The 61,831-nt window shown below is 35.9% G+C and overlaps 1 protein-coding gene and 1 long non-coding RNA gene across 3 annotated transcripts; one reads left to right on the top strand and one right to left on the bottom strand.

Annotated features, from left to right (window-relative positions):
- Positions 1-2,020: 2,020 nt before the first annotated feature.
- On the bottom strand, positions 2,021-17,314 carry MPHOSPH6 (M-phase phosphoprotein 6). Of its 2 annotated transcripts, none has more exons than XM_039888805.1 (5): positions 14,527-14,745; positions 12,416-12,528; positions 5,489-5,579; positions 3,116-3,210; positions 2,021-2,692 (listed from the first exon to the last, which is right to left on the bottom strand). In XM_039888805.1, exons 1-5 carry the CDS (start codon positions 14,563-14,565, stop codon positions 2,560-2,562), a joined length of 471 nt encoding a protein of 156 aa, XP_039744739.1. In that variant the 5' UTR covers positions 14,566-14,745; the 3' UTR covers positions 2,021-2,559. The 2 variants fall into 2 exon arrangements, with proteins under 2 accessions (XP_039744739.1, XP_039744738.1); XM_039888804.1 differs by lacking the exon at positions 14,527-14,745 and adding an exon at positions 17,167-17,314 and having other exon boundaries at positions 2,032-2,692.
- On the top strand, positions 17,179-22,078 carry LOC120622968 (uncharacterized). The gene is made up of 2 exons (XR_005658605.1): positions 17,179-17,769; positions 19,012-22,078. It is a non-coding gene; the product is annotated as an uncharacterized LOC120622968 (long non-coding RNA).
- Positions 22,079-61,831: the final 39,753 nt, after the last annotated feature.

Here is a 61,831-nt window from a genome sequence, read left to right as displayed (position 1 = left end):
CACTTTTTAAAGCTTGGAGAGACCACAAAGAGCTGACACTCAAGACCTCTAAGGTTAATACCAGTGTCTGGGCTGAGTAGGGAGGTCTTATGAAGCAGGGTACCGGGCAGACATCTGAGAAAGGAGCACTGAGTGGTATCAATGACTATTACTGAAACACCAGCCTCTGCTGGGATGAAGTGTTTTGGGGGTGACAAAGCGGACAGAAAGGACCAGGCTCCTTCTTCCTCCTCTAGCCTTGCCATCTCTCTCTGGGCCTCTATTGGCCAATCCCAATAAGGAGCCAGTTTGCAAAGGAGAAATGGGGTTTTTGAGCCCCAGCCCTGCACCAAAAGCTGATACAGAAGGGAGAGTTTGAATCTGAGGAACAGGTTAGAATCTGCTACAGTCCGTCTCCTTGGGCCATTCAGCATCGACATGTGCACACTTCTAAACATGATTAAACTTCCCACAAGAAAAACAACTATTTCTACTTGACAAATTGCAAACATCCTTTGTACAAAAAATTTTCTTACCCTTTCTCCAAAATGAGACCAAGTCCTAGTTTCTCCCAGTATCAGTTTCTGGAAGACAGTTACACTATCATTTCATCTCCTGACTATGTTACTTATACTTCCTAGACTTTAGTCACAGACCCATCTGAATATTCTGTCATATCAAGACTAAATAGCAAAGTCAACTCTCTAAATCCTATATACAATAAGAGGAATGAAGAAATAGTACAAACACACCAAGAAAGAAAATATGCATAACTGGTCAGTAACTTGTTTCTGTACTTGGTCACAAGGCTGTAGTTAATAAACTTCATTCTTCCTCTCCATATTCCTTCCATGTTTTCTCTTCCCTTGGCCAGGATCTTCAGATATTCCACCTTATACCTTGTACAGTGACCCAAAACTTCATTGCCTAAAAGGTCTAAATCATTCCTGCCTCTTCGAGGGGGCTGTAGCTTTCTATTAAAGTTTGTTACTGGACATGGAAATGCTAAAAGATGTCCGTGGGTCCCACTTATAATTCTCCATCACCCATTGTGTAGGAACAGCGCAAATGCCCTTTTGTTCTCAAGATCACATGCATTGGCCAGGAGGGTAAATCCCTTTGCATGTTGGTTTAGTGGTAAAATGACCAGATTGTTTCAATTTCTGTCTTAATGAAACCAATGTTCCCTGGTGGGAGCATTCCTCCCTTAGAAACCCAGACCTCCAAACAGAACTCAAAATTGAAGGATAGAAAGCAAAACATCTGGGAGTGGGTTATTGGGTTTAACAGTGAAAGGAGCTACTCTCTCTCTCTGCTTGATTCCAGACCATACATTCTGACTACGATGAGAGCAACAGCCCCATTGAGTGGTCACTGATGCAAAGCATAAATTACATTTTCTAAGATGCAATGTTATATTCTACTTAGGGCCATAGCTGAGTCTTAAGTAGACCATTCCACCATTCTATTATGTCCGCCGCTCCTGTATGATGGGGTATGGGCTAAGGCCAGTGAATTCCAGAGGCACAAACCCATTGCCACATTTCTTTTACTATAAAATACATTTGTCTATTATCCTTAATACTGTACAGACCATGAGAGTGAATAAGACATTCCATAAATTCATGGATTGTTGTGCTGGAAAAGCACTGGGAAGATCTTCTAGGTTTTGCCCCAGGATGTATAGAGTTGGAAGGTGCGTTGCTCTCACCTTCACAACGAAAAAGAGCCAGATTAACTTCAAATTCATGACTTTTTTCATAACTCACTGGAGAACTGAGGTCCCAGGGCAATCAAAATCTGAGGAGATCCAGAGAGAGAGGAGACGCATACCTCATTTAGTTGCTAGAAACAAAGGGAAATGAAATGAGTATTTCTTAGAAGTCCTAGGTATGCATCTCTAGACAGATATACACACATACATACATATCACCATATTCTAAAGTGGTTGGTTTTTTAAAGTTACTAATTGGATAAAAGTTCCTAGACTGAATTAGACTAAAATTATTATTTGAAAATATAAGAGAATAGAAAAAGTATGTGAAAACAGAATAATTATTATTTTTTTATTAAAGGCTTTAAATAAAAAAAATCATAATTCCACAAATTGACAATGACTTGTTAATATGCAAGTACTTCAAGCTGGACGTGTTTGTTCTTGATGAATTTAAATACAATAAATTCTCATAACATTTGATTCCAAAAATGTATGTATGAATTGGCTTGACGTGATTAATAGTATCAAGTAAAATGTAAACATAAAAACAATTTAAACACTGGTATTAATTTATCAGTCAAATCAAGGTCAGTGACTGGAAAAAACCCGAGGCCAAAAATCTTTAGGAAGCAACCATGTACCTATGTACATCTGAAGATCAAAGGTAAAAATCCACTCTTGATGAATACCACTAAGCAAAGGATGTATAACATCCATCATACAACTGTTTTAAAAACAGCCTGTTTACAAAATTATACATTTCTTTACAAGTGAACATTACAATATCAGAAACCATTGGAATGAGTTTCGAAAAATGTTAACTCTCACAAGGCATCCCTGAGCCATGTCTTAAGGCATCCATTTTAATCTTGGGGCTTTAAGAATGTCTTCTTTGCTTTATTTGGTTTTATGTCTCCATTTTCATCCTCTTCATAATTGGCACGGTCTCTTTTTTTGGCAAACTTTTTTCCAATTGTCCCCACCAAGGTTTCGTATCTGTTAAGATGATATATAGCACAAGTTTCATTTCAAATAAAAAAGGTAAGAATCAAATCTTGTCAAGAATATCAAACCAAATATGCAACAAAGAAAAAAAATAAAAATTATGATTAAAATAAACCGTCTGATTTAAAAACTTAGGAGCTTCTCTAAGAATGATTAAACTTTCTACTGATTTTAGTTTTTGTATTATCTAAGTAAATTGAGATGTATATTTAAAATATGTATTAGAAGCAGCACTGGAAATGAGCCCTCAACTGACAGCCTGTGACAGGTATGAATCTAACGCAGGCCATGTCAGAAAAATCAGAAACAGTCATGTTCCTGTTGGGGTAGAGACTGTGGGGAAAGAGGAGTGCACATTTGAGAGCCAATGTATACGGGGCCCAGATTACAAAGCTGTTCCAAGGTAACGGTTACCTTCTAGCCATTTCTTCATCTGACACATCGAGCTCCACTGTTTCATCTTCAACTTCTTCTGCTTTGTTCTTAGCATTCATCTGAAGCATTAATTTCTAAAAAATACACCAACACTGGCTATCAGGGCTGGAAAAGGCTTGTGAAAGGACCTGGTGTCAAATGTATTTGAAGGTAGAAAAACAGAAGTCACAGAATCTACAGGACTAGCCAAAATTTATAAAGGATTCTCTGTAATACTTAATATGCTAACACAAGTCAGCTCTGAATTAAAAAAATAGTAAGACAAAGCCCCTCTAGATGAGACTTGCTGTTAATGAATTTAAATTGTATTTTAGATCATAAACCTTATTATTATTTACTTATATCTGAAGCAGGCACACTACTAATACACTCTAAGTGAGTAGGGGAAAGAAAAAGTAAACTTTTAGATTTTCTCTGAACTTCTCATCTTTGAGCCAAATAGAGTAAGTACTATAGTCAAGAGTAATCTTAAATGCATTTTTTTGGTGGTGGTGGTGCTGGGGGTAGCACATTACTGGATGGAAGAACTGGAAGGCTGGCCCTGGTATAACGGGGAGGACCTGCCTCACCCCCAAACATGAGGGTGGATAATGTATCCCATATGATGTCCATGTTCTACGGGTCTCTCATCTATCCCTTGTGCTCACATTAACCTTTTCTTCATAGTTACCCTCTGAGAGATTTAAAAAAAAAAATGTTTCTTTATAGCAAAGGCAGAATGAGGAGGGGAAAGCAGACCAGAAGCCAGTCACAACTAGCTTTTCCAACATTTAAAAGACTGAAAATAAAATAATTTTTGAAATACAAGCTCTGTGAAGGCATACACTAGGGTGGGAACTGCATTTCCAGTGCCTTGAGAGGGCCGATGCATCATAGGCACAGAGTATTTACTGAATAAATAAACTCTATTTAGGTGTCTCTAGAAACACACACAATATTGAACAGGTTTTAAATATATCCTGTTTATAATAAAGTGCTCTCAAGTTGGTATCATTTTTTTCATAACCAGGTACATTGAACTTTTCTGATATTTTCTGACAGCTCAGATCTGTAAGCTAAACAATTCAAAACTTTTCCCCAGAGAGAAAGTACTGTGGTACAGAGTGCTAGTAATTAAAGCCATTTTCCAATGACCTCTCACATGAAATTCTGAGGGCTGTATCAACTCCTATTCCCATGCACCAGCCATATTTTAGAGTGCCTGTCTACCCACGGCCCCAGTCTTTGGCCATCACATACTCATAATCTTTGCTTTTTTTCCCTTTTGCCTCACTGCTCTCTTTCTCTTCCCAATCTAAAGCTTTAAGCAGGTCAAAACAAGGAAAGCATATATTAAAAACAAACACTTCTAGTGTTGATTTTGTATAAAGTAAATTTAACAGTTTAACTATCATACCCCCTCAAAAAAGAGGGGCAGGGAAGAAAACCAACCTATAATCTTTAAGTAAACTGGCAATTAGCTTGGTTATCTGTGCTTCTCTATAGGCATCCTTAGAGAAGTGTTTTTTAACCAGGGAGATTCTGCTCACCATGGGACCTGTGGCAGTATCTAGAGATAGCGTTGGTTGTCACAAGTGATTATGTGTGTGTGTGTGTGTGTATGCATGTATGTGCCTGCATGTACACTATTGGTATCTAGCAGGCAGAGAATAGGGGCTGCTAAAAATGATCTGGCTCCATATGTCAATGGTGCCAGGGCTGAGAAACCCTGGCTTCAAGTGTTAGTTATAAAACTAAAGCTTTTTATCACAAACCTCCATTTGGTTGGTCAAGTACCTGACAGGATGCCTTTTAATAAACAGCCAGAGTTCTAATATCTGTTAAACTAAGGTCTCTGCTTCTTTACAAGCTTGAGGCAGGAAAATTCAAATGAACAGCTTAGTTATAAGGTGAATGTTTACTTTTCAAACAACCTTCCCAAAGGATTCATTTAAAAATCTATTTACAAGCTTGGATTGAAACCTGTCCATTAAAAAGTCAAATGACTCAATTTTTAAGTAATATTTCTTCCATTAGAAAAGATACATTTATAGATGCCAGAAAATAACTTTTCATTATAGCATCACATAAATAAAATCTTGACATTCCTGTGAAAGACCTGAGCGGAAATTCTAACATTTACACTGGCACTGTCAGGGACTTACACTGCTTTATTAAATTATCTACTCAATTCTACCATAAACTAGACTGCAAGGCCTGCAATTTCTTTAAATAGCTATGGCAATATTTCAAGACATTATTTTCTATATAATGAGGAAAAATGATACCTGGTGAAGAAAAACCTAACCCCAATTATTAGCAAAAAGAATTCAATTGTAAAATTTTAACATTTGAAGCAATTATATTTAATACCTCAACTTCAGGATTAAATCCTCTGAACGACATTCTACCATAGAGAAGATCTTCACATAATAAGAAACTCTGCTCTTCTATTATGAAACTCCTAAATGGGAAAATAAACCTTTATTAATACCATGTCTACTTATAACAAAGCACAGCAAATATGTCAAGATTTCAATGAAAAATCAATCATTTGGTTCTCAGAATCAAGTAAAAATACAGTAAGATTTCTAACGTAGGGTTAGAAATAAAAACTGATTAATTTGGCCAGCAAAGGCATTAGGAGACAAGAGCTGCAGTTTGGATGCACAGCCTCTTCTAAATACTACATTTAATTTGTATAAATGCCCACACGATGTAAGGACCTACAGTATTTATAATAAACCTGAATTTTTCCAAACTTGAAGGAAAGTTTCCTTGATGTTTACATGCCCCATCAAGTTCTTATTAAATATCCAGAAATCAAAGTCCTGAGCAGCTTTAAGAGAGTTTATTAGTTGGAACTCTTGCCTATAAACAATGACGGACCCTGGATGACTTAAGCAGAGAAGGAATTTATTGTAGGGCTACCTATTGGGTATCTCACAGAATCACTGGGAAAGGTGGATGAATAGAACTGGAAAATGGGCAGAAATAAGCGTGGCTAGGTGGTTGATCCAAAACCAAAATCATGCTATGAAACTACCCTAGTAAAAATAATGCTGCTTTTGCTGAGAAAGCTAAATACTGGACACCAAAGAGGGCATTGGGCAGGCCACTGTTACCCCAGAAACAAGATGCAGGTGTGGATATTTCAGTCTCCAAAGGGATTCTCCTCTGAGTTACCAGTTCATGACCCTGGTCTCAAGTGAGCATATCTGACCATAGTCTAGCTATCTATCAAAAAGCATGCTAGGAAAGCAAATACTTGGCCTTTATAGCTTCTTTGGTAGAAAGAAGACCCTGCTTCTTGTCAAGACTCACTTATTCTTTCACTCACTCAGGAAACACTTGTTAAATTGAACTGTATACCAGGCAGTTCTAGAATCTAGAGAGACATGAATAAGAGAGCCTCTGCTTTCATGGGGGTTACATTCTAGAGGGCGGTGCCAGATAAAAAAAAGATTTATAACATACAATGGATAAAAAGAAAGCAGGCTGTTTTACTCCTGGCCATAAGGTAGTAACTGGTACCAAACTAGCCCTCCTAGGGTAACCAACTATAAAACAGGACAAAATAAGAAACAATGAACAAGTCAAAGCATAGGACTATGATGCCTGACAGAGGAAAACCAAATGAAGTGAATCCCATGAATTCCTACCTTCTGACTAGAGGCAATCTGTAGACTGTGAAGCAGGGAGCAAGAGCTCAAACAGAGCCTAGTTTTACTGACCTGAAGAGACAAATTGAAATTTAGGGCTACGGAGGTGCTAAAATATATGGGTAAAGATATCAGAGCAAGGGAGATACCTAAAGGAATTCTGGGGCCTACATATTGAGTCCCCTTGACTCTTTGGCTGAATACTAGGCTGTGCATGTGCTGGGTAAGTCCACGGTGTCAAGGGAAAAATAATTATTTCCAGGAGGAGAACAATTATCTGGTGCATTAATTTCCTCGGACTGTTGTAACAAATTAACACAAAATTGGTGGATTAAAGCAACAGAAATGTATGCTCTTATAATTCTGGAAGTCTGAAAGTGGTTTCACTGTTGGCAGGGCTGCGCTCCCTCTAGAGCGGCAGTCCTCAAACTTTTTGGCACCAGGGACCGGTGCTCCTATGAGAATCTAATGTCTGATGATCTGAGGTGGAGCTGAGGCAGTGATGCTAGTGTTGGGGAGTGGCTGTAAATACAGATGAAATTTTGCCTGCTTGCCTGCTGCTCACCTACTGTGCAGCCCGGCAGGCCATGGGCCAGTACCAGTCTCAGAAATGTAAGGTTGTTTTGATATTCAAAAATTAATAATTCCAACATTAATAGAGGAAAAAAGAAAAATCATATGATTATCTCATTGAAAATGATTTCGCAAAATTTGACATTCTTTATGAAAATCCTCAAGAAGCTGGAAAGAGAAAGGAAAATCTCTCATGCTGGTAAAAAAGTGAATGCTTTCCCCCTCAGATCAGAAAAAATGCAAGGATGCCCATTCTTATCACTGCACTGGAGATCCAAGACAATGAAATAAAGAAAGAAAATAAAATAAAAGGTGCAAATTTCTTTTTTGTAGGTGACATAATTGTATATGTAGATAATCTTAAGGAATCTTAAAAAAAATTACGAGTTAGTGAGTCAATTTAGCGCAGTTACAAAATACCAAGTCAATATATAATTATCAATTGCTACATACATAAGAACAACAATTTTGGGAAAAAAGGCCACAATAGGACTTAAAAATGTGAAATATGTAAATATATATTTAATGGTAAATATACACAGAATCTCTACACCAAAAACTATAAACAACTGCTGAGAGAAATTAAATAATAGCTAAATAAATGGATATACCATGTTTATGGACTGGAAGATATAATTTTGTTAAGATATCAGTTCTCTTCTCTCCAAAATGATCTATAGATTCAGGGCAATGTCAATCAAAGTCCTACTTTTGAGGGGGTAAGAAGATAGTGGGGAGAAATTAACAATCTGGTTCTAATATTCATATAGGAAAGCAAAGGACATAGGCTAGTAAAAAGATCTTGAAAAAGAAGTGGAAAACTTACACAATCTGATTTCAAGACTCATTGCAATCCATAGTAATCAAGCCAATAAGACAGAAAAATATATCAATGCAACAGAATAAAGTCCAGAATTAGATCCATACTAACATAGCATATTGATTTTTGACCACAGCATCAAAGCGATGCAATGAATAAAGAAAAATATTTTCAATAAATGGTACTCGGACCACTGGTTATCTAAAGGAGAAAAATGAACCTCGATTCCTACCTCACATCATACACAAAAAATTAGAGACAGATCATAGATAAAAATCTAAAAGCTAACATTATAAAAATTCTACAAGAAAACACAGAATATATTTGCAACCTTGGTACAGGCAAAGATTCACTAAACAACATCCAGAAAGAAGTATAAAAGGAAAAAATTTAATGAAAGAAAATTAATAAAAACTGCTCATCAAAAGAAAACAGAAAGTAAATAGGCAAGGTACAGACTACGAAAAATATTCACAATACATATATCTCGTAAAGAATTTATATTCAGAATCTTTGTGTAGAAGTATGTAAGTTCTACCTTAAAACGAAATAAAAAAACCCTATATAAACACTGAACTCTAGTTAAGGGATAAAATGTACTGATGTCTATTACTGTGAAATACATCAAAATAAAATAGATCGACAGATGTATAGAGTGGAAAAATATGTGATACCAAATGTTAGAAAAAAATGACAAAACTACTTCATTTTTTAAAATGGATGAAAGATTTGAATACGCTCTTCACAAAGGTAGATATGGAAATGGCCAATAAGCACATATGCGTCCTTAAACATTATTAGCCACCAGGAAACGCAAATTAAAAACCATGAGTTACCACTAGAATGCTAAAATAGGTTAAAAAAAAAAAAAAAGATAACAGCAAATATTGAAAGAGTGTAGAACAACCAGAACTCTTATACTTCCTTAGAGAAAATATAAAATAGTATAATCACTTTGGGAACTGGTCTGAAAGCTTCTCATATGCCAACCTCTCAATTCAGCAATTCCACCTTTAAACAAGAGACATGAAAACAGAATTCTGTCCAACTCATCCAAATTCTTTTAATCTAAAGAGTCTGTCTTTGGTTGTTTTATGAAATGTGGTCTTGACAGTCCTCTTGGATGGGGTGACATTTGAGCAGTCTAGAAGACAGTGAGGAACAATATATGACCATACGTAAGGAAAGAACACATGAGGGACTAGTTAAAAGGTCCTGAGAGAATGTAAGTAGCCTGCCTGACAAACAGTAAGGAGGCCTCCATGACTAGAAAGGAGTGAGAAGGTAAAAATGATAGGAGCTCAAAGTTACTTTCATGATGACACTAAGACACTGTCTTTTTTACTACATTGACATTTGCCCAGTGGGTAATTATGGGTACAATCATATCTTACTATGAATTAAAGTAGTGATACAGATTGTACTAGCAGTCATTGCATTGTTCATTGCTGGCTTTCACAGTTTAAAAAAAAAAGCCAATAACTATGTGCTTGCTGAAATAATAAAAACTTATTGTTATTAATCTCAGCCCTTGATTACACTTTATAAAAATATTCTTTACACAAAATGGGAAGCATATATAAGGTACTTCTGATAACTGAAGTATGATGACTGTCTTAAGAAAATTCACTTATGTGATTGAGTTATGAGTTGAACTAGCTACTTTTTTTCTTGGACACTATACTTATGCTTATTCAGACTTGGGTATTTGACATTTTCTTGAAAATGAATAAAGTAAACTTGTCACCTAAAAGGAAATAAACGACAACACTTGTTGCTAATAACAAAATTCAAGCTTTCAAGCAAAAACTAGAATTCTGAATAGCTTGTATATGTCATTTTGGGCTTGACGGCTTCCCAATACTTAAAGACTTTTCTGATGAAATCCATGGTGATATTAATAAATGTGATTTTTGATAATGTACAATGATATGAGTTATTTGGAAAATCTATATACCTCATTAAACTGATATATTCCAAATGAGAAATACATGATGTTATGAAATTACACATGGACAAAAGATCTATTCAAAATGTAAGATGGACCCATGATTATAAAAGTTCGATAATGTTTTCAGATTCTGCACTGTAGTTAACTCTTAAGAAACTACTATTTATTGAGTTTTGGAGTAGCATCAAAGAAGAATTATCTGAAAAAGCTATTACGACACCCTCCCTTTTCATCTACATCATCTGTGTGAAGGTGGACTTTCCTCACAGACTTCAACCAAAACATACTAAAATAGGCTGAATGCAGGAGTTAAAAGAATGCAGCTGTCTCTATGCCAGACATTAAAGAGATCTGCAAAAATGTAATTTTCTCTCGCTGGTATTTTTTTTGTCTTGTTAAAGTTATTTTTCACACAAAATTTGTTATTACGCTAACATGTAATGAGTTTCTTAAATATTTAAAAAAACTCTGCTTAAATTTCTTATATAAGTATTGACGTGCTATAAACTACACAAAGAAGCACTTTTTGTGGATTACAAATAATTTTTTAGGGATGTAAACTGTCCTTGAGCCTGAAACTTTGAGAATCACTGTTCTGTAGATTCTTCTCTCCCTGGCCTTCTAGTACAGCCAGCACCTCACTTCCTGCAGGACTGCCTCTCCTTGACACAATCTAAATCCAGGCATATATTCTCCTGATCTTGAACTTCCAGACTCTAAAACTGTGAGAAATAAATTTCTGTTGTGAATAAGCTACCCAGTCTGTGGTTATTTTTATAGTAGCCCAAATGAACTGAGACATTTACCTCCTAGGAAAAAAATCTAAAGATCATTTTTCTGGGAATAACATGCTGTATTGGGGTGGAGGTGGGGGTAAATATACTGAAAAGACAGAAATCAATAAGAGTAAGTAATAAAATATCTGGGATACTTTCTGCAAGTTTAGTCAAGGCATAAAATTATAGCTCATCACCAGTCATGGTCCCTTTCTACACCCTCCTGCTCCTAAATCCATACTCTCTCTGACATTATCTTCCCTTCCTCATAACATCTTCCTTTGAGAAGCTGTAAATTTTCTTAAGTACACAGAGAAGCAAGCAGAGAAAATAAAGTACCTTTCTTTCCATCCCTCCTGATGGGACATACTTCCTATCTTTAGAGAAGGATATCTAACTTTCCAAAAAAGATCCAGAGGTCAGCCAAATGAACAAGGGAATATAACATGTTAAAAACAAAAAAGAATGTATAAAGTAAAGAAAGACATAAATGCGCCTGAAGGTAACAAGCAGCACCTTCAGTCATTTGACAAAGTTTAAGTAAAACCACCACACCACAGAGCTTACTAAGGTAAGGAAAGCTTCAAGGAGAAATAATAGGTATCTTTCAGAAGAATGTAGATAAATTAATGAATGATATTGAGACGGGACATCACTTGTAAATTCTTAATCTTTTAGCAGGAAATGAAATGGGACATCTCTTGCAAAGTTAATCTTTTCCTTAAACCTAGTTTTCTTTCCTCCTTTCTTTGGAAAAAGGCTCCCTCCCTCAAATCCTAATAATTGCCCTGGCGACTCAGATCCTCTGGCTATTGATAAGGGTCATCGGCCTATGGTTAAGCAGAAATAGCGTTAAACCAGGTAGGGCCCTTAGAGTCTGAGGAGGGGAAAGAATTTTAAGCCAAAGGTCTTTCTTTTTACTCTTTAAGAAATATATTAACCAAGCCTGTTTCCCTTTACTCACTTAATAGGCAAATCAATAATAGAAATTAATAGATGTATGATTTAAATAACGAGTTTGTATCTTTTTTTCCTTGTCTAGAGACTGAGGTGGCACTTCAGCAGGAAATCCCACCCTGACTGAGGCTAGAAGGGAAAGAGCTCCATGAAACCCCTGTAGGCAGGGACTATGGCCATTCTCAGTAGGAAGCAGATATGGAAGAGACCTCCTTTCCCTCAACATCCATACTAATAATAAGGGATTCATGGCTCTTAGAAAAGAGGTAAGCAGGAAAGTTAGTTAGAGAGTTTCGGGTCCCCAGTTATTCCCAGAGAGATGTAGGCTACATTCCTTTATTCAATGTAAAAAAAAAAAAAAAAAAAAGAAGTGTTATAAATGATGATTGAGGGCTAGTAAAAATGTATAAATCCAAGTAGACCTCTCATTTGCAAGGCTAACTCCAGAAACAGAATAGATGCTATTTCATAGGCTTTATGTCATTGGAATGGTAAATCACATTTACAGGGATTTCTCTCTCAATGCCCAACGTGTCATCAAAATAATTTTTAATAACCTACTCTTTCTCTTTAAGCTCTGGCAAATCCAAGTACCAGTGCTCTTCACTAATGATTTTCTTTTCTTCTTCTTCTAGTTGTTTCTTGGTTTCCGAGTCCAGGCCCCTTTGCATGAACTGTCAAAACAAAACAAAATCAGTGTCAGCAACGAATTTTTCTAACTTAGAGAGAACTCAAATAACTTTATTCTTCCACTTGCTCTTCCTTATTTCTCCTGGAATCCCCATGATTGAGGGTGGGGGTAGGGTGATCAAGCAGCTTAGCTCTGCCTTTGACAAGGTCACACTAGGTTAGCAGGGAGCCCGACAGAGCATAAACAAAACCAACATGTGTACTTCCTTTAGGAGACTTCAAAAAGATCTTTACCATATTTTATTTTTCTGACGTAATAAAACAGGCACCAAAAAACTGTATTCGATAAGTATCACACTAATACTAAATATGTGATACATAATGGCCAGTGAGGGAGGACTAAGGCAAAAGACTGATTCACAGATCAGGACAGGCAGGTAGAGACAGAGCAAGAGGGGCAGAAGAGGACGAAAGACATTATCTCTAGCTTGGTGAATCTCTTGCTGAACCAAGAATACACTGATGTTTGTACCTGCCGACCTTGGTCTGGAATGCCCTTTTCATCCTCTTCCACCTGGCTAACTCCTAGCCCTACCGCATAGGTAAAACTACTCCACCTCTGTGAAATTGTCCTGGTCAGCTGCAGGCAAAATCAGCATCTTTATCCTAGAAGCTTCCCACAGAAACCTAAACAATCTTACCTCACCACCTTTTAATTTCTTGAGCATCTGTCTCTTCTGGAGACCTTCAGGGCAGGGACTGTGCCTGAATTGTCTTTATCAGTATCAGAATAATGAAAGGTTTGTAGTAAGGGCTCTATAAATGTAGACTGAAGCAAAGCTACATCTGTAAACCTGCTCTTCATTTATATCTATCCTCTGAAATGCTAGTCAACTCTATGGCTGCTCTTTATTCTAATATTTGCAGCTCACCTCAAAATAGGCCAATAGAGAAAACAAGTTTTGCTGCTAGTCTCTCCCTAGAATAAACAATAGCTCAATTTCCAGAAGACAGGAGAACAAACCAAGAAGCTAATCACAGAAAAGTCATAAAGTATCAATACAGGAGAAAATAAATTTAGAAAACACTGATAAGTTAGGTCTAGGATTCCACTGGTTTCCATTTATCGCCATTTCTTTCCCTTATCCAGCCTCCATATTATTTTTCTTTCCATTCTAGCCCTTCCAAAAACACAATTATTTTTAGGCATAAGGGCTTTATCAATGACTACTAAATGAAATGAAAAAATTTGAAAAATGTTCACAAATAAAATACAGGGATAACATCAAGTTGTGATGAGGATGTGGGGAAACTGGGTCTCCTCCATGGAGAACAGCTTGACAGTTTCTTACCCAACTAAACATGACTTACCATATAATCCAGCATTTGTCCTCTGGGGTACTTATCCCAGAGAAATGAAAATTTATGTTCACTCAGAGACTTATACACGAATATTCACAACAGCTATATTTGTAGTAGCTAAAAACTGGAAACCAAAATACTTGTCAACAGGTAAACAGTTAAAATAAACCACGGTACATCCACAGCATGAAATACTAGTCAGCAATGAAAAGGAAGGAACTATTCATATACTCAGCAACTTAGATGGATCCCAAGTGAATTATGCTGAGTGAAAAAAGCCAGTCTCGAAGGTTTTATATTGTATGATTCTATTTATATAACATCCCTGAAATAACAAAATTATAAAAATGGAGAACAGATTAGTGGTTCCCAGGGGTTAGGGATGACAAAAGGCAATGGATGTGACTACAAAGGGGTAGCTCAAGGGAAACTAGTGGTGATGGAAGTTTTGTATCTTGAATGTGTGGTAGTTAGATGAATCTATATACAATAAAGTGTATGGAAGTATCACACTCACAAACACACACATGAAGGAGTGTATGCAAAATGGTGAAATAAGCTCTGTGGATTACATCACTATCAACTTCCTGGCTCTGCACTGTTAGCCTGTCCTTATTCTTTTACCTCTGTTATTTATATCTTTATCACAGGAAAGAACTGGCAGTTTATGGAAAGCATACCCCATGCTTCCCAGTTCTTCTGTGTCTGCTACTCAACATTATGCTTCCATTTTCTGCCTGTCAAAATATTAATTCGTGAAGGCCCAGAGCACATGTTCTTTGGTAAGTCTTTCTTGCTTCTACAACAACTTTATAAACACTGGCTTATTGTTCATTATGCTTCTTCTGTGTCTCCCAAAAGACTGAGATTCTGAATGTAGACATCTCTTATTCTTCTTGTATTACTGGTACTTAGGCTGCACCTAACACACAGAAGAGTTCATTACAGGTTCTCTGAATATAACTGATTCTAGACTTGTCTTATTTTTTCCAGATTTCATTTCTTGGATGGTTCTTTTAAACCCAGATGTCTTATTTCATCGCTCATATTCTTAGTGGCAAAACTCACCAATCTTGCCAACTGACCTTTTATCTCCTATGTTTAAATCAAGTAGAAATTCTTTGTGGTATACAAAATAGCCACATACATATGTACGGAAATACACACACACATTTCTATATACATGGAAAGGATAGAACACCTGTGAATATGAAACAATTCCTGACTTAGGTAGCAATTCAATTCTTCTGACTCCATAGCATCTAAGAACACACACTAAAACTAGTGATTTAATTTTACTCACAAGTGAGGACTTATAGCAGGTATCACAAAATGCAGTCCTTAGACTGGACTTCTGTTGTAAATAAAATTTTATTGGAACAAAGCTACACTCATTTGGTTCTGAGGCACGGTGACAGAGTTGAGTAGTTGCAACAGAGACTGGCCCACAAGTCTCAAGTATTTATCTGTCTCTTTTCAGAAAAAGTTCAACTCCTGTCTTAAGAGTCCAAAATAGCTAAAATCATAGATATAGCAACCTCTGGTAGCTGCTCCATTCCTTCTCACAAAAAATTCCACTTATCTGTATAGTGTCGCCTGCTTTTCTTTCAATAAGTTCATTTTTATCAAATGACCAAAGATGTTAACCCAAATAGAAAACCTGGGTATTTTTTCTCTCTCCTTTGCTTCCGATGTGTAATTGAGTCTCAACTACTTGTATAGGGGGTGAATAATTATTTTTAAGTTAGTATCTTCATCCTTAACTCCAAAGTTACATCTTTGGTCTAAGCCCTAATCGCCCAGCACATATGACTTATTCCAAGAGCAAAACTGCTCAAATCTTTTCATTGTCTGCTTTATCAATCCATTCCATTTGAAATCTTTGAAATCTACATGATTACAAACCATAAGTCAAGAGAAAACTGTTAAGAACTGTTAAGATTTGAATTTTGTTAATAGGCATGAAAGAGCTTTGGAAACCATAAATTACACTATGATTTACCCTCCACCCTCAATCACCCTATACATCCCTAGTTACATCCCAGCTCAACTCCATTCAAATTTTGCACACACAGTACTTCCTCTCTAATCTTTTGAAACATCATGCCACGCTTCCTCTTCCTGGAAATTCTACAACTCTCTAATAATGACATCTAAGAGTTTACATCTATAAATGTTCAACAACCAGTAGTAATTAAGAACAAGGGGCTCTGGAGTCAGACCGTCTGAGTTTCAGTCTTGTCTACACTACTATTATTAGCAGTAAGTGACTTTGGGCAAGTTATTTGCTTTTGTTTCCATTGTCTTTCCTGTTAGAGAAGGATAATAACTGTACTCGCGTCCAAGGGTTATTTTGTGGATTTCTTGGGTTGATATAAATAAAGCACTTAGAATAGTGTCTGGCACATAGCAAGAGCTATAAATGTTTGCTATTATTATTTAAGTTTTAACGATTGGTTGTTTCCCCTATTTTAATTCCTGTATTCATTCTAGCTACCTGTTTCCCCCATCCATTTTGATATTATTTCGTTAAATTGATTCAATTTGAAATATAAAAATCATTTTGCTTAAAGTTGAGTGACATAACTCACTTTCACCTCAACTGTTTTAATTCCATCGCAATCCCACTTCAACCCTCTCCCAGATCATCTAAACTTCTAGATGATGGTCTGACTGCAATTTTGTCCCTTGTCGGGTCTTTTATCAACATATTCTCCACAGGACAGTTAAAGTGACCTTGAAAAGTAAAAAGCACAGCTGAAACCATTCCCTATGCTCTATAGCTTCCCAAAGCTCACAAAAAAAGAAAAATCTTTAATCTGGCCTAAAATTTCTTGCATGTTATAACCTGTCTACTTTCCAGCTCCATTTCTTGCTACTTGCCTCTCACACATACTGAATTACCTTTAGTTCTTCAAGCTCACCATGGATTTTTTGGTTTTTGCCTCTCAGACCTCTGAATTCGTCCTTCCCTCCGTTTATGTTGCTATGCCCCTACCCTCCCATCTACCCTTCAGTCTACTAAAGGACCACTTCCCTCAAAAGCCCAAATAAGTTCCTGGGACTCCTGGCGTTTCTAGCATCACCGCGTTTAGTACGCTGTATCCTAAAACTGCGGGCTTTATGAGAAAATCCGCAGGATTTCTAATCCGGTTCTCAGTACCTAACGCAGAGCAGGAGCTAAGTGAATGAATGAACGCAAGAGCTGGAGGCCCGCGGGCATCTCAGGTGCCCCTGTATGCCCATTGCCTCGGCCTTGGCCAGGCCTGGAGGACTAGATGGCCCTGCTCTCCTGGCCTGGCTCCCCTGCATCCCCGCACCTTCATGCGCAGCAGATTCTTGGACAACTTTGTCTTGCGCTCGGCCGCCATGCTGGCTTCCGCCGTGCTCCGCGCCCCGTCACGAGCCCGGCCGCGCATGCGCACTGCTGCATACGCAGCGGCGTCTTCTTACGTAGCGCGCGTCTCCCTGCCCCGCGGTCCCGCCTATGTAGCTCGCGTTCGAGCGTGTCCCGGGGTCTTCGCGCGTAGCTTCAGGTAGTCCTTACCTCACCTTGAAACTCGGGGTAAGGGCGCGACTGCCCATGCAGCGGTGAAGAGTCTTAATGCCACAGGAAGACCCAAAAGAGGCCGAAGGCAGTGGAGGCCCGAGCTCTGGTCGCTGCGAGCTGTTGGCTGCTTTCCCCCGAGGGCTTCAGCCAGGCCCCTCAGGCTCTTCACCCGGCAGAGCGGCCTAGGGCCGGGCAATGGCGAGTGGCGCCCCGCCTCACGGACTCCGTCCTGTCTCGCGTCGCTGACTCAGTTGTCCTGGTGAGACTTTTGAGACAGTTGCCACACTACCCCGCCTGGACCGTTTCTTTCACGTTTCACAGGAAAGGCGATCTTTCTATATTCTGCATCGCTTTTAAAGTCATACTGTGGGAGGTGGGTATAAACCCAGGCAATCTGGTTTTAGAAATACAATGGAAAAGAATGTTAAATTCATCGATTAACGGTTGTGTGCGTCTTTGAACCTAAGTGATCTTTCTATTAAATGAAGAATAGCAAGAGATGGTCAAAGACATGAGAAAAAGAACACGACCTTATTTTAATCTAGTTAATTGAAAAGATGATAGCTTCAATGCTCTGTACCACCTAAAGACATTTTTCACAGTATTCACAGGTGCCACACTTTGAAAACCCCCCAGTGTAATAGCATTTCAGCTGATAGCGTGCACTATATGCCACATTCTTTTACTGGGTACCGTAAACGTATTAATTATTTAATTCTCATAAGAACTCTGGAGGTGTTGTACGTAGTTAGGGAACCTGAGGCCCAGAGAGGTTAAGGGATTTGCCAGAGTTCACAGAGCTAGTAAGTGTTAGAGCTGAGATCCAGAAAGTTTCATAAAAATGTAGGCCTGCTGGGGAGGTTTTCTCAATGGATTAAACAATGTTATAATTCAATAAGTGGTTATTAGAACTCATTCATTCATAACTCTGTAAAACATTGAGCTAATCTCTGGTTTGGAAAAACACACAATCTCCTTTTCTTGGAGCTGATGTTCTGGTGAGTCAAAAAATGATGATGTGATAGAATGACTTTTTGGGTTCCTTTAGTTAAGATGACCTGAGATGGTTCTTGACAAATGATTGTGCTAAGGCTTGAAAGTTGAGAAAAACCTGTTGTACAAACCCGGGCTCCCCTATTTCTAGGCCACAGCAAATACTGATGAAGCTTTGCTCACTGGAACTAGTTAGGAACCGGTCTGCATAGTGGAAGGTAAGCAGTGGGCCAGTGAGCAAAGCTTCATCAGTATTTGCAGCTGCTCCCCACTGCTAGCATCACCACTTTGGTTCCACCTTAGATTATTAGGCATAGATTCTCATAGCACTGATCCCTGGTACCAGAAAGGTTGGGGACCGCTGGTATATACAATTGGCGTTCTGAAAAGAGAGAGTAACAACTGTAAAGGTCATAAAATGAGAACAAGAAAAGAGTCGTCATAGAGTTTACCAGGTGGCAACAATAGAGGTAATCCCGTCACGAGTTTGTGTCCCTCCAAAATGCATCTGAATTTTGTCTCAAAGTATGACTGTTTGGTAATAGGGCCTTTAAACAGGTGATAAGTTAAAATGAGGCCCTTAGGGTAGGTCCTAATTCAGTCTGACTGGTGTTCTTACAAGAAGAGGCAATTTGGACACAAGGAAGACACCAGGAATGCACATGCGCAAGAGGAAAGGTCCTGTGAGGACGCAGTGAGAAGGCAGCGGCTGGCCGTCTGAAATCCAAGAAGAGAGGCCTCTGGAGAAATCAAACCTGCCTACAACTTGATCTTGAGCTTCTAGCCTCCAGAACTGTGAGAAAATAAAGTTTTGTTGTTTAAGCCACCTGGCCTGAACTATTATGTTGTGGAAGCCCTAACAAACTAATATACCACATAATTAGCTAAAGATTATAATTTTAGTAAGAGCTCTATAAGAAAAATGGGGTTTATGAGAGGGTATAGTAAAAGTACCTAAACCATTCTGCCCTGGAAAAGGGAAGGACTCTTAAAGGCATGGCATGTAAGTTGATATCTGAAAGGGAAAGGCCTTCCAGTCATTCGGTTTTGTGCAACTGTCACACCCATGCATCCACAGAATACTTCACATCTTGTTAAATGGAAACTCTACCCATTTAAACAATAACTCCCCATTCCCTTCTCCAGCAAATACTATTCTACTTTTGTCTCTTTGAATTTGACTTCTGTTCAGGATTTTGAAGTTCTGTGGGATCAGACGTGAAGAAGTGACTTCCCTCTGCATCCAGGAAACAGCTAACTTTGAAGTAGATCTTGAAGGATGAGCACATGTCTTGTCAATGTAAGAGGAAAATTCTTGACAGAAATAAGAGCATATGTACACTAGCTAGGGATGCTAGAAGCTCCATACCTTCCCTGTGGACCTCTTGTTAGCAGTGTACATGCACACTGGATTCTGATTTGTTTTCCTGAAACGTCAACTTCATTATGTCACCTCTTGCTCCTAAATGTACAGTAACTTATTATCTGAGGGATAAAAGTCAAATTCTCAAGCTGCTACTCAAAATTCTACATTTTTGACAGTGAAAATACTTATAATTAAAACGAATCTTCAAAATCTTCACACCCATCAAAATGTAATAAATGAGAAGTGATTTAAGAGTATGTGATAATGTAATTTTAACTTTGAATTAAACTCCCACACAGAGAAGACAACTCTTTGATCTCTCCATGCTACTAAATTGTAGAATAGAGGCTAGGTCTTACAATAATGTGTTAACCTGTTTTAGTTACACAGCCAAGGAAACATCATTTTGAGGAAGAGATATTTATTTCTATAGGTCTTCACACAATTCTGAATCCTTTCATAACTGAATTTGTTGGAAGTGTGGAAACTTCCAATTCTTTCCAAGTACTAGATCCATCAAGAAACTGTCCCCTGAGTCTCTTCACTCTTATGGTCAATTAAATGTAAAGCTATGCAGCCCAGTACAGTAAGCCTAGTCATATGTAGCTACCAAACACTTAAAATATGGCTACTATGACTGAAAAACTGAATATTTAATTAAAAACTAGCAGTATGAAATATGTTCCTGTATTACATATTTTATTGTTTGGAAGGACTATTTCATATTCTTTGAAAATTTAGCATTTGAATTGAGATGGGCTGTAAGTGTAAAGTACCACATTTCAAAGACTTGGAGTAAAAAAGTAGAATATCAATATTTTTTCATGTTGATTACGTTATAATAATAGTTTGGATATATTGGTTTAAATAAAACAGCATTAAAATTTATTTCATTGGTTTCTTTTTTTAATGTGGCTGCTAGAAAATTTAAAATTATATGTATCACTTGGATTGCTCTTTCCCTCCCTCTCTTTCCCTTCCCTCTCTCCCTCCTTTCTTTTCTATCTAGTAGCTTTTGTTATTTTGTTTGTTTGTAAGTACCAGAAATTGAAATGGCTTACTAAGTAACATGGGGATTTATTAGAAGGATATTGGATAGTTCATAGAAATAATGAAGAGGCCTGAGAACAAGGCTAAATTAAAGAGACAGAAACCAGGGTAGCCTAGGGATCTAGGAAACAGGAATTTAGTGCCATTGTCAGAATGATGATCACTGACTGATTTTTCTGCCCTTAGGACACTCAAGTTTTCAAAGTCTAGGAGAGAGTCATTAAATCTTAGCTAAGAGAGGGCAATACCTGACTTAATAGTCCCTGCAGGAGTATACAAAATAAGGGAGAGTAAATCTTTAAAGAGAAATTGGGTGCTATAACCCAAAGAAGAGGTAATCCTTACAACAGCCAAAATAGCAAAACCATGGACAAATAGTCTAAAGCAGGAAAAAAGGGCACTCTGTTGACACAGCCTTTAAGGACAAATAATTGTAGGGTGTCAGTTGATAAACTCATATCCAACATCATATCTACCCTTTCTTACAAAATGTGCTCCCTCTTCCTGCTCCCGTTTCATTTAATCAAGTTTTTATTGGCCGCTTGTTTATATGTAAATTGTGATTCTAGGACAATTAGCTTAAAAATCTGGTGTAATCCCTCCCTTCTCAGATTCAGCTACTTATGAAGTTCTAGCAATTGTTTATGGTGATCTTGATTAAGTTAGAGCATTAGTGCTGGAAGTGGTCTTATGGTACATCTAGGTAAGTAGTTCCTAAATATCAGCCAGTGGTTATGACAATGGCCAGGGGAAGTTAAAACACGTCAAAAACAAAAGTTACTCCTGTTTTCTGGATGATTCGGATGGTCAGCCAGGATTAGGAAACTACTGAACTAGATGACTCTTCTAATTATATATACCAAATTGCATCAACTCAGAATTCAGATTCATGAACTTTTCATTTAGCTTTTTTTTTATTTTTTAATTGTGCCCCACTCATCCTTTCTTTTCCATTGCCATGAGCCTATCCCTGAATTTAATGGCTAAAACTACTATATGACTAACTGCCACAGACTCTTATTTTTTTCTGCTTCCTGCTTTTTCATTCTTTAACATAATTTTGAGCATCTCTTACGTTCCTGGCCCTTTGGTCGGTGCTGGAGAAACTACCCCTCTCTTGAGGGTATGCCACAGACAAGGATACATGTCCTAAGTGCTGTCATAGAGATGAGTTATGGCAGGAACCCTAATCTGGTTTTGAGAAGATTGGAGAGACTTCCCTGAGGAAGTGAATCTAAACTGAGGGCTCAGGATCAGTTAAGAGTATGCCAAACAAAAAAAGGGAAAGAGTAGGAGGAGTGAAGTCGTGTTTCAGAAAGATGGAAAGGGGTTTGAATGATGCCTATTATGTAAATGACAAGTCTGGAGAGGCAAGCTTAGGGCCAGATCTTAAAGACCTTGTGTTAAGTTGGTAAGATCTTAAAAATTGCTATGAACCTGTTGAACTGTTTAAAAAGAGGAGAATGACATTTAAAAATTGCGCAATTAGAATTGTGTCATTCTTAAGATCACTGGCTGAAAGCAGAGTAGGAAAATGGAGGAAAGAAAAAACAAGGCAGGAAGAAAGACCCTCAAGTCATCTCAAAATTCTTTTAGATTACTCTCTCTATTTTCTTTTAGATAAATTTCCTATTTTTTAACTGGTTAATCCTATCACCTATGAGAAAATCTAGATTGACCATCAAGGCTTTTTACATCTGCCTTATATCTAGCCTTTTCGTCTCGCTTTGTCTTATATCCCTCAATTTGGTCTCCTCTAGACAAACTGATCTATTCACTATGCCTCCAGACATTCCAGATTTACCCTCCATGTAACTATTCATGCTACTTTCTATTTTTGGAATAATGCTTGGAATAATGCTTTTACTTCTTTCAACTTTCAAGTCCTTCCTATCTCAGAACCCAATTCAAATTTCATCTTACGTCAACTGAAAATGAAGATTTCCATTTTTTCCCTTAATGCCTATAGGGCTGTTTTATACTTTCAATGTTTAATTACACACTACCTTTTATTGTTTATCTAGCATGATTGCAGGTGCAGGAAGGCAGTTCTGAGTTTTATGATTACTTGAATCTTTAAAAGCTTCAAGCAGTTCTTAATATACTCAATAAACACTTAATGAATAAGTGAAAAACTCTTTAAAATGGGTGAGACCACATCTTTTAAAATTATACACATTCTTTAATAACTTATGAGCACCAGAATACCTAACCAATTCTATCTAGCTGAGTTGACTTTTTTTTATGATTTTCATTTTACAAAAATAAATGAAAGGCCAAGGCTATGGTAATGAAACAAGCTCTTCCTGTACTAGTTCTATTAAAAATGTTCTCAGTTAAAAGATCTGGTATCTTTGGACTTTCTGGAGAAGTTTCTAAAGAAGCTGGTTGCTATAGGGATTATGAAGAGAAAAAAAATTTTTAAATGACCAATTTATGCAAATGAAGCCACCATGTCTAAACCTGGAAGACATTTGTGAGGGATGGATGAGGGTCTCAGAAAGAAAAAGAATGTGGAAATGAGTGTTAGGGAAATATGTGATCGTGGAAGTCAAGCCACAGCTAAGGTAGGTGTTTATTTTCCCCAAGGATAAATTGTGTTTACTAATAATAGAAAAAGAAAGATCTTAAATCAGAGGGCTGGAGAAACAAAACAATTTTCTCTTTTATGTATGACAAGTTCTTAGTCATAAAAAAGGAGAGATAAGTTATAGAAATCAAAGCCAGTAGTTAAAAAGGCTGCTGGAAATTTGAACTAAGCCAAACTAGTGGCTCTCACTGTTGTGCATCCTTCTACCTAAGAATATGAGTCCCACCATTACAAAAATAAAAAGCCCATTATTTTTATTATAAGGACAGTTATGTGATTGTAGCTATTGTTATTTGTAGTAAGTTTTGCAGACATCAAAATGTATTTGACTTTTTGGAGAAAAATTTCCTGTTACAGCTTTAAAATAGAAACAAAACCCTGCTATACTAGATTACTACCTGTTTGCTGTATGCCTGAAAAATCAACGGCAGGTAGATTCAGCCTTTGCCAGATGGTGTAGGTTGGTGGAGAGTGAATTCTTAATTCTGATGCTGGTTCTGAGTCCTTGTCTGGTGTTCTTGCCACAGTTGAAAATTTCTGGCCCAGAGGGCATGGACAAGTCTGGGCAGAGATTTTTGTGACAAAATGAACAATTAAATGAAGATTCTCTTTTTGATTCCCTGTAAGGTATAAAAGGGGAAGAGAACTAATAACAATGTTTTGTGATAAAGAAGAAAAGAATATAATTAGATATTAGATTCCTTTGATTAAAAAACTATTTTTAAAATTATAATGTATTACAAAAGTAATATATTTCATTGTAACAATACAAAAATATAGAAATGTACAAAGTAGAAAATGAAAGTCTCACCAACTTTAATTCCCCAATTCCCATTCCTCAGAGGCAACCTCTGGTTTTAGAAATTAGAACTAAAAGAATATTCTTTAAATAAACTTTGTACCTGTTGAGTTGTTTTAAGAAAGATAATTATTAATAGTAAAAAGGCATTGCGAAGTGTTATATCTTTTCTTTCTCAAATATGCCTCAGGTGTTTGTTTTTCTCTGTTCCATGAGAAAGTTTGTGCATGACTTACTACCACCATTGGGTGGCAGTCTAAATTGTAACCTTTAGTGAATTCATCCTTAGCATTGATTGAGCTCTGTGAAATTTATCTTACAAATGACAACTTTGCATAGATGTTTTTAAATGATGTGTTGAATAATTTTTTCCTCTTTTTTGTAACAAAGAGAGAGAGAGGAGAGGAAAGGAGAGGAGAGACCACTGAGCTCTCTCAACTCTGAAGATCAAATAAGATAATAATGCATTTGAAAACACCTTACCAAATGTACAAAGCTGTGCAGGTATGAAGGATGGTTATTATTACAGCATGGATACAGGTTGCTTGTATAGCCACTTTTATTGATATGGTTGCTTTTTAAATGGAGTAGTCTGTGTGTCATTCAACAAACACAAACTCGGATCCGTAAAAACTATTGCACATCTTTACTTTCTTTAAATCCACTTAAACCGAACTCTAAGATCTCATCATGCTTCTGGGCTGGCAGAAATTAAATATTTATCAGTGCTCTCCTGTCCCAAACATTGCACAAAGGTTCAGGATCCTAAATGGTGCAAAGCATAGGTGAAGATCCTTCTGGTCATTAATCATTGGACCTTACTGGATGATGTGGAGATGCCCATTGTCCAGCCAGCTTGGTCCTTTTAGATTCTGTTCCTCCATTGCTTCTAGTCCATACTTGCTGTTCAAGAATCTTTGAAAGGACTGGGGACCAAGTGTCCAGACTCTTTGGGTGCATCACACAGACCCTTATCTTGCTCGATTCTGTGTCTCGTTAGATCTTCTGAATCCTGATTTCTTTCCAATATTGAGAAAATGTTTCCTCTTTTCTTATACTGCCCTAGAAGTTACTCCGGCTCTCCCATTTGCCTCCAGGTCATATAGACATACTTCTGCAGTGAGTGTAGACTTTAACAAGAGTCTAGAAGAGCTGTAGAATCCAAGCAGCTTCCACTCTGTGCTCTATAAGATATTAAGGTCTTGGCTGCCTTCTTGGAACTATTGAGGTGTGTGTAGAGCAAAACACAAAAATTATTAAAGACTCAAAAATTATTCTGCTCCAGTGGCATAACAAAGGCCTTCTCTTGGCTTTAGCAGGGCAGAGTTTTGAAGAGTGCACTCCAGATTGTGTGTATCCTTCTATCTGGGTAGACAGAGCATACAACATTATCTTGATTTCTTGACTGTACATAGACTAAATAACTTTTCCTTAAGTTGTAATAATTCCAATATAAGAAAAGAAGGAAAACGTTTCTTCATTAACTCTAAAAAGCAATAATTATAATTGTTTATAATTTATACTTGTTGATGAATACCTCCCATAACATTAGTGAACATTGTTTCTCTGGACTGGTTATTTTATTTGGATTTTTCTAACATTTGAAGTATAGGGAAGCTAAGTTGTTTTTTGTTTGTGCTGCTTAGGGTATGGATATTAGGAATGATTAGTTTTGTTGATTAAATTATCTAATCAGAAATTAATTGCCATGATTTAAATGTATAACCGTTTGACATTTAGTAGATAAAATTTAAGGATAGAAAATGTTTTAAAATTTTTATTATGGAAAATATTAAAAAATTCAAAAGTACAGAAAAGAGAATAGTTTAAGTTTAACCTGTATACTCAACAACAAGTTTAATTATCAACTCATGGCCAGTCTTGTTTTATTTATGTCCCCTCAATTTTCTCCTCTCCATCCCTCTTCCAATTATTTTGAAGCCAATCCTAGGCATCATGTAATTTATCTGTAAATATACCAGTAGATATCTCTAAATGGTAAGGAGTTAAAAAAAAAAATAATCACAAGGCCTTTATCACACGTAAAAGTTAAACGATGATGAAAGAATACTTTATGTTCTTATTTTCATCATTTATCTTATTAGTCTCTTTATTTAAAATTTAATGTCAATAGCATAAATCTACACAAACTAACATAACCTGAAAGATATCCGGGATATGTCATTAAGTGAAAGAGCAAGTAATAGAATACTTTTTATAATATGGTTCAACTGTTATTTTAAAAATTACAAATAACTACATCTAATTTTTATTTAAACATGAAAAAGGATTAGAAACATATATCCCCCTACCAGGAAAGTACATCAACATAGTTAAGGGCATATACGACAAACCCTCAGCTAATATCATACTTAATAGTGAAAAACTAAAAGCCTTTCCTCTAAGATCAGGAAAAAGACAGGATGGTTCACTATCACTACTTATTCAAAATAGTGTTGGAAGTCCTAGCTAGAGCAATCAGGCAAGAGAAAGAAATAGAAGGCATCCAAATTGGGAATGAGTAAGTCAAATAGTCACTTTTTGTAGATGATGTGATTCTCTATGTAGAAAACCCAAAAGACTTTGCTAAAAACCTATTAAAAACAATAAACAAATACAGTAAAGTTTCAGGACACAAAATCAGTGTACAAAAATCCATACCGTTCCTTTATACAAACAATGAATTTTCAGAAAAAGAAGTGAAAAAAAATTCCTTTTGCAATTGCAACAAAAAGAATAAAGTACATAGGAATAAATTTAATGAAACACATGAAGGACCTATACACAGAAAACTATAAGCCATTATTAAAAGAAATTGAAGACACAAAGAAATGGAAAGATATTCCATGTTCTTGGATTGGAAGACTCAACATAGTTAAAATGGCCTTATGACCCAAAGCAATATACAGATTTAATGAAATCCCTATCAAAATCCCAAAAGCATTTTTTAAAGAAATAGAAGAAAAAATTATAGATTTGTATGGAATCACAAAAGGCCCCAAATACCCAAAGCAATCCTGAGAAAACAAGGCCAGAGGTATCACTGCCTAACTTAAAATTATACTACAGGAAGTATCATTACCTGACTTTAAATTATACTACAAAGTGACAATAATTAAAACAGCATGGTACTGTTTTGGCAGAAAAACAGACTCACAGACCAAAGGAACAGAATTGAGAGACCAGAAATAAACCATATATATATGGGCAAATAATTTTTGACAAAGGAGCCAAAACATACAACGGAGAAAAGTAAGCCACTTTAATAAATGATGCTGGGGAAATTGGAAAGCCACATGCAAAAGATAGAAACTAGACTGCTATCTGTCACCATACACCAAAAGTAACAGAAAACGGATCAAAGATCTAAATATAAGACCTGAAACAATAAATTACATAGAAGAAAACATTGGTGCCAAACTCATGGACCTTGGATTTAGAGAGGATTTTATGAATTTGACCTCAAAGGCAAGGGAAGTAAAAGCAAAAATAAATGAATGGGACTATATCAAATTAAAAAGCTTCTGCACAGCAAAAGAAACCATCAATGAGACAAAGAGGCAACCAACTGAATGGGAGAAGATATTTACAAACAATGCCTCCACTAAGGGGTTAATATCCATAATATACAAAGTACCCATACAACTCAACAATAAAAAATAAAAACAAAAACAAAAACAAACCAACCATACAATTAAAAAATGGGCAGAAGACCTGAATGGACACTTCTCCCAAGAAGATATATGAATGGCCAACAGACATAAGAAAAGATGCTCAACTTCAAGAGCTATTAGGGAAATGCAAATCAAAACTGCAATGAGATACCACCTCACACCTCTTAGAATGGCTATCATCAACAGACAAGTAATAACAAGTGTTGGAGAGGTTGTAGGGAAAAAGGAACCCTCATCCACTGCCAGTGGGAATGTCAATTGGTACAGCTGCTATGGAAAACAGTATGAAAGTTCCTCAAAAAACTAAGAATGGAATTACCATATGACCTAGTAATCCCTCTTCTGGGAATTTACCTAAAAAACTTGAAAATGTTTATCCGCAAAGATATATGCACCCTGATGTTCATTGCAGCATTATTCACAGTGGCTAAGACATGGAAACAACTGAAGTGTCCTTTGATGATTGGATAAAGAAGCTGTGGTACATATATACAATGGAATATTACTCAGCCATAAGAAAAGATGAAATACTGTCATTTATGACAATGTAATAGATCTTGAGATTATCATACTAAGTGAAATAAGTCAGATAGAAAAAGTTGGGAATGATATGATTTCACTCATGTAGGATATAAAATGGAAAGCAACAAATGAACAAAACAAACAAACAGAGACTCATGGACACGGACAAGAGTTTGGTGGTTACAAGAGGGAAAGGAAGAGACGGGGAGGTAGATGGGGGTAAAGGTGACAAATATATGGTGAACGAAAGGAAATTTTAACTTTGGGTGGTGAACACAATGCGATATACATATGATGTATTATTGAATTGTACACTTAAAACCTATATAATTTTATTAACCAATGTCACCTCAATAAATTTAATAAAATTAAACATACCCCAAACCAAGAACAGTTATTTCTTTTAAAGTAAGAATAATCATAGTTGGTATTAGAGATGGGGAAAGGATTCTCACTTTTGACCTATAACTCAGTATTTTTGATTTTAAAATATATGTATATTACCTTTGGAATTAAATTTTCAAAAAAGAGTTCATGAAAGAAAGAACTTAAATAAAATGTCAGTATGTGAAAAGAGAGACATTCTCAGGTCAGGATGGCCTGTGTAAATATTGTTCCTCAATTGGATAATATTATTCCTGTGTTAATAAAAGTAGCAGCTAGTATAGAGTACTATGTGCTAGGCATTTTGACAAGTACCCTCAATCCGATTATTTATTCCTCACTGTAACCCTTTGAGGTGGGTATTCCCATTTCACAGATGAAGAAACATGATCTAAAGCAGTTGAATAATTTGCCAGAGGTTTGGAAGAGGCTGACCAGCTTAGCATTGAGGTACCGGGGCTCCCCTGCCCAGACTTTAATCACTTCATGGATGATTTCGCTTTCTTAGTTCTGAAGGTCTCACTGTTAAGAATGCATTTTGTTATTTCAGTTCATATTTGTTTGACTCTGCTGTTGCTTAATTTCCATATTAGCTTTAACTACATTATTTTATTATGAACTCAGTGGTTCAGGCAAGACAGAGTAGTAATTTCTCTCATTTCCCCCCAGTCTGTAGAATCTGACTGGCCATAAGAACTAAGGGGAGAAACAATTCTCAAAGAACTTCATGCTTTTCTGATTTGTGAAACATTTAAATATAGGCAGATGGTTCTTATCATTAGTGGCTTTCTGTGCAGTTCTCCAGATGTCTAACCTTTCTTTCTTGGTGCAAAATGTCATAAAGCTCTTCTTAATTTATCTATTCCATAAAGAGATAACAAGAGTATGGGAATAGAAGTGCTCAGCACTTTTATTTAGAATGAATTCCAAATCATAGATATAAACAAAATGTAACTAACTTTAAAAAAAAGTTATTATGGATTCGTCTTTGCATGGCATAAAAAAAATTCATTTTTTACAACTTCACTTTAGCATCCACAGTGCTTTGGACTTTTTTTTGGTCATTTTTTATTCAGGAATAACAAATTAAATTTATTATTCAACATAAGAATGCAATAGGAAAGCAAATTAGTCTATAAGACATCATATACAAACATAACTATAATATGATACATAAATTATTTTTCACTCAAAATATTATTATCTTCCTTACCTATTGGAGATAATTGAGATATTACTGTGCACCCAAAAGAGAACCATCTCTAACCCAAAGAAAATGGATGCTTACAAAAATTTGCTGAAATTATGCAAGTGATTATTTAAGAAGATGAGTAGTTAGAAGTTTTCTATCCTTTGTACTACTTTGCTCTAGCCTTCTCATCAGGGGTCCTAAGAGCTCCACAGATTGGGCTGAGAAAATAACCCCGATGAGACAGAGTCTTCTGGAACCTGGACCACTTGATGCCCCTCTCCACACACAGCAAAAAATTATAGCAAGTACAAACTACTTCACAGACCCCAGGAAGATACTGTCTAATCATCCCTGTATTATGAAAATAAAATTTGAAACTTTAATCATTTAAATATAAATTTTTACCCTTCAGACAAGCTGAATGGTAGGTCACTCTTATGGGTAGTTCATAGTGTTTAGAGAAATAAATTTAGTATTAATTCTTCTGCAAATGTATAGGTCTACTCTATGTCTCTGTGTCTGGATGCCTCGAAGAGGATATTTGGAAGGATCTTATAAATACTCGTAATTTTGTTTGATGGGATAGTTTAAAATAATTCAATTCTAACTCTTTCAGGAGGCCCAGACAAAGGAGAGACTTTGCTCTGATGCGGGAAGAATTTTCCACTGCCTAATATCAGGAAATGTAGCATTCTTTGGAAAATCTTTTGTCAGTTCAGAAGCCATATTATAGGAAGCCCAGTTCTGTAGCCTGACCTCTAGGTAGGCCTCACACCAGGGTCTAGGGCAATTCATGAATTGAGGTTTGATAAACTGCAACCTTATTCCTCCAAGGAGATGTATTTTTCCTGTGTCTTGTATATACCATGGTTGGCTTTTTACTTATTTCTTCCTCTGGATCATCTTGCAATTGTTATTATTAGAAAGTAGGCATCCAGACACAGGTGTTTCTTTGTGTGATAAATGTAACCTTAATATAAAGCATTTGGCCGAGAAAGATGTCTGTATGGTCATTTTAAGTATTAGGACTGGAAATTTCATTAAAGATCTCTATACTCAACTCTTTGTTTAACTCGTTAGGAAACTGTGGCTCCAACAAGATTAACCAACTAGTGGCAATTCTAGGACTAGAGAGGTTTTCTTGTACTATGGTTAAGTGCTTTGGCTTTGAAGTCCCACTATGGTCTGGGTTTGAATCCTGCGCCTTCTACTTATCAGCTGTGTGACCTTGTACAAGTTACATCACCTCTCTGTTTCAGTTTCCACATCTGAAAATGAGATAATCATAGTACATGATTTACAAGGATACTATGAGGATTATATAGATGAATATGAGTTAAACACTTAGCACAGTGCCTGATTCATAGTGCTGAATAAGTGCTATTAGAATTAGAATGCATGTCTCCTACTTCTGAGTTGATTGTGTTATAGTTATACCACAGTCTCTCCTGATATCCCTTAAATATAGTAAAATGTTTCAATAGTGTTATTTCTCATTAAAGTTGATTAAATATTTCAGAAAAGAACACATATTTAACAAATATTATCTTAATAATTTTTCCATGTGAGAGATGGCCTATAATAAATGTAGAATTTGGAATGAAGTGAAAGATTAAATGATGTATGTCTGAATATATTCAGGTAGTATATTATATAATAAATTACTTTTTAATACAGCCACTATTCCCAATTTGCATAAACAATTGATCACTTTAGTGGCTAATTAAATAAATTAAGCCCAACTAACCAATATAAACTTATTACAAATGCACATCTGGAATATGAAACTATTACTGGAACTCTTTGGAACTGAAATTTCCAGTAAAGGGAACCCTTGATTCTTCAATAAAAGAGAAAATATCTATTATGGGTCCATGTAGATGCTATGGATTTAGCAATGATTTGTTCTTCAATTATAATCACTTTCTGCCTTTTAAAGAGAAATTTATGCCTTTGCAGCTCTCTATGAAGACATATTGCTATAGCAACAATGGCTAATCTTAGATATATGATACCATTCACTAGTTAAATTGTTAGTGTCAGCTCTATATATTGAGCCATGTGTAGTGAGTTAACCTCTATTTCTATTCTTATTAGTTATATGTGGCAAACACGTTAGGCTTCCTACTCTACTTTCATTCTCATTAGCCTTTTTTTCTTGCTAGTAGGATCCTAATTTTCCCTCAAATATTGGGTGGCCATGTGCTTTAGGAGAAGTTGGGGTCTCCCTCAGCCTTGAGTGGGACAAATCTCGAATAGTCTAAACCAGACATTCTCATTATTACCTTTCCAGTGATTGATTTAGAGATGGGCATGTGACACAATTTTGGCCAATGAGAACTGAGGGACAGTCTTTGGGACGGTGGGTGCTTCTGGGTAAAATTTACATGTAGAAAGAAACACTTCTGTCTTAATTGCTTTATATAGTACCTGAAATTTGCAGAAGCATCTTAGGGCTTTGAGGAGGACCAGCCTCAGGGAAGGGGTCTATGTTGGTAGACAGATAAAAGGACCTGAGTCCTTCTTGGTGTTAGTGAATTACCAAGTGAACTCACTCTGGAGCTACTCTACCTCTGGACTTCTTGTTTTGTGATATAATGAAAGTCATTAGCTAAGCCAATTTTACCTGATATTTTCCTATTTTCAACAGAAACATGCTAACTGACACAATGCAAAATCATGTAATTAGAATTCTGTTTTCTTTGTATTTTTTGATTGTAGTTGCCAGAATGAGCTGAAGTCTGAGAATTGCTCAGTAGGACTAGGCATAGCACGGGCCTCTTCTCTCGTGGTTTCACTTGCCAATGACCACTATCTTGATAATTGTAAGTATTTAAACTTATATTAACCAGTGACATTTCTTTAAACCTTGAGTTAGTATTTTAGGTATAATCATGTAAATATCAAATTATACAATGATTAATCTCATAGGATCCCATTTTTGTTGTGGTTCCTTTTTCCTCTTGTAAACTCTCTGGGGCACAGTGCACTTAAGGAGGCCAACCTGAATGGGGAATTACCTCGGTCAGTGCAAAGAACGCTGTAGACCATTACCACAACCATTGCCTTTGAGCTGACATACTGTTTTCTTAACAAAAATTCTAAATTTAGATATCTAAAAATTACTTTCCTCTTCTTTTTTTAAGTCATGAGCATAGAATCATGCAATAGCAGCTGTAGATTAAGAAGACTGAACATATAATTGGGATTATTGTTGTAATAAATGAAACAAAAAATTAATTTGACATATATTTCAGATATATATAATTTTTCTGCTGGATGATTACTAGATATACTAATTGAGTTAATTGAGTCATGTAAATCACCAGGGTTACAATTTAGAGGAGGCTTATAAAGCAAATACAATTGGATAATGATCAAGTGTGTAGGGATATCTTACCACCTTTAGAAGAATCTTCCTCAATTAATTTTACTCCTGAATAAGTTGCTCCATTTTGGCTACCATCCCTTTACACACCCTTACTGTGTATAGTTATCTAGTTACTGACAGAATAGTATCCCCTTTTGCTATGTGAGCAATTCTTCTTTGAATGTTGAGGTTTCATCCAAAAATTTGTCATTGGACCCATTAGGGACCAAACGATGAATGTAGAGAATGGGGGTCTCAATTAATGGTGACAATGTGCAGCCAGGTATTTCTATTAGCCATCTAGTCAAAGAGAACTGTGAGTGATCTGAACAGAGGCTATTTACAGAGAACCTTAGAAAAGTCTCCAGTGTGAGGCCTGAGCCCTTGTTCATTGCTGTGTAGTGATTTCTTTTTGTCTTGGTAATAGACTATTAGACTGTGATCATTGTATCAAAGAACAAAACCTCTATTCTCTTTTCTAGTAGTAGACAGGCTACTGTATATCTACATTTATATCTGTATAAAACTTAAGAAATATTCATTTAAAGCCTATTAATTTAGAACACCTGCCTGCCAGCACTTTTCAGTAGGTGTGTCTGTAGAGACAGATTGGGAAGAAACTTGTTTAATGTTCCATATAAGGCAAAACAAATGTGGGACTGAATGTTACTATGAGTTTTCAATTTCTACCCATAAACAAGTAATACCTTTTTCAGGACTCTGTCTACTTGGTGGGAAACCTTCCTCCAACTCAGAAGGTCACCTGTAGGGGTGAAACTCTTTTCCACTCTCCGCTTTACTTCCTAACTGAGCAATACTAGCTTTGGGTGTTTTTATAAAAAATTCTCACCTTTAGGCATAATGCTGGAAGCAATGTGAATAATATTGAGATATTGTTTGACATTGCATTTAATAGGAAATAAAAAGCATATGAGGTTCTTTTATGAGTCTTTATCTTCTGGTATCCTGAGATTTCCTCCCCATCATGTATAAAGAATTAAAGTATAGGTTATGCTAGAGAGGCATCTCTAATTTTTGAGAATCCTATGACAGGCTCTAAAAATGGCATTCATGAGGCCCATGGCCTTCAATTAGTGTTAGATCACTAGCTCTTTTGGGGAATAAGAATATGAATATTTGTGGATGCCAAGAGGTTTATGTAGCTACAGCGGGGAGGCTGGGCTCTATAAGCTTGACTGCTTTTATGCATTTACACAAAGTGAAGTAATAAAGTCTTTTTAAAAGTTTTAGTGTGTCTTGTGTATTAAGTAGTGCCAAAAAAATCATGGCATGTGTGTGTGTGTGTGTGTGAATGTGTGTGTGTGTATGTGTATGTGAAAGATCTAGAACAGAGCTCTGGTCACTAGGTCGGCCCCTCTATTCTCCAGAAGAAACTCCTTCAAGTGCTGAAAGCTTTCAAGTTCTGTGTTTCATTTTAATAAGTGACATGGAATTCCAGTGTAGTGACACATCCAGCCCTGACTAATTATATAATAGAACACATTCATTTTCACATTTCGGAGTATTCTTAAATGTTTTGCAAGTGTTGTTGTCCACTTTCTACCACATATTGTAAGCCCTTTGAATGAATAGATCTTTTGTATTCTTTTGTATTGCACGTGGCACATACTGCAAACTACAGGGATTCAGCAAATCCTGATAATTTGCCAGTTTTAACTAGTAGATAAGGTAGTTCTTTAAAGGTTACAAAAAACTTTAGCAACTAACAGCTGGAGCAGTCTTGTGCTCTTTTCTTAAAGAATACATTTAGGGAAGGATTGTAAACATTTCAGTTGTCTTTGTAGCATTCTTATGATTTCCACTTCTTAAAGAAAGTAACAGACATAATTTAAGCACTTTAGCTACTATCATCATCTAATTTATTAAGCATATAATTGTTCAGTATACACTTTTAAAAACACATCACGTTGGCCATATTTTACTTCCTGTTTTGTTTTTCAGCACTTTTCATTGTTAGTTCAAAGGCAGTTTTCCTGCCTTGTCAAGTTAGATGTAAAGTACAGCGGGGGAGGCTGGGTTTTTGGAGTGTGAAGACTTCTTTTTCACCTTGGCTCCTTTGATCGTTTTTTTGTCATCTAGCTCTAGATTGCACACACCTGGCTTACAATTACCATTTAATGGCAACCATGAGGTCCATAGTCTCGGACATAATGCAGGGACCCAAGGCCGCAGCTGAAGGAAAAAACAAACAAACCAAAATAGATAGATTTGCCTTGGTAAATTAAAATCACAGATGGAAATACTATTTTTTTTCCCCTGTGGACATGCTGGGATTTTAGAACTGATGCTATTAATCAATCTATCCTAAAACAGAAATAGTTGCAAATATGTAATATAGAGCACCAGTGGAATAGAAAATAAACCTTTAACTAAGTCTGATTTTTTTTTGAAGTTGGAAAATGTTGCTGGCCTGTTTTTGATATAATTAAAAATGTCTAGAAGTTTCGTGAAGAGTTGATTAATATATCAAAATCAAAAAAGGCAATTTTGAGTCTAATTTTGTTTGTTTACTATGTAATACAGGATTCTTGGCTTTGAAATTCTGCCAAGCAGGGTGAAAAATGACTGTCAGTGTGAAACAAAGTAGTCTATTGAAAAGAACATTGTGTCTAATAGGTAACAGCTGACACCAGCCCAATGAATGATATCTGGAATTACAATATCTTAATCAGTCTGATTGTTTCCTAAGGAGAGAGTCCAGTTTTGGCCACGGGTGATGGTGGGAGTCTTTTGACCCACCCATCTCTTGGTGCAAGAACCACAAGGTGGGGACTTTGTGGGGGAAGCATTCTGGTCCAGGCTGGAAGAACCAGGATAGCTTGGGACCTTGATAAGTTGCATAGACTAGAGCATCTCCACAAGGGTAGAAGTGATATCATGAGAGAAAGTTTAGCATAGCTCCTGTAGGAGGGCCTGGAATTTTACTATGCTCCAAGAAGCTTTTCTAAGGTCTTCTTGATTTTCTAAATCCAAATGAATTGAAGTATTTATATTTTGGAGGAAGAGACCACACAGTTCAAGAAAACTTGCTGTGCTAGAAAAAAATGAGTAAAATTTAACCAAGAGTTTTTGCCTATTTATTGAAAACACATGATTACTCAAAGAGAAAAATGTCTGCCCTAGAGCGATTTTACATCCAGGAAAGTCTTAATTTCAAATATTTTTCCCATTATGTCAGTCATTGACATCTCTTCAGAAACGCAATATTTTGGTGGTTAATAGCACTCTATCTGCTAGACTGTCTTTCAAACAGTCTTATAAGACCACAGTTCTTGGTTTAGCATTCAGAAAATAAGGTCACTGTATGTAGAAGAAGGTTGGACTGAAAAACAACAACAAAAAATCAACCTAATTTTCCACACCTTTAGGTGGATACTAAAGTGTCTGTGCCAGATTCTCATGCAGTCTCTGATTGAATATCTCCCCTGAATGCTTCCCCCACAAAGTCCCCACCTAGCTCAGAAGCCATCTAATCATTATTAAACTTTGTATCTTTAGCCAACGTGTTTCCTGTAGCCTCACTTATCAGGAGCAACAGAGAATGTCCTCTTGTTTTGTTGTGATGGTACTTCAGATATGCAGATAGTTATTTTACCTCTCCTGAGTCTCTTCTCTCCCAGGCCAACCTTCACCAAGCCCTTTAATCATTTTATTCATAACAACATTTTCACCATTCTGGGGACTTTAACACTCTACTTTGGCTGTGGTTTTCCTGGTCTAGCTCCTGCAGAACAGAACTGGATCCCCACTCTTTTTATAAAAGTCTCTGATAGTGCAGTTTAACATTGTTTTAGTTCATTTAAAAGCCATGTCTTAATGTTGGTTCCTACTGAACTTGTGGTCAGTGGACGTCTCTTGGTCTATTTAAATAAAAGACTATTTTCCTCTTCCTTCTACCCTGCATGTACCTGTGCATTCGAGTCTTAAAATTTGCATGTAGTACTTTACTTTTATACCTAATATATGTTTTTTGAATTCTGACCTGCCATTCAAATTGGTCGAACTTTTGTAAAATCTTGATTTTTCATCTAATGTACTGGTTTTTCTGTCAGCTACAAATTTAAGTAGATTTTCCATGTTTTTATTAGTGTTATCACAGTATTATAAAAAAAAAAAAGCATATACTTTGCAGTGAGACAGATCTTGGTTTTTAATTCCAGGTTCGTGCACCCACTCTCTGATGTTGGTATGTTATTTAAACTTCTCAAGTCCCTTTTGCTCATAATGAAAATGAAGATGATAAAAATTCTACTTTTTAGGTTTGTTGTGAGCATTTATAATAATATAAGTGCCTATTGCATAGTAGAGGATGGCGATGCTAATAATATAATAATTATTATTATTAATAAATGTTTTATTGACATGGACTCAGAATAAATTCCTTACTTTTTTCTCCTTTTCTGGATCAGAGTTAATATTTTGGATAGGGACAAGGACAGCCATGTAGCTTCTAGGGACCATTCTCCAAGCCGATATACATTAATTAGACAAATATCATTGACTGATAAGTATTTATTGAGCAAAACTATGTTCAGTACTATTCTAGTGATTAGGGTTACAGTGGTAAAAGAGACAGCAAAGTCTCTGTCCTCATGCAGCTGATATTCAAAAGTGCAGGGCTACTGCATAATGTAGGGACATCATTCACATAGAATTTGTTGGCTCTGCAAGAGGAAGAGACAGACAGAGATAGACAGATATATGTATGTCTCATAGTGTATATAATGCAATATCAGGTAGTGATTAGAGCTAGAATATATAATATAGATATTATATGATATTAGATAATGGTAAGAATTATGTAGAAAAATAAAACAAAGTACTCAAATTATGATGGGAGCAAATGCTATCTTATATCAGATGGTCAGAGAAGATCTCTCTAAGGGGGCGACATTGGAGATGGTCCTGGTGACTTATGCAACTCTCTGAAGAGAAAAGTTGTAGTCAGAAGGATATTGATTCATAAATTCAAGCATTTTTGGAATAAATTGTCAACCCGACATTTATTCCCTTAAATACACTGTCCTACTTATCCATCAGATCCCAAGAATACTAAGAGGCTTTGTAAATATGCTTGCCCTAATTAATACAAGCCACAAATGCATCTGAGTTTGTTTGGATTTATATTCCTCTTGTCTATATGAAGGTTTTTCTATATCTGGTGTTTCCCTTGAGCAAATGTGCAACTTCATGGAGTAGAAAGCAAAGGGGATCCCACCAGCCAGCCATGTTATCTGAATCAACCCTGGTGACCTGTGGGGTGATAGGAGCCTCAGCCAGGTTGCCCTCATATCCCTCACTGTGTGCATGGTGTCCCCACTTTCACCTGTCCTTAAACCTACAAAAAATAGGCATGTGGGATCTTTATTACTTCCCCCAGTGAATCTGTCCTGAACTAGGGATCACCACTTTCTTTTCTAAGGGCAAACAAATCATCAAATCATTTTAGAGTATTACCATGTTTCAAAATTAAGCTTGTTGATCTGTAGATCATGAAATACATTTTGCCCTCCCTTAAAAAAAAATAGAATACTATTTTTCTAGCTCCATTGCCCCAGTGCTTTTTTTGTTCTCTATGATCCCTTAAAGATTACTGACAGTAACTCTTAGATTATATCTGCAAAGTCTATCCACACTCTGGGATATAATTTGTTTAGGCCTGGAGACTTGAACTCATTTAAAACAGTGAGATGGTCTCCTGCTATCACCTTACTTATCTCATACTTCAGTTCCTTCTGAGCTACATTTATTCAACCCCTCTGAGTTTAAAGATCATTTTCCTTGATAAAGAAGATAGAAATACAACAGAAGTCAAGATATATGAGTTTTTTTTTGTTGTTGTTATTTGTTAATGTTATATCATCTGCCCCAAGCAGTGAGCATGCTTTTTAGGTTCATCTTTTTTACTTTGATTGTAGCTGATAAGGAGTGTGTGCGTGTGTGCGCGCGCGCGTGTGTGTGGTTCTGAGTTTGTGGATGAAAGGCTTAAGCAATTTCACTCCAACACATTGAGGGATTAACACTCCTATTATGTTCTTTCAATTCAGTACTTCCATGCACATTTTCTCTTGTTTTAGCATGCAGTTATGAGTAAGAGCTCTGGAACCACACAGTCCAAGGGAAATCCTGGCTATTTCACTTCTTACAGTAGTGAGACCCTGGACAGTTTTGTTAACCTCTCAGAACCTGAGTTGCCTCATCTGTAAAATGGAGATAAAAATACTTACTTTCTAGAATTTGATAGTAAATGATTTAACATATAAAAAAGACTAGGAATAGTGTCTGGCACATAGTAAGTACTTATCACCATCACTATTATTTCCAATGTGTTTCTATCATCTTTCAAATATGTTTTTAAAAGTTTGACCGTATCAGATAGCTTCTGGGTCAGCCACAGTATATCACGGGTAGGGCACATTCAATCCAATTCTTTACACCTTGTATATCTGTTGTATTCAGTCCCAAACAGTGAGAATTGATATAGAAAATAATGACATGAAGCTGTCAAAGATCATGAATCATCAAAGAAAGATTAGATTACATTTAGTGTGCTCATGGCTACAGCCAAGTAAATGGATGCATTTTAATAAAGACTTTCATTTGAGTTTGATTTCAAAAGAAAAAGGAAGAATTTCTTCTTAATCAGAGAATCCAGGTAAATCCCTTTCCAAGCCTCCTGGCTTCGTTTGAATGCTAGAAGAACTTATCTTGGTCCCAAATGAGGCCAAACCAATCCATAACACCTCATGGGAACCCTAAAATATTGTTTCACAACAGTATGAAAAGGTATACTTGTAATCACCAAGGGAAGCCTGAGCCTATCATATTTTTGGACTATATTAGGGCCGTTGGTGGAAGCTTTGATAGAATTTGATTGGTTGCTGTATGAAGGGATTCTCCATCTCCTGGTCTTTATGTTTTCATGATGGATTTCCTTTGGCATAACTATCCTCACACTTCTGGCCTTCTCTCATTGAAGAAAGAACAAAGCCTACTTAACGCAGACTTACCATTTTTGGAACTCTTTTTTCTACAGGGTACTGACACTTTGGAAACTTTTGGAAGCAGCCACTGCCTGGGTGGGAAAGGTCCTACAGTAGTGTAGTGATGCCTGTGACTGGTGGGTAAATCTGCCTAATTGAGAAGCAGTAATTGCAGGTCCGTTTGTGCCCAAGCCTCGAGTCAAATTCTCAAATTAGTTATCAGTATTAATAATACAGCTGATGTTTTTATCTCTATATTTCCATCCCTGTGTCTTGTTTCTCAATTGATTCTTAACTTGAGAAGGGTAGAGAGGGACATTATTTATTGATCTTCTAATTATTCAAATGATGCAACTAATAAGAGTGAAGGTAAACAATATTTATTAGCTGCTTTCTTTACGAGACAGTCTTTAGGCAACCTGTACAAAAATGACCTGATTGACTTCCTCCTGGGAAAACCTGCCCTTATTTCTACCTTTCATTAGAGTCAAACAAACAGACAAAAATCTATAAATCTGTGATGAAAAAAGAACTATTGGTATTCACCTAGACAGACAGAAAAGCTAGATTGAGCTGATTGGAAAATTACTTTCAGGGCTGGAGTGGGAGGCTATATCTTTCAGAATAGGAGGTAGAGGAATATCACTGTCTTGGAGAAAAGGGGACTTTTGAGCAGGACCAAAAGTAGAGGTCATGTAGATGCACAGAAACTAAGATTGGAAATTTCTTAAAATTGTTGTCTTGTACAACATTCCATGCAGTGCCTAGATATATTTTTGGTCCCCCTTAACAAGTGCATAGCAAGCTTAAGCCTTGCCAAGCTAGAGAAAGCTAAAGAGTATACTGGAGGGTGGAAAGAAAGTAAAAGGTGGCCTGGACGTGCAGGATGTGATGGGATATGGAAATAAATAACCCAAAGAGTAGGATCAGGTTTAAAATGGTTTATTGAGTGTGATTCAAACAGATTGACTGAAAGAGAAGACCCTGACTGTACTAGGCAAGACCTTCCAGGAGTGGAAGGAAATGAGCAGAGGAGAAGAATTAAGGATAACTCTGGTGAATCAAAAGTTAATGCCAGGAGAGCCTGAAGATATTAAGTGTTCTTTGGGATTTTGATGGGAGATTGGCTTACACAGGGGCTACATACCAGATTTGAATCTAAATTCAAAATGAAATATTTATTGATCAATTGTTATATGCCTGTCACTGTGCTGGACATTGGAGAAAGAATAAGCCAACATGACCTAACTCTTGTTCTCATGAGGCTTGCAGTCTAGTGAGAGGTAGAGCCAATTAAAAAGAAAAAGTTGCAAATGCTACATGGTACAGGATGTCGTGGCAACACAGAAGTGGTACCTGATTCACTAGCTGGGAGATAGGTCAGGGAAATTTATCTGGAGGAAGTTCCATCTAAGCTGAGAACTAAATGACAAGTTGAGAGTTAGGCAATCAAGGAAGACCATTCCAGGCAAAGCAGGATGTGGGAAGGCCTGGTGGATAGGCGAGAAAGAGCTTCAGAGTTAGGCATTCAGAAAGCTGCAAGTGAATCAACATTGTTCTCCAAACGTAGTCACTTTGCCTGAGGTTTAAGTCTGCTGAAAAAATGAAAATGAGCCTTGGCAAGGTCATCAGATGGAGAATGTCAGTTGGTGCCTACTTCTTGGAGTGCAGGGGGTAGAGTAATAAAAAGTGACATTGAGGGGGTCTCCAGGTGAGTGGAATGGGTGTTGGAGATCCTCTGGATGCTGAGACATTGAGCAGAGAGAAAGCATGCTTGCTGCTAAGTCCAGAAAGAAAGAATAATACTAAATAGGAAAGTGAACCTTATGCATAGCCAGGAAAAAAAAAAGACAATTTGGTTTTATATGTTACATTTTAATAATAGTCATTTGTAACTGCATAATGAAATTTGTGAACAAAAAGTTCATTTCCAGAAGAATAATCTCTAACTGATATGCAGTGCCTCAGTAGGATTTGGCTAGGTTTTAATTTTAGTTTGAATAAATAATGTAAGATACTAGGCTGGGCAAGATAAAAGGAAATCTCTGTACTTTCATCTCTCCATGATGGAAATAATAACTACTTTATTTCAAAACAAGTTTCCAATTAGTTTCTGTGAAATATTATTATCCCCTTTTCCCAGATACTGTAGCTCATTTTGAAACTTAATTTTGATAATATATAAACATTTCTGAAACTTATTCTACAGTAATGACAGTTATATTTGGAGGAAGGAATGCCATTGGGCTGTAACAACATTATTTAAGACTTTTTAAAATAATAGTAAAAATAATAAGAGAGAATTAGTTAAAGTGTAATCTCTTTTCATGGCTATTCATGACCTGGCATAGACTTATCTCTACTGTAGAGTATGGATCAAGGCCACTTCCTCCAAAGTTGTTCAATGGACTTTTCTTTCTTTTCTCTTTCTTTTCTTTCTTTCTTTCTTTCTTTCTTTCTTTTCATTTCTTTCTTTCTTTCTTTCTTTCTTTCTTTCTTTCTTCTTTCTTTTTCTTTTCTTTCTTTCTTTCTTTCTTTCTTTCTTTCTTTCTTTCTCTTTCTTTTCTTTCTTTCTTTCTTTCTTTCTTTTCTTTTTCTTTCTTTCTTTCTTTCTTTCTTTTTTTTTAAGACTAGTTATGCTGCACTTAAGGTTATGTATTATGTTGTACCCATTTAAGGATGTGATATTATTTAAATAATTAATGTACTTTTTCAGTAAACACAATGGAGCACCAACTGTGCTCCAGGTCCTGGGTCAAATGCTGGGGCTTATGTGGCGAGTCAGGCAGATGTGACCTTTGCCTTTGAGGCACTTACGGTCTAGGGGTAATCAAGCAATTCTGAGGGTGCTTTGTGGGAGAAGTTCCTCCACCCAAGTTTTCTCCTAGATCCTACAGAAATAAAGATAACACATTTTAATTTGTATTTTAAGTCAGAACCTGATTGTTATCTGTGAATCATTCCAGATAAATAAACTGAGGCACAGTTATTCAGGCTCAAACCATTAGTAATAGTGGTGATTTCATCTGAAAGGTTGGTTGCCTGCTGAGTTTTTCACTCCCCAGACTCCATAAGCTTACTTTTCTACAACTGCAGGATACAGTTTGCTCTATTTTTCTTCCTTCAATACAGAAAGCAGACTAGTGATACCATTTTTTAGATGAAGGAAATAAGGCAAGAGAGTTTATCCAAGGCCACTTATCACTTTTATGGAGGAGCCAGAATCACAACTCCTACCCTTTGAGTTGCCAGGCTGTTGCCTAGCTACCAAACCTCCCTGTCTCTTCCACTACGTGGCAGCAGAACAAGCCCTTAATAATCGTATTTGATGCTGCTGGCTAAAAGGGAGAGCTCCGAGTGATTCTGGGAGTTTGTTTTCACATACCAATGAATTTTATTCTTCCTGTGGTCAATAACCTATACCCCTTTGTTTTAGATAGCATCCCTGTCTTAGTCCACAATGAAGTTTTCTTATCTACATTGATGATTTCTCTTTTTTCTCTTTCTCAACTTCTTTGAGGGGGATCCAGTTGCTATTTACAGGCATTAAACATTAAAAAAAAAGTCTGTCTTAGAGCTTCTAAGAGAAGGGTTTCACTATGTTATTTTTAAGAAATAGAAGGCAATTCAGTGAAAGTTAAATAAATTCCACTAGAAAGTAACATTTTTGCTTCTTAAAGTATTAGCTCCATCAATTAATTGGTTAATTATGTTAAAAATATGTGAGTACCTATTTGTCCTAGATACTAGTGGGAATAAAAAGATAAATTTATTTATCTTTTTAGTTATGATTTATTTGTTTTTGAGAATTTTTATGACTTTATTTGAGCCAAACTGACCACAATTATTAGGAAGTACAATTTCAAGAGATTGAGAAATTGCTCTGTTAGTTAAGATTTATTGAGTGCCTGGCACATGCTGAGGCTGGGGATTTTGTAGTGTTCCTTATGTTGCTTATCATCTATGGAGAGTTGCACGATCTGAAATGATCACACACAATTGCAACTTTTATATGTGCCTCAAAGGAGAAGCACAGAGAGCTGCGAGTGCCCATTAGGGTGGCTTTGATACAGTCAGGGAAGGCTTTCCAGAGAAAGTGTTCCTCAATTTGAGTTCTGATGAATAAATAGAGGAAACTAGAGGGGAGGGAAGAACAGTCCAGGCATAGGAAACAACATGTTCAAAGGCCCTGTGGTGTGTGAGAATATGTGGAGTCCTGGGGGCTATAAGACTGGTATGATTTGAATAGAGTCAGAAGGTGAGAAGAAGTTGGAGAGGAAGTAAGAGAGAAGAGAAGAGGACCAAGGCCAGACTATGCATTGTATCAGACACCTGTTCAGCACCACCTCATGATCTCAGTCTGATTCCAGCCAAAGCTATGGTGGATAGTGCCATACTAGTTTCCACCGCTTTTTTGTTGACTTCATTCAAAGTGTACCTGGGGCTTCTCTGGCCCTTGCAGGAGAGACTACATATGTGAGGAACACAGAAGTATCAGGGAGTTATCATCCACAGGGCAACTCTCAACCTTTGGCAGACAAAAGTCAATGGGTGAATGCTTTTTCCCTTTGTCTCTGGGGGACAATTCTGAAATGCATTCCCCACAGTTCCTCAGAAGTTTCCCATGGGATTGCTCACAGTTGCTCACACTGGTGGTCCACTTGCTCATTCATTTCCTCCTTCCCTATTTCACTCATTTTCCCTAATCCATGACTCATGCTCCTTGGGGTTACTTCCCAAAAGAAACTATACGCAAGTAAGCTTTTGTGTCTTGCTGTTTTGGGGAAAGCCAGGTAGAGGTATCATGTTTAAAAAGTTTGGAATTTGGTCTTCATCTTAAAAGCAATGGAAAAGGATTGTTTTAAACAGGATGGTGAAATCAGCACTGTAGCTCCTCAGAGAGATTGTTTTGGCTGCAGTGTGGAGAGCAGATTGGAGGAAGACAAGTGTAGATGATGGTAAAGCAGTTAGTGGACTGTAGTACTCTAGGCAGACATAGTTGGAATAGAGTGGAAACAGTAAAGATGGAGAGAAATAGACAAATTTGAGAAATTTAGGGCCTCTAATTGACAGGATTTGGTGACAGATTTGATAGGGCAGGCGAGGGAGAAAGAGATATTTGAAATGACTCCTAAGTATTTGACTTTCTTAGCTGAATAGATGATGCCACTGGTCACTGAGTTAGGGGACTCTGGAAGATCAGGTGTAGATGAAGGAGTATCAGTTAAAGTTGTTTATGATCCAAGTGACAGAAAACTCAAAACAAACTGGCTTAAACGAAAGGAGAATTAGTTAACAAACATAAATGAAAAAAAAAAAGATAAACTGGCTTCAGACATGAATTAGTTAGGGACCAAACAATGTGTCAAGGATCAGCCTCTTGGCTTTCATTCTCTTGGGTATCTTTGGCCACTTAGGGAAGCAAGAAAACCACATGCTCACACCACCAAGTATAGGAAGAAGGCCTTTTTCTCTAGTAGCCCTAGCTAAGGCATCGCTGTGACTCATTTGCTCTAATTGGATTATATATCCACAACCCAAGAGATATTTTTCCCAGGGGGATGGAATTTGGCTTAGGTTAATCACTGCCCGACCCTAGAGTTCTGGATGAGGCTGGGGTCAGCTTCATGGAAACCAGGTTGGCCAAGAGTATGAGGAGTGAAGGCCTTAAAGTAGAATACTGCTGATGTAAGAAGAGGGAAATGGGTGCTGGGAGTGTAACCAAAAGTTCTCATTACCAGAAAGAAAGTTCCTGAGTTTTTTTAAATTTATTTTTTAATTAATTAATTAATTAATTTTTAAGTTTCAAGTATACAGTACATTGATTAGACATTTATATAATTTACAAAACGATCCCCCTGATTGTTCCTTCTCTCCTCTGGTTTTCCACGTAGCCAACACATTAATGCTAACTGCATTCCCTATGCTGTGCTCCTCATTTCCGTGACTATTTATCAACTACTAATTTGTACTGCTTTAACCCTTCACCCCATTCTCCCAGCTCTCCAACCCCATCCCCTCTGTCCATCACCAAATTGTCCTCTATATTTGTGAGTCAGTTTTTGATTAGTTTGTTCTTTTTGTTCCTTAGATTCCATGTATAAGTGAAATCATATGGTATTTATCTTTCTCTGACTTATTTCACTTAGCATAATAACCTCTAGGTCCATCTGTGTCATTGGAAATGGTAGGATTTCATTTTTTTAATGGCTGAGTAATATTCCATTGTATATATATGAACCATAACTTCTTTATCCAATCTTCTGTTGATGGGCATTTAGGTTGCTTCCATATCTTGGCTATTGTAAATTGTGCTGCCATGAATATTGGGGTGCATAGATCTTTACAAAAGAGAACCACTAACAAAACAAAAAGACAGCCAACTAATTGGGAGAAGATATTCACTAATGATACATCTGATAAGAGGTTAATATCCAAAATATATAAAGAATTCATACAACTCAACGACAAATAAACGAAGAATCCAATTAAAAAATGGGCAGAAGACCTGAACGGATACTTCTCCTCAATACAAATGGCCAATAGAAATATGAAAAGATGCTCAAGGTCAATGAACTATCACCTCATACCTGTCAGAATGGCTGTCATCAATAAATTAAAGAACAACAGTGTTGGCGAGGATGCGGAGAAAAGGGAACCCTCATACATTATTGGTGGGCTTGCAAATTGGTACAGCCATTATGGAAAACAGTTGGGAGGGTCCTCAAAAAATTAAAAATGGATATACCTTTTGACCTAGTAATTGCACTTCTGAGTATTTATTCAAAGAAAACCAAAAACCAAAACAGTAATTCATAAAGACCTGAGTTTTGTTTTGAATATGTGTTTCAGGTACCTTTAGGACCTCCAAAATATTATGGATGCTCTGGCTTGATCTCAGAGGAGAGTTCTGGGTGGATACAGTTTGGGAGAAATTCGCATAAAGGTGGTCATTGAAACTGAGGGAATAAATATGATTAACTAGGGAGAGGAGTATATATATTTTGAGAAAAGAGTAGGACCAGGGACCAAGTGTTCAGAGAGTCCAACATAGATTTGGAATTCTTCTAGGTAAAGGAGAATCAACCTGAAAATAGAAGGAGTAGCCAGAGGAGCAGGAAGAAATCCTAGAGGACTCATTTAATAAACAATAAAATATGACGCACAATAGCTGTCTCCTTGGAATTCAAAGTCCAGCAACCAGATTTGAGTTCAAAACTAATGGTAATGTAGAGAACTTCAGTCCCACAAATTAAGTGTTATATTAGAGGTTTAAACAACTAGCCCATCCAGGGGAGCACAAAGAAGAGAATGGCTAATTATTCTTGGGGGAAAAAGATCACATGAGAAGAGTTTTGAAAGATGAACAAGATTTTCCCAGTTGGAGAAGAAAAAGCTCCAGATCTAAGTTGAATTTACATAGGAAATTGAGGAAGGATTCAGAATTAAGGGAGAGCAACCTAAACCATAAGAACTATAGGAAATAGGCAAAGACTGAGTATGATGACGGCTGAAAAGGAAAGGCTGGAAGTATCATATAGGTCATGTTTGTGGATAGCTTGACTGTTAGCATTCCTTTACTTCACTAACCAACTTTCTGGCCTTTATCCTGGATTGGCTGATTGGTTGACATGTTCTGTTTTTTTTTCCCCCCCTTTTTTTCCTTTTTCTTTTTGGCATTAGAAAGACAAACTCTAAACCTCAAAGGTTTTATAAGGTGGATATTGATTAGTTGCTTTCTGTTACTTCCAAAGTGAGGACAGGAAGAAATATGATTACATTTCAATAAAGGCAATTTAAGTTAGACATTAGGAAATGTTTTCTTATCAGCAACATTTATTTTACTTGTCTGCATTTGCTTTCCAACTTATAGGTTCAGTCAGACAATGATAATAATAGTCAAAGAAAAGAAGCCGGTACAATAAAGAAGCAAACAAAAGATCAGAAATAAGTAAAAATATTAATTTTGGGGGTGGGAGGAGGGTGAGAATGTTGAGGAAGTTACATCTGAAGCAATCACCAAAACATTTCCAACTAGCTAGGGACATGTTTCTGGAGGAGTTACCATTTAGGAATCTGATTAGCCAGAGGACTGGGGATAGGACACATGTTCTAGCCATTTCTGGCGGATGGTAGCTGTAATAGGCAGTATAATAGCTCCTCAAAGATGTCCACATCATAATTCCTGGAACCTATGAATATATTACATTACATGGCAGGGAAGAATTTAGGTCACAGATGAAATTAAGGTTGTTAATCAGCTGACTTTAAGGTAGGGAGATTATTCTGATGGGCCAATTTTAAATCATAAGGTTTCTTTAAAGTGAAACAAGAAGGCCAAAGAGGAAGTCAGAGAAAGATTTGAAGATGCTGTGCTGCTGGTTTTTAAGATGGTGGTAGGGGCCATGAACCAAGGAATGCAGGCAGCTTCTAGAAGCTGGAAAAGGCAAAGAAGCAGATTCTCCCCAAGAGTGTCCTGAGAGTAAGAATCCAGATCTGCTGACACCTTGATTGTAGCCCAATAAGAGCCATTTTGGACTTCTTACCTGCAGAACTATAAAATAATAAATGTGTGTTGTTTTAAGCCAGTGAGTTTGTGGTAGTATGTTACAGCAGCCACAGGGAGCAAAACAGTGGTTGAGATGGTCTAATGAATGACAGAGTTGGTTTGCTTCTAGGATAGATAGAAGCCAGGTAGACAGACGTAGGAGAGGCCACAGACTCAATATATGATTCCTCTTTTTAGGTTAATTTTTTTGAAGCTTTTTATTTTAGGATCACTTCAGACTTTTAGAAAAGTTAAAAACTAGCACAAATATTCTGTGTATCCTTCACATAAATAACCTAAATGTTAACATTTTAACACATTTGTTTTATCATTTTCTCTAAGTAAATATATTATGTAACTATAGTATATCTTCTCTCTAATATATAATTTCGCTCTATATGTGTATATATACCATATATATGTGTGTTTATATATTATGTATGTAAATATAATTTCTGAATTGTTTGTGAGTAAATGGCAGATATGATGCCCTCCTCTCCCAAATACTTCATTATGTAATTCCTAAAAAATATAGCTGTAGTACAATGGTTAAAATCAGGAAATTAAAAATGACTCAACACTATTAATCAATTTGAAAGCCTACTTAAATGGCACCAATTGCCCCATTAATGTCTGTTACAACAAAGAGAGTACTTTTTCCTAATCCAAAATCTAGCCGAAGATGCAGTGATTCAGTCCGTCTCTGTCTTTCATGATTTCCACATTTTAAAAGAGTACAGGCCAGTTATTGTGTAGAATGTTCCTCATTTTGAGTTTGTGTAATGCTTCTGTATGATTAAGATTCATAGTATGCATTTTGTCAGGAATACATATTAATAGTACTCTGTCTTCTGTGCCTATCAGGGGGTGCTTTGTTAAGTTAATGTTTGCCAGGTTACTTCACACATTCTCTTTATATTTAATAAGTATCGTGTGGGGAGATATTTTGAGACAATATAAGTATCTTTTTTCCCATAATACTTTCACTCACTAATTTTAACATCTATGATTCTTGCCTGAAACAAGTAATTCTATGGTGGCTGCCATTCAGTGGTTTTTCTAATTATTTAAAATTTAAATTTATGTCTCTAAGAGGTAAGGGTTTTAAAAACCATAAACTCAATATCTTCATCTCACCTAAAAACAAATAACAATAATTAATTGTCTCCATTATCTTACCATTTAAAAAATCTTTTTATTTTGAGACAATTTTAGAATTATAGAATAATTTCAAAAGCAGTGTAGGGAGTTACTATATACCAGTGATTTTGTGTTTAATCTATAGATAATATTAGGAAAAATTGATATCCTTTAAAAATTAAGTATAGTTGGTATACAATATTACATTAGTTTCAGTTGTATATAATGATTTGACATTTATATACCTTACAACGTGATCACCACATTGGTAATCATCTGTCGTTGTACAAAGTTATCACAATATTATTGACTTCTTTTCCCTTCACTTTTTTCACCCATCCTCCACCCCTTTTGGCAACCATCAGTTTGATCTCTGTTTCTATGAGTATTTTTTTTTTTTAGGTTCCACATATACATGAAATAATGCAGTATTTGTCTTTGTCTGATTACTATCTTAATAAAACTGAGTCTTTCAATCCACGAATGTGATTATTTGGGTCTTCTTTGGTTTCTTTCTTCAGTGTTTAATAGCTTTCACTATACAGATCCTGCACATGCTTTGTTATATATATAACATAAATGACATATGAAACGACATTTCATTTTGGAGTGCTATTGTAAATTGGATTCAAAAAAATTTGATTTCTAATCTATGATTGCCAATATGTAGAAAAATCGACTTTGCAAAACTTACATACTAATCCTAAGAGGTATTTTTGGTAGATATTTTAGGATTTTCTATATATACAGTCATGTCAACTATTAATGGAAACTGTTTTCTTTCTCTCCAATCTGTAAGCCTTTGATTGTCTTTTCTTGTTTTACTGCATTGGTTGGAATGTACACATTATGATGTATCCAATATGATGCTGAGTAGGAATGGTAAGAGAGGACATCCCCAACTTGATCTTAGTGGGAAAGCATTTGATCTTTTACCGTTAAGTACAGTTGATCCTTGAGCAACACAAGGGTTAGAATATCAACCTCTGCACAGTCAAAAATCCATATGTAACTTTTGACTCCCCCAAAACTTAATTACTAATAGCCTACTGTTGACTGGAAGCCCTACTGATAACATAAACAGTTATTAAGAGAACCATAAGGAAGAGAAAATGTATTTACAATAATTAAGAAAAATCCACATTTAAGTGGATCTACACAGTTCAAACCCATGTTGTTCAAGGGCCAAACAAAGAAAGTTTCTTTTCTTTTTTTTCTTTTTGTTAACATTGTGAATTACACTGATTGATTTTCAAATCAGCATTCTCAGGATAAACATCACTTGGTTGTGAGGTATTATTCTTTTTATATAATGCTCAATTTGATTTGCTTATATGATGTTAACTATACTAGCTAACTCTTCTCACAGGTATCCTTTCAGTGGCATCTGCTCCAAGTAAATGAATAGTCAAATCTCTTCTTTTCCTATAGGTATATGCCTCTCCTTGTATTTTGGAGCATTTGGTTGCCCTGAGACCTCAATTCTCCAATGGGTTTGAAAAAAATTATGGATTTTCAGTTGTCCAGGATTTTTTGGTTTGATTTTTTTTTGTTTTTGTTTGTTGTAAGGATGAAGCAATGCTCTGTCCAGCTCTCTATATCCCTGAGTGGAAACTGGAGACCCACAACGCACAACTCTTTTCCCCCACAATTGTTTCTTTGAGTCAAAATACAAATACAAATCAGATTTGTATAACCTAATATTGATAGGTCCTTAAGTCCCTTTTGATCTAATTTTATTCCTCTTTTTCTGTCTTTTTGTTTTTTATTGCTATTTTTTTTTCTGCTACTGTCATCAAAGACACTGGGGTTGTCTATCTTATGGTTTCCCAGTCCGTATTTTGTTGATTGCATCCCTGTGGTATGCTTTAGTATGGTCCTTTGTTACCTGCATTTTCTATGAATTAGTAGTTAGATCTTGAGGCTTTATCAGTATCAGGTTTATTTTTCTTTGATAATTCATAATCCAAATATTTCTTTTTTTGAGTATGATGAGCCATTGATGTTCAATGCATAGCTCTATTCATTAGGACTTTATAAAGCCTTTCTTTTACTGTAATGAAGATTACAGTAAAATTATGTGATGAAAATTCTGTAATGAACATGAAAATGAGGCTCAGCAAGGTTAAATGACTTTCCTAAGATAATACAGCCAGTTAGTAAAAGTTGTAGCAGGCCTGGAAACTGTGTCTTATAAATGCAAGTCCCATAAGCTTTTTATAACATATTGCCTCTCTAGACATTACATTAGTAAGCAATAGAAAGATCAATGTTCCATCCCTAGGCACGTGAGACATATTTATCTCTTTAAGGAAGATTGAATTTTGCTTTGCTTAGAGGCATAGGACCATACCAAATGATTATTCAAAAAAATTTTCCCCTCAAGTTTTGGGTCACATTCATGTTTATGGATACAGTTTAAAAAATTTTTTATGCTAATTCTAGTGTCTGGAATGATATTTAAACTCAACTCAGAATCCTGAGCATATTTGAGTTTCTGCTTGCTCTTCTAGTGCTACAGAAGAAAAGACAAGAAAACAGACAGATGTAGATTAAGCGCTACAAAGCAATTTGTTTCTTTTTTATACTACATTTAAGACTGGCTACTAAAATTTCTCTTCAGCTTGGAAAGAGAGAGGAGAATGTTGCAATTGTTTTTTATTTTCATTTTTAAAAATTAAATTTATTTGGGTGACATTGATTAATAAAATTATATAGATTTCAAGTATACAATTGTATATTGCATTGTATGTTCACCACCCAAAGTCAAATCTTTAATCACCATATATTTGACCCCCTTTTTCCTTTCCTACATCCCTTTCCTCTGGTAGCGACTAAACTGTTTGTTGTCTGTGTCTATGAGTTTTTGTTTGTTTGTCTTGTTTGTTTGTTGCTTTCAGTTTTATATCCCACATATAAGTGAAATATCTATGACCTAAATTTTTCATGAGTTTGTATATAAGGTGATAGAGCATCTCTCTTGAGGGGAAAGCAATTCTATGAATTATTGGTTAAGAGTTTTGTGGAGACAACTAAAGAAAAAGACATTTTTAACTCTATAAAATATAAATTTATCATGCTCAAATCAACCAAGGACAGATATCTATCTTCACCTGAGCATTCACTTTTCATTACAGGTAGATGTACTCAGATACCCATCCTATATCATTTGATGCATGACTGTGAGTTCTTGGGCTTATTTTCCAAAAGGATGCATGAGCTTCTCACCCTGCAAGTATTTCCTGAAATCTCTTCAATTTATTAAATCTATAATAACAAAGATTATTATTGAACAACTTTTAATCTATTTCAAATCTAATTTATGCAATAAGGGAAGATGAACTTGGCTTTACCATTTAATCATAGGTTTCTAGGAATTCCCAAGCAGAGGAAAGGCTCGATCTCCCCTACTCTCTCCCATGGAGACTCAGAAACTCATAGATATGAATGGACTTTTTGATCTGAATGGAACTTTTTGGTCTGTGTGGGGCAAATTGAGTTACTGGGATCCTGTTGGACTAAGGACAAATGGAGCAGAAACCCAAAGAAAACACCTAACTTTGGAAACAATGATAATGGTCCAGCACAAGGACTGGAGTGAACAAATATAAAGCAGAAATTACATTTTAGATCTGTAGAACCTTTAGAATATTAAGATAGTGTGGAGTTGTAGTGATTATCTGGTTCAACTCATTTTGGTGAGGCAACTTACCTAAAATTGCAAAATTGCCACTGGCCAAGCAGATGTTGGAATTTTGTTCTTTTGACCTGTTCCTTGAACTTCTCTTCCTCTGACATCTGAATTCAGAAGACCTGGGCATGGATCTGGCTCTATCGTTAACTGCATCTGTGACCTTAGGCAAATCACTGATTGCCACTGAAACTAATTTTCCCCATCTGAAAACTGTAGATAATAATAACACCTTTCAGGATGTAGTGGATTAAATAATGTATTGGGAAGCCTTTTGTAAATAAGCACATGGAAAAGTCATTAGAGCTGTGGAATCAAACTGAGTCCAATTAGATCTACTGACATTCAACCTTGGATGTGAATGTGAAGCCCATTCATATCTCATGTAGTAAGAGGTGGTAAGGTGGTCAGTTGCCACTTCAATAAGATCATCCTAAAGGACCCATTGGGAATCTGGAAAGATCATGAATCTGGGGAGTTGTTGGAAGGACTATGTGGGCATCCTTTAGCCTCTTCTTTCTGCTGTGAAAAAAATACAAATAATAGATTTCACTGGTATCTAGTGGAGTATTCACTAGGGATCTTTGGAAGGAGTAGTCTTCACCTTTAGAAGTATTTTCTCATTATAGATAATGGGATGATGTGTTGAAAAACAATCTTGGTCACTTATGATTCTAAAAAACCTTCAGATTGAATAATGTATGGCGATTAGACAAAATAGTAGCAAATAAATAACTCATTTACTACCAAGTACTTAGTTATTTAATCATTTTTCCTGTCATACAAATACAGATTCTTAAGGAAGTGGTGAAAAGTTAGTAATGGCATAAAATGTGATTCTATAATAACAGCTTAGAAAATGTTGTAAAAGGAGAACTTTGGTCCAGATAATTCCATGACTGAGGCAAGATTTCTGTGGTGTGTACATCAAAGAGGAGCAGTGATCGGAATCTCTCACTTTGTCCCTAGATTATTACACATTGTGGAACAATTGGCAAGTAAGACCTGGATCCCGTGTGGATTTAAATGAGATCATTAGAGTGAAAATACTTTGGAAGAATACTAGTGGAAAATGAAGTTATTATTATTTTAACTTAAAATTTTAGATAATTTGGGCCAAAGAATGTAATGGACATTATTAGCCACATATGCTAAAATACCTATTATCAGAAAAAAAAAAGCAAACAAATAGTGTTAGAATTATGACAGATATCAAAATGCCCCATTTGGATTCTGGTGTCACTTGAAATAATTAGCAAAAAACACAATTGTCAAGTTGTGTTACAGATACCAAGTGTACAGGAACTCAGTGATGTGCGTTGATCAATGAGGAGTGGAGCAATTAGAGGGAGCTACACAAAGACCTTGAAGAATGGGGGGAATTTAGATGGGGGGAGCAGGAAGGTGAATTCCAGGCCTATTTATGTTTTGAGGAACTAGCAGAGGATAGTGGCTAGAAATATATGGTCCTAAAAATTGGGCTGGTCCTAGTGTTATATTCTTGCCCTTCTTCTGGGCCCCTAAGCAGTTTTCAACAATGAATCAATTAGGGGATCTTGATCAAAGATGAGCACAAGTATAGTCTTGACACAGAAGATGCCAGCAGTGGCTAATGTAACTTTTCTCTCCTCTCAGTCTCATTTAACTGTAAAGCAGATATTCTCTCCTTTAAGAGAGCTGTAATAATTGCCATTATCCTTCAGGCTTGGCTCTGCTTCTTATCAAGAGCTATGTCAGAAAGAGTATCTGTCAGAGCAGCACTGTTCAATAGAAACATATATGCAAGCCACATATGCAGCTTTAAATTTTCTAGTAGTCACATTAAAAAAGTAAAAGTAAATATGATGAAATTATTTTAATATCTATTTTATTTAACCCAATATATATAATCAATATAAAATTATTAATGAAATACTTTATATTCTTTTCATACCTGGTCTTCAAAAAATGGTGTATATTTTACTTTTTTTGGTTCCCTTTTTTTTTAGCAATTTGGATTAGCCATGTTCCAAGAGCTCAGCAGCCACATGTGGCTGGTGGCTACTGTATTGAACACCACAGAACTCTATTCCCCCTCTGAGGAGTGGTACTGCCTGAGTTCAGTATATTTGAGGGTACATTTCCAAAGTATGTGGGGTAGGATGGGGGGCATCTTTCCAAACCTAATGACTCATCCAAAATCAACTCCATAAGATCTGAAAATTTAAAAATTTTACCAGAAGAATTTGTACTAATGATAGTTTTCTTAATTTTGAAGAGAAAAAAGTCACAAAGGAAAAGTACTATCAAATTACCACTATAAAATAAAAAAACTTTAGATAGTGAAAAAATAAAATTTATCAATAAAAAATGATAGCCAATAGATTGGGGGAGATATTTGCTTTTATTATGAGACAGGTTTTAATGAATACTTACACTATTAAAAAATTCATTCAAATATAAGTAATAAAATTAACACCTCATTTGATTTATGAGATATTTAACGATTTATACAAGAGGGAAAACCAATAACTAAGAAAATTAGAAATCTGTCTATTCCTTAAAGAAGGTAAACTAAACCATCATTAAAACAAGGTAACTTTTTATATTTATTAATGAAGCAAAATGATAGTGCCTAGTGCTGATAAAATTATAGTAAAATGAGTGCACTGATAATATCCTTTTGAAATGGAATATGACACAAGAGCACTAGAACCTTAAAACTATTCCTATCCTCTCACCTGTAATTCCATTCCTGGGTATATAGCCTAAGGAAATAATCTATCAGAAGAAAAGAAAGTATTTGTTTGAAAATGTTCATTTCCACTTGTCCATAGAAGTGAAAAATTGAGGCATAGTTAAGCTAATGATACTGGATCTCTTTAATGTACTATTATGCAGTCATTAAAGTGATAATTATGAAGATTACATATAAAAATGTTTAAGGCATATTAAATAGAAAAGAAGGCAAAATTTTAAGTACATTTTAATTACAACAATATGAAACTGTACATGTGGACAAAAGCCAGAAGGAAGTATATGAAAAGAAAAATATCTTGTAAAAGGTGGAGAGATTATAAGTGATTTGGCATTTTTGTTTTACAAATTACAAGAGACTGGATCACGATACTAGGCAAGGAGCATATTCGCTTCTCTCTCCTCCTATCCAAAATCTCATGAAATATAAGAAATTATATGAGAAAACTAGTTAAATTTATAATCATCCTGGAAAACATGAAGGAATGCAATCAGGGATATCTGAAAAAAATTCAGGTGTACTTATATTGATGGAGGAAAATGTAGTGAAATTACATACAGGTGAGGACTGCTTCAGTGTGTGTGGGGCGTCAGCTCTGGAGATCATGTGACCCCAGAGTCAGAGTAAAAGCAAAGTTTTTCTTCTGTTTATTCACACTAACACTTCTGATACCAAATGTGTGGGTTTTCCACATCAAAAAATTCTCCAGTTCTCTGAGGACACTGCATCAGTGTCCTACGATTTAATTAAATTTGAAGTACCCAGAGTTGGCATAGACCCCACAGATTAATGCCTGAGACCCTCAAAACATCGTCCTACTTCAAACACCAATTAGAAATCTGGGCCTCCTGTACTTTTGACCAACTGGCTATAAATAGGGGTCCCCATCCTCCCTCCTTGGGTTTGGATAATTTGCTAAAACAGCTCACAAAACTCAGGGAGACATTTACTTACATTTACTAGTTTATTATAAAGGATGTTACAAAGGATACAAGTGAACAGTCAGATGAAGATTTACATAGGACAAGGTATGGAGAAGAGGTGTGGCGCTTCCATGACTTCTCTGGCACACCACTCCCCCAGCACTCACAAGTGTTCACCAACCTGGAAGCTCTCCACACTTTCATTTAGGGTTTTTATGGAGGTTCTGTTGTGTAGGATGGGGAGATAACAGTTCGTAAAGGTATTTATTTTTCTTTAAAAAAATAAATGTGAGACAAGACTAATTTACTTGATTTGGACAAAGGGAAACTAAAATTCATATACAAACAGACAATGCATATACTAAAAAAAAAAGTAAAGAAAAAAGTAAGACATATTGTAAAGCTATAATAGTTTTAAAAGTGTGGGTATTATTTTATAAATAGATAAATTGAAGAATGAATGGGACAGAGTTCAGAATAGAGTTATGTAAATATGGGAATTTAGTTTATGATAAAGGAAGTGTTTAAATCAATAGAAATTTAAGAGACCACTTAGTAAATAGTGTTGGGATCATGAGCTCTGCATTCAGAAAAAATCTAGACATACTCTCATTTCTCTTCGAACTGCAGAAATCTTTTACCTTTTACTAAAAATTTCTGTGGAACAGAAAAAAAAATCTAGACAGGCTTTTAGATTATATCATATCTTGTATATTTACATAAAAATAAATTCTAAGTATATCAATGAACTAAATGCAAAAACTGTCACCACCATTACCAAAAACCATGCAAGCAAACAAAGCTGTAAAACTACCATACTGGGGAATGAAAAACATTTATTTGGGGGTAATTTTAGATTTACATAAAAGTTCCAAAGATAGTACAAAGAGTTTCCATATACCCTTCTCCCAGATTTCCCTAATGTAAATAGCTTATATAACCAAAAAACATATAAATTTGATGACCTAAAGTAAAAAATTATTAAGCACACCAAAGGCAAGCTAACAAAGGTTATAGTGAAATTCAGATTTTGTTCTGAGTGGACAGACTGGGATAAATATTTTCAATACACATAACAGGATATTTATTGATATTCAGTAATGAGCTCCTACAAGTCAGTAACTATAAGTGGTAAACACCTCATTAAAAGTGTGCAGAAAAACAGGTTAGGCAAGTCACAAAAGATGGAAAAAACTAATACCCAAAATATTTGTGAAACTAAACTCATCAAAATTATAATTAGAAAAATAAAAATAAAGATAAAAATGTTTATCCATTAGAATACAAAAGAATCAAAACACTTAATAATACCAGATCTTTGCAACAACGCATTGCAATACACATTCTTATACACTGTTTGTGGAAGCATGAATTGTTCAGATCTATTGGGAAGTTTGGTTACTATTAGTCAATTTTAAAAATTCACATACTTTTTCACCCAGCAGTCCATTTCTAGAAGACGTTTCACCAAAAATACTGAAGCACATGTATGAAAATCTATGTACAAGGAAGCTCATTTCAGGATTGCTTATAATAGCAAAATATTAGAGACAGCATACACGTCAGTAGTTAATAAATTATCATATACTTTTTCTATGCAATAATATGCAGCCATTAAAAAGAATGAAGTATTTCCATCTTAAGAAACTAGAAAAAGAAGAGTTTAAATTAAATTTAAGCAGGAGAAAAGAAATACAAATTAAAGCAGAAATCAATGAACTTGAAAAAAAGGAAATCAATAGAGAAAATGAAACTAAAGCTATTTCTTTGACAGGATCAATAAAATTGATAAACCTTGAGCCAGACTAATTACTAATATTTGTAGACACAAATTACTAATATTTGAAATGAAAGAGGGACATCATTACAGATCACATGGAAACAAAAAGAATAATAAATATGATGGACAACTCTATGCCCACAAATTTGATAACCTAGATGAAATGAACCAATTCCTTCAAAGACACAGTCTGCCATAAGTTATGCAAGAAGAAATAGATGATATGAATTTTCTTAAAGAAATTTAACTAATAATTAATAACCTCCCCAAAAAGCAGCAGGCCCCAATGGGTTCACTGAATTCTACCAAACATTTAAGGAAGAAATTATACCAGTTTTCTACAATGTCTTTCAGAGAACAGAAGCAGAGGGAATACTTCTTAACTCATATGTGCTACAAGCTTTAATACCAAAAACCAAAGACATTACAAGAAAACTAAAGAGCAATGTCTCATGAATATAGAAGCAAAAATTCTCAACAAAATATTAGCAAATTCAATCTAAAAAAGTATATAAAGAATTATACATCACGACGAAGTGAGATTTATCCCAGATATGCAAAACCGTTTGACATATAAAAATCAAGTATAATCCAACAAATCAATAGACTAAAAAAGAAAAATCACATGATCATAGCAAAAGATGCAGAAAAGGCATTTGAAAAAATTTAACACCCATTCATGATAAAAATTCTCAGCAAACTAGGACTAAAGGGGAACTTTTTCAACTTGATGAAGAATATCTACAAAAACCTCACAGATAACATACTTAGTGGTGAGAAACTTGAGGCTTTTCCACTAAAATCAGGTACATGGCAAGGATATCCTCTCAACACTTCTTTTCAACATTGTACTGGAAGTTCTTGCTCATGTAATAAGGCAAGAAAAGGAAATGAAATAAAGGATATATGTATTGGGAAGTAAGACATAAAACTGTCTTTGTTTGAAGATGACGTTTAAGTAGAAAATCCAAAGAATTGAAAGAATCAACCATTCTTGGAGCTAATAAGCAATTATAACAAGGTTGCAGGATAATACACCAATTGCTTTTCTATATACCAACAATGAACAAGTAGAATTCCAAATTAAAAACACAATACCATTTACATTACTCCCCCCGCCACCCCCCAGTGAAATACTTAGGTACCAATCTAACAAAATATTTAGAAGATTTATATGAGGAAAACTACAAAACTCTTACAGAAGAAATCAAAGAACCAAATAAATGGAGAGACATTCCATGTCCTTGGATAGGAATACTCAGTAATGTCAGGATGTCAGTTCTTCCTAATTTGGTCTCTAGATTCAATTTATCCCAATCAAAATTTTGGCAAGCTATTTTATGGCTATTGACATACTGATTCCAAAGTTTATGTGGAGAGGCACGGGACCCAGAATAACCAACACAATATTGAAAGAGAAGGATAAAGTTGAAGGAATGACATAACTTGACTTTAAGACACTATAAAGCTACAGTAATCAAAACAGTGTGGTATTGGTGGAAATAATAGACAAATAGATCAATGGAACAGAATAGAGAGCCTGGTAGTAGACCCCTGTTATAGATAGTCAGCTAATCTTTGACAAGGATCAATTCAATGGTGAAAGACAGTCTCTTCAAAAATGATACTGGAACAACTGGATATCCACATGCAAAAAAAAAAAAAAGAATATGGGTATGGTGATACCTTTTTAGAAACAACACAAAAGACACTATCCAAGAAAGAAATAATTGGAAAACTGAACTTTATTAAAATTAAAAACTTCTTCTCTGTGAAAGACAATAAACATCAAGAGAATTAGAAGATAAGCCACAGAATGGGAGAAATATTTTCAATAGACATCTGATAATAGACTGTTATTCAAAATATACACAGAACTCTTATAACTCAACAATAGAAAACAAACTTCCCAATTAAAAAATGAGCCAAAGGTTAAGACACCTCACCAAAGAAGATATGCTGATGGCAAATAAGTATATGAAAAGATGCTTCCCGTTATATACCATTAGAAAAACACAAATTAAAACAACAGTGAGATACCATGACACACTATTAGAATGACCAAAATCCAGAACTCTTGACACCAAATGCTAATGAGGATATGGAGCAATAGGAACTGTCATAGATTTCTGGTGGGAATGCAAAATGGTATGGCCATTTTAGAAGGCAGTTTGGTGGTTTCTTACAAAATTAAACATACTTTTACCATATGGCCCAGCATTCATATTCCTTGGTATTTACTCAAAGAAGTTAAAAACTTATGTCTACACAGAAACCGAGACAGGGATGTTTATATTAGCTTTATTCATAATGGCCAAAACTTGGAAGCAACCAAGATGGCCTTTAGTAGGTGAATGGACAAATAACTGTGGTACATCCAGACAATGGAATATTATTTAGCACAAAAACAAATGAGCTATCAAACCATAAAAAGATATGAAGGGACCTTAAGTGCATAGCACTACATGAAAGAAGCAAATCTGAAAAGGCCTCATACTGTATGATTCTAACTATATGACATTCTGGAAAAGGCAACGCTATGGAGACAGTGAAAAGATCAGTGGTTTGTGGGATTGAGGGTGAGAAATAGAGATGAGTAGCCAAAACGCAAAGTATTTTTAGAGGAGTGAAAATACTCTGTATGATTTTATAATGATAGATATTTGTCATTA

This window comes from Pteropus medius, unplaced genomic scaffold (assembly GCF_902729225.1).
Source record: "Pteropus medius unplaced genomic scaffold, Ma_sr-lr_union100, whole genome shotgun sequence".
NCBI lineage: Eukaryota > Metazoa > Chordata > Mammalia > Chiroptera > Pteropodidae > Pteropus > Pteropus medius.
This window is presented reverse-complemented; position numbering and strand designations above follow the sequence as displayed.

Excerpts from the sequence above, each read along its gene's own strand:
- MPHOSPH6 (XM_039888804.1), bottom strand. The coding sequence starts at position 17,265 with ATGCGCGGCCGGGCTCGTGACGGGGCGCGGAGCACGGCGGAAGCCAGC. Across the intron at positions 3,211-5,488 it reads GATTTAATCCTGAAGTTGAG|AAATTAATGCTTCAGATGAA; the intron begins GTATTAAATATA and ends TGTATTTTTTAG. Across the intron at positions 2,693-3,115 it reads GATGAAGAAATGGCTAGAAG|ATACGAAACCTTGGTGGGGA; the intron begins GTAACCGTTACC and ends TCATCTTAACAG.